Below are 72,089 nucleotides of genomic sequence, written 5' to 3'. Positions count from 1 at the left end.
GGTTACAACATTCTTTCCACGATTAAAAATCACCAACGCGCATTGAACCAGAAATGTCTGAAAACCGGTAAAAAAAAATCAACCTTTGTGTAAGTAAAGTGTAATTCAATTTAAAGTCCGAACATTGCTGCGGAAAGAATGAGCATGTACTTCTTTTTGGTGTGCACAAAGTCTATGGAGAGCTGATTTCCAAAGCATTTTCTCAATTTCAGATTTATTTTCAACATTTTTGAAATGACCGACGTTAATGACATAGGTGGTGTCGGGATGCAATATTCCTTTCATGGAGCTGGATAATGATTATGTACACTTCGTGTAGACCCCCCCCCCCCCCTTATGTGGGTTTTACACCATGTGCAGTTTTGAGGATATCACTGGGCATTTTTGTACTGTCATGAAAAAAGTCTTGTCGCATTGTCCCCTATTTTGATATTTTTTTTTTGTCAGTGAATTTCAAGTTATGGTAGGAGCTTTTATGTGTCACTTGGTGGCCAGTCTGTCAGTCACCGAAAATAATTATTGACCAAAGTAGGCATGGCGTTCCATGTGTGCTATCGGCTTCACATTTTTAAGCTCTGGCAAGGGTCATTTAATTTGATCGATTTCATGCAAGACTTCGATTTTCGAAACTACTTAAAACATAAATATAAGTTAAGTAATATTACTTAAAATATAAATTAATGACAAGACGAAGAATTTTACCTATAAGCGGACCCAGAGTTTCGCACGCGTTGAGTACGCAATGACTATATTGCATGTACTAACAACATACTTTTGGGGGTGGGGGTGTTTCATACTAAGACTCAACTTTAATAATCTAAACCACCATTTTTGTGATGTCATTGTGCAACAGTGCGTGAATGCAGATAGCCGACCTATCAATCTGTTTGATTTCCGATCACATTTTGTACGCTTGGTATTTTCCACGTGTTCCATTTTTCCCGTCGTCATCATTTTTTTTCAAAACATCAAGAGATTTCACAATGAAAACACAATCTTGAAAGACAAGGGTCCTGAAAATAAATGAATCCCATTTAACTGGAATTTGTGTGCTTATTTTTTAGTTCGTATTTATATTTTTACGATTGCGTGGCGACTACATATAATTCACTAAATCCCCACGCATACAGATGGGAGGAAATGGAACTGCCAAGTTATTTGCCACGTGTTTTAATATTTTTCACTCCGCATCCAAAATCTGATCAATTACTTTTAACCGCTGGTGATTTCCTAGAAAAGTAGGCCTGAACCACTTTTTCTTGAAAAACAAGTTGCAAGACTGCGTATTTTGGATTATTTCCAGCATGGGTTATGTCCACACTGACTGACCCACACATTTTGGTCTTATTTCACCTGGAATTTGTTCTTATTTTGGCTCTTTCGGGCCAATTGGAACTTTCTTATTCGGGTCTGCATGACACTGTTTATCTACCGTGTTCTCTTTATATACGAGAGCGCCCTCGCAGTATAGTCTTTGGTCGTGCCAGCGCAGCATTCAGGGTGCAGACTGTAAATAGGCCCAAATTGCCTACGCCGGCCGAATCACGATATGCATGCCCTCAAATTCTCCGGTATTAGAGCATTTTGTGAACTATGAACTTAAGGTTTTGTCAAACAGTAGAGTGAAAGCCATGTACAGGACTGTTAGCTTGTATTTCTGTAGTAGTTTGGTAATCGAGCCCTGCAGGTGCTCTATTTTGCAATGGAGCGTATATGCATCATCATCACGATGGACTTTAGTACTTACAGAGGGGGTGATTATCTTCGTACTATTGGATGGAAGTTTTACTTCAATTTAGTTTGTGCCTCTTGGAGTAGGGACAAAATGGTTGAGGCACAAGTTTTTTTTCTTCCCTTTCTCTTGTTGCAGGTACTGACGACGGCCGGGACGGGATGTTCTCTACTGAGGGTGCTGTTGGCGGTTTCCGAGTTGAGTTCGTTCCATGTTTAATTTCATGTGTTTTTTTTGTCTTAGTGTTTTATTGTATCGTGGGGCCCCTGTGTTTTGTATGTGTAGGTGTTGAAGTCAAAGACTTACTTTCCAAAATGCAATATAGCCATTTGGAATACTGGTGCCAAATGTCCCGAGTTTTAAGACTCCAGAGATTAACTGCCAGTAGAAAAGCTGGCTCTCAAGCAAAATTCTTCCCAAAAAGTGAGGAAAAATGGCGTTATGGCCTTTGGAAGGAAAAGTCTTTGAATTGATGTTGAAATTAAGTTGAGAATGGATGTAGACTAACAAACACCGTTTTCTTTTTCTCTTTGCAGTTTTCTTTCTTCCCTTTCTCTTGTTGCAGGTACTGACGACGGCCGGGACGGGATGTTCTCTACTGAGGGTGCTGTTGGCGGTTTCCGAGTTGAGTTCGTTCCATGTTTAATTTCATGTGCTTTTTTTCCTGAGTGTTTTATTGTATCGTGGGGCCCCTGTGTTTTGTATGTGTAGGTGTTGAAGTCAAAGACTTACTTTCCAAAATGCAATATAGCCATTTGGAATACTGGTGCCAAATGTCCCGAGTTTTAAGACTCCAGAGATTAACTGCCAGTAGAAAAGCTGGCTCTCAAGCAAAATTCTTCCCAAAAAGTGAGGAAAAATGGCGTTATGGCCTTTGGAAGGAAAAGTCTTTGAATTGATGTTGAAATTAAGTTGAGAATGGATGTAGACTAACAAACACCGTTTTCTTTTTCTCTTTGCAGTTTTTTTTCTTCCCTTTCTCTTGTTGCAGGTACTGACGACGGCCGGGACGGGATGTTCTCTACTGAGGGTGCTGTTGGCGGTTTCCGAGTTGAGTTCGTTCCATGTTTAATTTCATGTGCTTTTTTTTCCTGAGTGTTTTATTGTATCGTGGGGCCCCTGTGTTTTGTATGTGTAGGTGTTGAAGTCAAAGACTTACTTTCCAAAATGCAATATAGCCATTTGGAATACTGGTGCCAAATGTCCCGAGTTTTAAGACTCCAGAGATTAACTGCCAGTAGAAAAGCTGGCTCTCAAGCAAAATTCTTCCCAAAAAGTGAGGAAAAATGGCGTTATGGCCTTTGGAAGGAAAAGTCTTTGAATTGATGTTGAAATTAAGTTGAGAATGGATGTAGACTAACAAACACCGTTTTCTTTTTCTCTTTGCAGTTTTTTTCTTCCCTTTCTCTTGTTGCAGGTACTGATGACGGCCGGGACGGGATGTTCTCTACTGAGGGTGCTGTTGGCGTTTCCGAGTTGAGTTCGTTCCATGTTTAATTTCATGTGCTTTTTTTTCCTAAGTGTTTTATTGTATCGTGGGGCCCCTGTGTTTTGCATGTGTAGGTGTTGAAGTCAAAGACTTACTTTCCAAAATGCAATATAGCCATTTGGAATACTGGTGCCAAGTGTCTCGAGTTTTAAGACTCCAGAGATTAACTGCTAGTAGAAAAGCTGGCTCTCAAGCAAAATTCTTCCCAAAAAGTGAGGAAAAATGGCATTATGGCCTTTGGAAGGAAAAGTCTTTGAATTGATGTTGAAATTAAGTTGAGAATGGATGTAGACTAACAAACACCGTGTTCTTTTTCTCTTTGCAGTTTTTTTTCTTCCCTTTCTCTTGTTGCAGGTACTGACGACGGCCGGGACGGGATGTTCTCTACTGAAGGTGCTGTTGGCGGTTTCCGAGTTGAGTTCGTTCCATGTTTAATTTCATGTGTTTTTTTCTCTTAGTGTTTTATTGTATCGTGGGGCCCCTGTGTTTTGTATGTGTAGGTGTTGAAGTCAAAGACTTACTTTCCAAAATGCAATATAGCCATTTGGAATACTGGTGCCAAGTGTCTCGAGTTTTAGGACTCCAGAGATTAACTGCCAGTAGAAAAGATGGCTCTCAAGCAAAATTCTTCCCAAAAAGTGAGGAAAAATGGCATTATGGCCTTTGGAAGGAAAAGTCTTTGAATTGATGTTGAAATTAAGTTGAGAATGGATGTAGACTAACAAACACCGTGTTCTTTTTCTCTTTGCAGTTTTTTTTCTTCCCTTTCTCTTGTTGCAGGTACTGACGACGGCCGGGACGGGATGTTCTCTACTGAGGGTGCTGTTGGCGGTTTCCGAGTTGAGTTCGTTCCATGTTTAATTTCATGTGTTTTTTTTTCTTAGTGTTTTATTGTATCGTGGGGCCCCTGTGTTTTGTATGTGTAGGTGTTGAAGTCAAAGACTTACTTTCCAAAATGCAATATAGCCATTTGGAATACTAGTGCCAAGTGTCTCGAGTTTTAAGACTCCAGAGATTAACTGCCAGTAGAAAAGCTGGCTCTCAAGCAAAATTCTTCCCAAAAAGTGAGGAAAAATGGCATTATGGCCTTTGGAAGGAAAAGTCTTTGAATTGATGTTGAATTTAAGTTGAGAATGGATGTAGACTAACAAACACCGTGTTCTTTTTCTCTTTGCAGTTTTTTTTCTTCCCTTTCTCTTGTTGCAGGTACTGACGACGGCCGGGACAGGATGTTCTCTACTGAGGGTGCTGTTGGCGGTTTCCGAGTTGAGTTCGTTCCATGTTTAATTTCATGTGTTTTTTTTCCTGGTGTTTTATTGTATCGTGGGGCCCCTGTGTTTTGTATGTGAAGGTGTTGAAGTCAAAGACTTACTTTCCAAAATGCAATATAGCCATTTGGAATACTGGTGCCAAGTGTCTCGAGTTTTAAGACTCCAGAGATTAACTGCCAGTAGAAAAGCTGGCTCTCAAGCAAAATTCTTCCCAAAAAGTGAGGAAAAATGGCATTATGGCCTTTGGAAGGAAAAGTCTTTGAATTGATGTTGAAATTAAGTTGAGAATGGATGTAGACTAACAAACACCGTGTTCTTTTTCTCTTTGCAGTTTTTTTCTTCCCTTTCTCTTGTTGCAGGTACTGATGACGGCCGGGACGGGATGTTCTCTACTGAGGGTGCTGTTGGCGTTTCCGAGTTGAGTTCGTTCCATGTTTAATTTCATGTGCTTTTTTTTCCTAAGTGTTTTATTGTATCGTGGGGCCCCTGTGTTTTGCATGTGTAGGTGTTGAAGTCAAAGACTTACTTTCCAAAATGCAATATAGCCATTTGGAATACTGGTGCCAAGTGTCTCGAGTTTTAAGACTCCAGAGATTAACTGCTAGTAGAAAAGCTGGCTCTCAAGCAAAATTCTTCCCAAAAAGTGAGGAAAAATGGCATTATGGCCTTTGGAAGGAAAAGTCTTTGAATTGATGTTGAAATTAAGTTGAGAATGGATGTAGACTAACAAACACCGTGTTCTTTTTCTCTTTGCAGTTTTTTTTCTTCCCTTTCTCTTGTTGCAGGTACTGACGACGGCCGGGACGGGATGTTCTCTACTGAAGGTGCTGTTGGCGGTTTCCGAGTTGAGTTCGTTCCATGTTTAATTTCATGTGTTTTTTTTCTCTTAGTGTTTTATTGTATCGTGGGGCCCCTGTGTTTTGTATGTGTAGGTGTTGAAGTCAAAGACTTACTTTCCAAAATGCAATATAGCCATTTGGAATACTGGTGCCAAGTGTCTCGAGTTTTAGGACTCCAGAGATTAACTGCCAGTAGAAAAGCTGGCTCTCAAGCAAAATTCTTCCCAAAAAGTGAGGAAAAATGGCATTATGGCCTTTGGAAGGAAAAGTCTTTGAATTGATGTTGAAATTAAGTTGAGAATGGATGTAGACTAACAAACACCGTGTTCTTTTTCTCTTTGCAGTTTTTTTTCTTCCCTTTCTCTTGTTGCAGGTACTGACGACGGCCGGGACGGGATGTTCTCTACTGAGGGTGCTGTTGGCGGTTTCCGAGTTGAGTTCGTTCCATGTTTAATTTCATGTGTTTTTTTTTCTTAGTGTTTTATTGTATCGTGGGGCCCCTGTGTTTTGTATGTGTAGGTGTTGAAGTCAAAGACTTACTTTCCAAAATGCAATATAGCCATTTGGAATACTGGTGCCAAGTGTCTCGAGTTTTAAGACTCCAGAGATTAACTGCCAGTAGAAAAGCTGGCTCTCAAGCAAAATTCTTCCCAAAAAGTGAGGAAAAATGGCATTATGGCCTTTGGAAGGAAAAGTCTTTGAATTGATGTTGAAATTAAGTTGAGAATGGATGTAGACTAACAAACACCGTGTTCTTTTTCTCTTTGCAGTTTTTTTTCTTCCCTTTCTCTTGTTGCAGGTACTGACGACGGCCGGGACGGGATGTTCTCTACTGAGGGTGCTGTTGGCGGTTTCCGAGTTGAGTTCGTTCCATGTTTAATTTCATGTGTTTTTTTTTCTTAGTGTTTTATTGTATCGTGGGGCCCCTGTGTTTTGTATTTGAAGGTGTTGAAGTCAAAGACTTACTTTCCAAAATGCAATATAGCCATTTGGAATACTAGTGCCAAGTGTCTCGAGTTTTAAGACTCCAGAGATTAACTGCCAGTAGAAAAGCTGGCTCTCAAGCAAAATTCTTCCCAAAAAGTGAGGAAAAATGGCATTATGGCCTTTGGAAGGAAAAGTCTTTGAATTGATGTTGAAATTAAGTTGAGAATGGATGTAGACTAACAAACACCGTGTTCTTTTTCTCTTTGCAGTTTTTTTCTTCCCTTTCTCTTGTTGCAGGTACTGATGACGGCCGGGACGGGATGTTCTCTACTGAGGGTGCTGTTGGCGTTTCCGAGTTGAGTTCGTTCCATGTTTAATTTCATGTGCTTTTTTTTCCTAAGTGTTTTATTGTATCGTGGGGCCCCTGTGTTTTGCATGTGTAGGTGTTGAAGTCAAAGACTTACTTTCCAAAATGCAATATAGCCATTTGGAATACTGGTGCCAAGTGTCTCGAGTTTTAAGACTCCAGAGATTAACTGCTAGTAGAAAAGCTGGCTCTCAAGCAAAATTCTTCCCAAAAAGTGAGGAAAAATGGCATTATGGCCTTTGGAAGGAAAAGTCTTTGAATTGATGTTGAAATTAAGTTGAGAATGGATGTAGACTAACAAACACCGTGTTCTTTTTCTCTTTGCAGTTTTTTTTCTTCCCTTTCTCTTGTTGCAGGTACTGACGACGGCCGGGACGGGATGTTCTCTACTGAGGGTGCTGTTGGCGGTTTCCGAGTTGAGTTCGTTCCATGTTTAATTTCATGTGTTTTTTTTCTCTTAGTGTTTTATTGTATCGTGGGGCCCCTGTGTTTTGTATGTGTAGGTGTTGAAGTCAAAGACTTACTTTCCAAAATGCAATATAGCCATTTGGAATACTGGTGCCAAGTGTCTCGAGTTTTAAGACTCCAGAGATTAACTGCCAGTAGAAAAGCTGGCTCTCAAGCAAAATTCTTCCCAAAAAGTGAGGAAAAATGGCATTATGGCCTTTGGAAGGAAAAGTCTTTGAATTGATGTTGAAATTAAGTTGAGAATGGATGTAGACTAACAAACACCGTTTCTTTTTCTCTTTGCAGTTTTTTTTCTTCCCTTTCTCTTGTTGCAGGTACTGACGACGGCCGGGACGGGCTGTTCTCTACTGAGGGTGCTGTTGGCGGTTTCCGAGTTGAGTTCGTTCCATGTTTAATTTCATGTGTTTTTTTTTCTTAGTGTTTTATTGTATCGTGGGGCCCCTGTGTTTTGTATGTGTAGGTGTTGAAGTCAAAGACTTACTTTCCAAAATGCAATATAGCCATTTGGAATACTGGTGCCAAGTGTCTCGAGTTTTAAGACTCCAGAGATTAACTGCTAGTAGAAAAGCTGGCTCTCAAGCAAAATTCTTCCCAAAAAGTGAGGAAAAATGGCATTATGGCCTTTGGAAGGAAAAGTCTTTGAATTGATGTTGAAATTAAGTTGAGAATGGATGTAGACTAACAAACACCGTGTTCTTTTTCTCTTTGCAGTTTTTTTTCTTCCCTTTCTCTTGTTGCAGGTACTGACGACGGCCGGGACGGGATGTTCTCTACTGAGGGTGCTGTTGGCGGTTTCCGAGTTGAGTTCGTTCCATGTTTAATTTCATGTGTTTTTTTTTCTTAGTGTTTTATTGTATCGTGGGGCCCCTGTGTTTTGTATTTGAAGGTGTTGAAGTCAAAGACTTACTTTCCAAAATGCAATATAGCCATTTGGAATACTGGTGCCAAGTGTCTCGAGTTTTAAGACTCCAGAGATTAACTGCCAGTAGAAAAGCTGGCTCTCAAGCAAAATTCTTCCCAAAAAGTGAGGAAAAATGGCATTATGGCCTTTGGAAGGAAAAGTCTTTGAATTGATGTTGAATTTAAGTTGAGAATGGATGTAGACTAACAAACACCGTGTTCTTTTTCTCTTTGCAGTTTTTTTTCTTCCCTTTCTCTTGTTGCAGGTACTGACGACGGCCGGGACAGGATGTTCTCTACTGAGGGTGCTGTTGGCGGTTTCCGAGTTGAGTTCGTTCCATGTTTAATTTCATGTGTTTTTTTTTCCTGGTGTTTTATTGTATCGTGGGGCCCCTGTGTTTTGTATGTGAAGGTGTTGAAGTCAAAGACTTACTTTCCAAAATGCAATATAGCCATTTGGAATACTGGTGCCAAGTGTCTCGAGTTTTAAGACTCCAGAGATTAACTGCCAGTAGAAAAGCTGGCTCTCAAGCAAAATTCTTCCCAAAAAGTGAGGAAAAATGGCATTATGGCCTTTGGAAGGAAAAGTCTTTGAATTGATGTTGAAATTAAGTTGAGAATGGATGTAGACTAACAAACACCGTGTTCTTTTTCTCTTTGCAGTTTTTTTCTTCCCTTTCTCTTGTTGCAGGTACTGACGACGGCCGGGACGGGATGTTCTCTACTGAGGGTGCTGTTGGCGGTTTCCGAGTTGAGTTCGTTCCATGTTTAATTTCATGTGTTTTTTTTCTTAGTGTTTTATTGTATCGTGGGGCCCCTGTGTTTTGTATGTGTAGGTGTTGAAGTCAAAGACTTACTTTCCAAAATGCAATATAGCCATTTGGAATACTGGTGCCAAGTGTCTCGAGTTTTAAGACTCCAGAGATTAACTGCCAGTAGAAAAGCTGGCTCTCAAGCAAAATTCTTCCCAAAAAGTGAGGAAAAATGGCATTATGGCCTTTGGAAGAAAAGTCTTTGAATTGATGTTGAAATTAAGTTGAGAATGGATGTAGACTAACAAACACCGTTTTCTTTTTCTCTTTGCAGTTTTTTTTCTTCCCTTTCTCTTGTTGCAGGTACTGACGACGGCCGGGACGGGATGTTCTCTACTGAGGGTGCTGTTGGCGGTTTCCGAGTTGAGTTCGTTCCATGTTTAATTTCATGTGTTTTTTTTCTTAGTGTTTTATTGTATCGTGGGGCCCCTGTGTTTTGTATGTGTAGGTGTTGAAGTCAAAGACTTACTTTCCAAAATGCAAAATAGCCATTTGGAATACTTGTGCCAAGTGTTTCGAGTTTTAAGACTCCAGAGATTAACTGCCAGTAGAAAAGCTGGCTCTCAAGCAAAATTCTTCCCAAAAAGTGAGGAAAAATGGCATTATGGCCTTTGGAAGGAAAAGTCTTTGAATTGATGTTGAATTTAAGTTGAGAATGGATGTAGACTAACAAACACCGTGTTCTTTTTCTCTTTGCAGTTTTTTTTCTTCCCTTTCTCTTGTTGCAGGTACTGACGACGGCCGGGACGGGATGTTCTCTACTGAGGGTGCTGTTGGCGGTTTCCGAGTTGAGTTCGTTCCATGTTTAATTTCATGTGTTTTTTTTTCTTAGTGTTTTATTGTATCGTGGGGCCCCTGTGTTTTGTATGTGTAGGTGTTGAAGTCAAAGACTTACTTTCCAAAATGCAATATAGCCATTTGGAATACTGGTGCCAAGTGTCTCGAGTTTTAAGACTCCAGAGATTAACTGCCAGTAGAAAAGCTGGCTTTCAAGCAAAATTCTTCCCAAAAAGTGAGGAAAAATGGCATTATGGCCTTTGGAAGGAAAAGTCTTTGAATTGATGTTGAAATTAAGTTGAGAATGGATGTAGACTAACAAACACCGTGTTCTTTTTCTCTTTGCAGTTTTCTTTCTTCCCTTTCTCTTGTTGCAGGTACTGACGACGGCCGGGACGGGATGTTCTCTACTGAGGGTGCTGTTGGCGGTTTCCGAGTTGAGTTCGTTCCATGTTTAATTTGATGTGTTTTTTTTCTTAGTGTTTTATTGTATCGTGGGGCCCCTGTGTTTTGTATGTGTAGGTGTTGAAGTCAAAGACTTACTTTCCAAAATGCAATATAGCCATTTGGAATACTGGTGCCAAGTGTCTCGAGTTTTAAGACTCCAGAGATTAACTGCCAGTAGAAAAGCTGGCTCTCAAGCAAAATTCTTCCCAAAAAGTGAGGAAAAATGGCATTATGGCCTTTGGAAGGAAAAGTCTTTGAATTGATGTTGAAATTAAGTTGAGAATGGATGTAGACTAACAAACACCGTGTTCTTTTTCTCTTTGCAGTTTTTTTCTTCCCTTTCTCTTGTTGCAGGTACTGACGACGGCCGGGACGGGATGTTCTCTACTGAGGGTGCTGTTGGCGGTTTCCGAGTTGAGTTCGTTCCATGTTTAATTTCATGTGTTTTTTTTTTCTTTGTGTTTTATTGTATCGTGGGGCCCCTGTGTTTTGTATGTGTAGGTGTTGAAGTCAAAGACTTACTTTCCAAAATGCAATATAGCCATTTGGAATACTGGTGCCAAGTGTCTCGAGTTTTAAGACTCCAGAGATTAACTGCCAGTAGAAAAGCTGGCTCTCAAGCAAAATTCTTCCCAAAAAGTGAGGAAAAATGGCATTATGGCCTTTGGAAGGAAAAGTCTTTGAATTGATGTTGAAATTAAGTTGAGAATGGATGTAGACTAACAAACACCGTGTTCTTTTTCTCTTTGCAGTTTTTTTTCTTCCTTTTCTCTTGTTGCAGGTACTGACGACGGCCGGGACGGGATGTTCTCTACTGAGGGTGCTGTTGGCGGTTTCCGAGTTGAGTTCGTTCCATGTTTAATTTCATGTGCTTTTTTTTCCTGAGTGTTTTATTGTATCGTGGGGCCTCTGTGTTTTGTATGTGTAGGTGTTGAAGTCAAAGACTTACTTTCCAAAATGCAATATAGCCATTTGGAATACTGGTGCCAAGTGTCTCGAGTTTTAAGACTCCAGAGATTAACTGCCAGTAGAAAAGCTGGCTCTCAAGCAAAATTCTTCCCAAAAAGTGAGGAAAAATGGCATTATGGCCTTTGGAAGGAAAAGTCTTTGAATTGATGTTGAAATTAAGTTGAGAATGGATGTAGACTAACAAACACCGTGTTCTTTTTCTCTTTGCAGTTTTTTTTCTTCCCTTTCTCTTGTTGCAGGTACTGACGACGGCCGGGACGGGATGTTCTCTACTGAGGGTGCTGTTGGCGGTTTCCGAGTCGAGTTCGTTCCATGTTTAATTTCATGTGTTTTTTTTTCTTAGTGTTTTATTGTATCGTGGGGCCCCTGTGTTTTGTATGTGAAGGTGTTGAAGTCAAAGACTTACTTTCCAAAATGCAATATAGCCATTTGGAATACTGGTGCCAAGTGTCTCGAGTTTTAAGACTCCAGAGATTAACTGCCAGTAGAAAAGCTGGCTCTCAAGCAAAATTCTTCCCAAAAAGTGAGGAAAAATGGCATTATGGCCTTTGGAAGGAAAAGTCTTTGAATTGATGTTGAAATTAAGTTGAGAATGGATGTAGACTAACAAACACCGTGTTCTTTTTCTCTTTGCAGTTTTTTTCTTCCCTTTCTCTTGTTGCAGGGAAGAATTTTGCTTGAGGTTGCTGTTGGCAGTTTCCGAGTTGAGTTCGTTCCATGTTTAATTTCATGTGTTTTTTTTTCTTAGTGTTTTATTGTATCGTGGGGCCCCTGTGTTTTGTATGTGTAGGTGTTGAAGTCAAAGACTTACTTTCCAAAATGCTATATAGCCATTTGGAATACTGGTGCCAAGTGTCTCGAGTTTTAAGACTCCAGAGATTAACTGCCAGTAGAAAAGCTGGCTCTCAAGCAAAATTCTTCCCAAAAAGTGAGGAAAATGGCATTATGGCCTTTGGAAGGAAAAGTCTTTGAAAGGAAAAGTCTTTGAATTGATGTTGAAATTAAGTTGAGAATGGATGTAGACTAACAAACACCGTGTTCTTTTTCTCTTTGCAGTTTTTTTTCTTCCCTTTCTCTTGTTGCAGGTACTGACGACGGCCGGGACGGGCTGTTCTCTACTGAGGGTGCTGTTGGCGGTTTCCGAGTTGAGTTCGTTCCATGTTTAATTTCATGTGTTTTTTTTTCTTAGTGTTTTATTGTATCGTGGGGCCCCTGTGTTTTGTATGTGTAGGTGTTGAAGTCAAAGACTTACTTTCCAAAATGCAATATAGCCATTTGGAATACTGGTGCCAAGTGTCTCGAGTTTTAAGACTCCAGAGATTAACTGCTAGTAGAAAAGCTGGCTCTCAAGCAAAATTCTTCCCAAAAAGTGAGGAAAAATGGCATTATGGCCTTTGGAAGGAAAAGTCTTTGAATTGATGTTGAAATTAAGTTGAGAATGGATGTAGACTAACAAACACCGTGTTCTTTTTCTCTTTGCAGTTTTTTCCTTCCCTTTCTCTTGTTGCAGGTACTGACGACGGCCGGGACGGGATGTTCTCTACTGAGGGTGCTGTTGGCGGTTTCCGAGTTGAGTTCGTTCCATGTTTAATTTCATGTGTTTTTTTTTCTTAGTGTTTTATTGTATCGTGGGGCCCCTGTGTTTTGTATTTGAAGGTGTTGAAGTCAAAGACTTACTTTCCAAAATGCAATATAGCCATTTGGAATACTAGTGCCAAGTGTCTCGAGTTTTAAGACTCCAGAGATTAACTGCCAGTAGAAAAGCTGGCTCTCAAGCAAAATTCTTCCCAAAAAGTGAGGAAAAATGGCATTATGGCCTTTGGAAGGAAAAGTCTTTGAATTGATGTTGAATTTAAGTTGAGAATGGATGTAGACTAACAAACACCGTGTTCTTTTTCTCTTTGCAGTTTTTTTTCTTCCCTTTCTCTTGTTGCAGGTACTGACGACGGCCGGGACAGGATGTTCTCTACTGAGGGTGCTGTTGGCGGTTTCCGAGTTGAGTTCGTTCCATGTTTAATTTCATGTGTTTTTTTTTCCTGGTGTTTTATTGTATCGTGGGGCCCCTGTGTTTTGTATGTGTAGGTGTTGAAGTCAAAGACTTACTTTCCAAAATGCAAAATAGCCATTTGGAATACTGGTGCCAAGTGTCTCGAGTTTTAAGACTCCAGAGATTAACTGCCAGTAGAAAAGCTGGCTCTCAAGCAAAATTCTTCCCAAAAAGTGAGGAAAAATGGCATTATGGCCTTTGGAAGGAAAAGTCTTTGAATTGATGTTGAAATTAAGTTGAGAATGGATGTAGACTAACAAACACCGTGTTCTTTTTCTCTTTGCAGTTTTTTTTCTTCCCTTTCTCTTGTTGCAGGTACTGACGACGGCCGGGACGGGATGTTCTCTACTGAGGGTGCTGTTGGCGGTTTCCGAGTTGAGTTCGTTCCATGTTTAATTTCATGTGTTTTTTTTTCTTAGTGTTTTATTGTATCGTGGGGCCCCTGTGTTTTGTATGTGTAGGTGTTGAAGTCAAAGACTTACTTTCCAAAATGCAATATAGCCATTTGGAATACTGGTGCCAAGTGTCTCGAGTTTTAAGACTCCAGAGATTAACTGCCAGTAGAAAAGCTGGCTCTCAAGCAAAATTCTTCCCAAAAAGTGAGGAAAAATGGCATTATGGCCTTTGGAAGAAAAGTCTTTGAATTGATGTTGAAATTAAGTTGAGAATGGATGTAGACTAACAAACACCGTTTTCTTTTTCTCTTTGCAGTTTTTTTTCTTCCCTTTCTCTTGTTGCAGGTACTGACGACGGCCGGGACGGGATGTTCTCTACTGAGGGTGCTGTTGGCGGTTTCCGAGTTGAGTTCGTTCCATGTTTAATTTCATGTGTTTTTTTTTCTTAGTGATTTATTGTATCGTGGGGCCCCTGTGTTTTGTATGTGAAGGTGTTGAAGTCAAAGACTTACTTTCCAAAATGTAAAATAGCCATTTGGAATACTTGTGCCAAGTGTCTCGAGTTTTAAGACTCCAGAGATTAACTGCCAGTAGAAAAGCTGGCTCTCAAGCAAAATTCTTCCCAAAAAGTGAGGAAAAATGGCATTATGGCCTTTGGAAGGAAAAGTCTTTGAATTGATGTTGAATTAAGTTGAGAATGGATGTAGACTAACAAACACCGTGTTCTTTTTCTCTTTGCAGTTTTCTTTCTTCCCTTTCTCTTGTTGCAGGTACTGACGACGGCCGGGACGGGATGTTCTCTACTGAGGGTGCTGCTGGCGGTTTCCGAGTTGAGTTCGTTCCATGTTTAATTTGATGTGTTTTTTTTCTTAGTGTTTTATTGTATCGTGGGGCCCCTGTGTTTTGTATGTGTAGGTGTTGAAGTCAAAGACTTACTTTCCAAAATGCAATATAGCCATTTGGAATACTGGTGCCAAGTGTCTCGAGTTTTAAGACTCCAGAGATTAACTGCCAGTAGAAAAGCTGGCTCTCAAGCAAAATTCTTCCCAAAAAGTGAGGAAAAATGGCATTATGGCCTTTGGAAGGAAAAGTCTTTGAATTGATGTTGAAATTAAGTTGAGAATGGATGTAGACTAACAAACACCGTGTTCTTTTTCTCTTTGCAGTTTTTTTCTTCCCTTTCTCTTGTTGCAGGGAAGAATTTTGCTTGAGGTTGCTGTTGGCAGTTTCCGAGTTGAGTTCGTTCCATGCTTAATTTCATGTGTTTTTTTTTTCTTAGTGTTTTATTGTATCATGGGGCCCCTGTGTTTTGTATGTGTAGGTGTTGAAGTCAAAGACTTACTTTCCAAAATGCTATATAACCATTTGGAATACTGGTGCCAAGTGTCTCGAGTTTTAAGACTCCAGAGATTAACTGCCAGTAGAAAAGCTGGCTCTCAAGCAAAATTCTTCCCAAAAAGTGAGGAAAATGGCATTATGGCCTTTGGAAGGAAAAGTCTTTGAAAGGAAAAGTCTTTGAATTGATGTTGAAATTAAGTTGAGAATGGATGTAGACTAACAAACACCGTGTTCTTTTTCTCTTTGCAGTTTTTTTTTCTTCCCTTTCTCTTGTTGCAGGTACTGACGATGGCCGGGACGGGATGTTCTCTACTGAGGGTGCTGTTGGCGGTTTCCGAGTTGAGTTCGTTCCATGTTTAATTTCATGTGTTTTTTTTTCTTAGTGTTTTATTGTATCGTGGGGCCCCTGTGTTTTGTATGTGTAGGTGTTGAAGTCAAAGACTTACTTTCCAAAATGCAATATAGCCATTTGGAATACTGGTGCCAAGTGTCTCGAGTTTTAAGACTCCAGAGATTAACTGCCAGTAGAAAAGCTGGCTCTCAAGCAAAATTCTTCCCAAAAAGTGAGGAAAAATGGCATTATGGCCTTTGGAAGGAAAAGTCTTTGAATTTATGTTGAAATTAAGTTGAGAATGGATGTAGACTAACAAACACCGTGTTCTTTTTCTCTTTGCAGTTTTTTTTCTTCCCTTTCTCTTGTTGCAGGTACTGACGACGGCCGGGACGGGATGTTCTCTACTGAGGGTGCTGTTGGCGGTTTCCGAGTTGAGTTCGTTCCATGTTTAATTTCATGTGTTTTTTTTTCTTAGTGTTTTATTGTATCGTGGGGCCCCTGTGTTTTGTATGTGTAGGTGTTGAAGTCAAAGACTTACTTTCCAAAATGCAATATAGCCATTTGGAATACTGGTGCCAAGTGTCTCGAGTTTTAAAACTCCAGAGATTAACTGCCAGTAGAAAAGCTGGCTCTCAAGCAAAATTCTTCCCAAAAAGTGAGGAAAAATGGCATTATGGCCTTTGGAAGGAAAAGTCTTTGAATTGATGTTGAAATTAAGTTGAGAATGGATGTAGACTAACAAACACCGTGTTCTTTTTCTCTTTGCAGTTTTTTTCTTCCCTTTCTCTTGTTGCAGGGAAGAATTTTGCTTGAGGTTGCTGTTGGCAGTTTCCGAGTTGAGTTCGTTCCATGCTTAATTTCATGTGTTTTTTTTTCTTAGTGTTTTATTGTATCATGGGGCCCCTGTGTTTTGTATGTGTAGGTGTTGAAGTCAAAGACTTACTTTCCAAAATGCTATATAACCATTTGGAATACTGGTGCCAAGTGTCTCGAGTTTTAAGACTCCAGAGATTAACTGCCAGTAGAAAAGCTGGCTCTCAAGCAAAATTCTTCCCAAAAAGTGAGGAAAATGGCATTATGGCCTTTGGAAGGAAAAGTCTTTGAAAGGAAAAGTCTTTGAATTGATGTTGAAATTAAGTTGAGAATGGATGTAGACTAACAAACACCGTGTTCTTTTTCTCTTTGCAGTTTTTTTTCTTCCCTTTCTCTTGTTGCAGGTACTGACGATGGCCGGGACGGGATGTTCTCTACTGAGGGTGCTGTTGGCGGTTTCCGAGTTGAGTTCGTTCCATGTTTAATTTCATGTGTTTTTTTTTCTTAGTGTTTTATTGTATCGTGGGGCCCCTGTGTTTTGTATGTGTAGGTGTTGAAGTCAAAGACTTACTTTCCAAAATGCAATATAGCCATTTGGAATACTGGTGCCAAGTGTCTCGAGTTTTAAGACTCCAGAGATTAACTGCCAGTAGAAAAGCTGGCTCTCAAGCAAAATTCTTCCCAAAAAGTGAGGAAAAATGGCATTATGGCCTTTGGAAGGAAAAGTCTTTGAATTTATGTTGAAATTAAGTTGAGAATGGATGTAGACTAACAAACACCGTGTTCTTTTTCTCTTTGCAGTTTTTTTTCTTCCCTTTCTCTTGTTGCAGGTACTGACGACGGCCGGGACGGGATGTTCTCTACTGAGGGTGCTGTTGGCGGTTTCCGAGTTGAGTTCGTTCCATGTTTAATTTCATGTGTTTTTTTTTCTTAGTGTTTTATTGTATCGTGGGGCCCCTGTGTTTTGTATGTGTAGGTGTTGAAGTCAAAGACTTACTTTCCAAAATGCAATATAGCCATTTGGAATACTGGTGCCAAGTGTCTCGAGTTTTAAAACTCCAGAGATTAACTGCCAGTAGAAAAGCTGGCTCTCAAGCAAAATTCTTCCCAAAAAGTGAGGAAAAATGGCATTATGGCCTTTGGAAGGAAAAGTCTTTGAATTGATGTTGAAATTAAGTTGAGAATGGATGTAGACTAACAAACACCGTGTTCTTTTTCTCTTTGCAGTTTTTTTTCTTCCCTTTCTCTTGTTGCAGGTACTGACGACGGCCGGGACGGGATGTTCTCTACTGAGGGTGCTGTTGGCGGTTTCCGAGTTGAGTTCGTTCCATGTTTAATTTCATGTGTTTTTTTTCTTAGTGTTTTATTGTATCGTGGGGCTCTGTGTTTTGTATGTGTAGGTGTTGAAGTCAAAGACTTACTTTCCAAAATGCAACATAGGCATTTGGAATACTGGTGCCAAATGTCTTGAGTTTTAAGACTCCACAGAGTGAAACCCAGCAGAAAAGCTGGCTCTCAAGCAAAATTCTTTTGTGTGATCCATGGACAGAAATTTAAAACGGTGGTTGTATTTTTAATTCCGTAACTTGAAAGGTACCTAGTTGATTTGAATAATTTTTAAACTAAAAGAAAGCTTATGACATTACATATCCTAGATTTTGACAGTTCAACATGCAGAACTTCAATAAAACAATAGTCCTGATATTTGGGTTTCGTGTTTTTGACTCGCCCAGTATTTCGTTTCTGTACTTGCTGTGCCGTAAGGCCTGCTGTTATGGTTATTCACATTAATCTAGTCAGTCATGACAATGTGAATATCCTAAGATGTAATATTGTACTTGATCCTCTGACATGTCTGATGACCATTTAAAATGTAGAGTAGTTCATGTTTGATGACAGCATGTATATATATTTTCTGTTCCTGATAGACTGTGTTTGGGGCCATTCAATGAGGAAGAATCAGGGCACTGTCGTATAGAACTCCTATATAGCTCCTACAGGGAATTATTAAGGTAACAACAGCTTCTCTGTTACGTGTGCATGTAACATCTTTAGTACACCAAATTTCTCTACACGCTCACTTAAAGAATGCATGATGGTTTGAAATCTTATTAGTAAAAGTAACTTTTGTTTCATTCTCTTAGAGAAATCGAATTTAAAATTGGTAATCTAAGGGTAGTTTGCTTCTATACAGTATGCAAGATTGTGCTAATGGCACCATTTCACTATCATGCATTAAGTTTCATCTGTTTAATACAATTAAAGGCTGGATTGTGTGCAAGTGTTCTTAAGTGTTTTATTTCTGACTTGGATACAAACTACTAACAGCCCGCATTTCAGGTCTTATTGTAATGTGGCTCATGTTTAGAAATGATTTGCGTTAATTGACTACAAAAAAGCACCATTTTGTATCTACTTCTCTGTCTCCATTTATACAGGTTTCTTTTGGAAGAACACTAGCTACGCTAGGAATGTTGTATCAGCCTTTGGTCAACTGTACTGGAAGTTAATTAATGATTTTCTTCAACATACATCCGACATGCTCTTTCATTTGACAGCCCTTTGAGTAATCACATATTTGTTTTCCTGTTTTTGTTGTTAAAAATAACATCACATGTATAATGATAACTTGTGTTTTATGTATATGCTTTCAATTTGCTTCAAGAACTACTGCAATTTCTTTTCTAAACATAGTTAATCCTCTTTAAGCATTAATACTTTTTGCATGTTTTCCTAAAATATGACTTTGTATTGTATTCCTTGATTTTTTTATGCTCTAAATCATTTGGCAGGCTCCATAAACATTATTATAACTGTGTCCATGAACATAAACGACCATTAAAATGATGCATACATTGGAGACGTAATCTTATCAATCCCCCATTTTATGTATACAAATACCCTGGCCAATACTGCTGGCACTTTCAATGAATTCAGGTTAAAGGGTATACATCAAATACAATACTAAACTGACCTTTTTTATTTTTAATTTCTAAAATATTTTTGGGAAAGATACCACAATGAAGCCAATGTGTTTATGAAATGCTTGTTTTTCTAGTCAAAGGATATATGTTGATAAAAAAAAAAAATTCAAATTTTAAAAGAATTTATCATCCAGTGTTTAAATTTTTTTTTTTACAGAAGATGAATAAACTAGCATTCATGTGTACATCACCTCAAATACATGTGACTCAAATGTTTATTCTTTAATAATGTATGGTGTTATAGGAGGAAATCAACACATGCGTCTGTATGATCCATGGTTAACCGTTGATTGCAACCAGTGGTATTATCCATGGTATACCATTCACTTGAACCGATGGTATGATCTATTGTATACCATGTAGCGTGGCACCATTGGTGTTATCAATTAGTGGTTTACCATTGGAACCATTGGTGGTATCAGTGCAATACCATTGATTTGAATTTTATCTATAATTATGCATACCATTGAGTGGAACCAGTGGTTTAATCAATGGTATACCATTCAGTGAATCAAATGGTGTTATCAGCGGTTCAAATGGTAAACTCACTGGTATTCCAATGGTAGCGTTCCAAAACACCATTGCAATGGTAATCAATGGTAAATCAATAGTAACAATCTATGGTTAGTTCAATGGTAGTTACCATAGGTAAACGATTGTCTTAACCAATGGTAAAGTGAATGGTAATTTCAATGGTTAACCATATGGTGATCACTTAAATAATTTGAACGCAACATCAATAGCGGATCGATCCCATCACCGAAATTGGTGCAGTTTTGGTGTGAGGATTTAGTACCTGTACTGCTAAAATGTTGCCCGTGCAGCAAATCTGCAACCCCATGTATAGTTCTCTGGTTGAAATTTTACAGGGTGCACCGAAACTACACCATGTACAACTTGAGGTGTCCATTTGGTGCAGACAAGCTTTTAGAAAACACCTGCACTAAAATTAAACCATAATGTGCACCGAATCTGCACTCCTGTTGGGTGAGGGTTCAGACTGATCTCCGTATAAGTTTTGTTTCTGTAACATGGATTTCAAGGTTATGCTACTGTATGTGTACATCGGGCCGCGGATAGCTTTTAGGGCTTAAAAAGTGTACGTGTGTTGACCGGAGTAGGCTGCGCCGGCCCATGAGTCCTTGTAATTTGACACGCACAATTTAACCATATCAGTTGAATTACAAATATCATTAACATAAATAAGAAACAATAACGGTCCTAGAACTGAACCACCACAAATTGTTTTATGTTGCGATGTTGAGGAATAAAACACGACATACTGTTGTCTGTCTTTCAAATAACTCCTAAACCAGTTCAAGGCAATGCCTCGGGCACCAGTATGTTCCAGTTTTCTTATGAGAATGTCGTGGTTTACGTATCAAAAACCTTGGAAAGGTCCAAGAAAATTCCCATTAAAAATTCTTTATCAATTTAGCTTCAGTGATCGTGTTGATAACACTTGTAAAAGCCAGCTTAGTTGAGCGTTTAGCAGTGAAACCATACTGTGAATCTGTTAACATATACTGTATTTTTTTCAATAAATTCCATCAGTTGTTTCTAGACAATTTAAATTGTTTTTTAGACAACACAGGTCATATTGATATTGGTCTATATAGTTACAAATACTATATTTACTACCATTTTTATATATAAATACTATGCTATTTTCATACTGTCACGCGTGCCTTGCTTCTTTGATAAATGAGCTTAATCCGTCATGGCCTGGAGCTTTCCCATCGGGAAGTTTCGAAATGACGGTTGCCACCTCCGCTTCAGTGACTAAGCAAACGCGAATCTCTTGTTCTCGCGAAACAGAATCTGGGGGTGATGAGGTGTTATAATATAATAGCATCTATTGGCCTAGACTTGAGGACGGGTCGTTAGGCAGTCGTGTTTAGTATGAATTCGGATGGTTACTCACTTATGCACCCAGCGAAATGATTAAAATGTTAAATTATAACGGAAGAAGAAATTCTAAATTTCATGTCAGTGAAAAAAAAATCGCCGTCATGGATGCCGAAACGTCAATATGGTAAAGCTGACCTTAAAGTCGTGAAGAAATGTCCCGAAATCTATGTATTTATCTCAGTGTCTGGAAATCTCCTCAAGTTCTTATTTCACGAGTAGTTAAACAATTATCATCTTAGCATATTCCGAATTTCAGCTTGATTTGTTGGACTACCTTGAACTATCTCCAAGCAAAATTTTGTCGAGGGTTGTTTTCCGACCAAACTCACGTGCATGGTTTTTTTTAGGTTAGCTTGCATGCTTGGCCGATTTGGGGGCAACAATGACGAAGCGATTATTAGCATATTCATTAGCGTCACTCGGCGTGACTTCGTGTGGGTCTCGGTATCGACCAATTGAAGCTGGAAAAAGGGTGATATTTATTAATAATTAACTCGTGAAGGAGACTATTCTGCATATTTTCACTGCAAACCATAATTGATAGGAACCTTATTAATAATCGTGAGGTTTGAAAAAATCTATAGATGTTTCAAACACCAGTTTTACAACTTTTAAAAATGCACGTAACCAGGCCTATTTTTCCAATTTCAACGAAAAGTAATTACATATCTGAGCGATATTTTAGTACATGTATAGTTGGATCATTATAAGGGAAACATTCCCTGAAAGTTGCATGAAGATTCGGTCTCCCAAACGGGAGTAATTAATTTTCAAAGATATCGCCCGTCAACGTAAACATGTACGTGTGCATGTTGTTTTATTCAAAATAAAGTGTTACGTAACCTTTAAAAATTAGCCTTCGCAACCACACAGCGTTTGGGAAGCATGGGGATGCATCCATTATTAGAGTGAGATATAGTTCGCATGCATGATTGATCAATGAGCGCTTCTTCTTTTTTTTCTCTCTCTGTTTTCGAACGAATTTCGTTTAAATATTACACTCAGTGGTAAATAAAAAATGAAATGTCAAAATCTTGTTTTCCAAACGACCAAGGCCTTATTGATAAATTAATTATGTGTTATATTTCATCGATAGAGGGCGCTGTTCAATTGGACCGTAATCTAGAACTTTCCAGTCACACTTTTGCAGTCGCCATATGTCATGTTTTGTTAGCACGTCATCCCAAAGTCGTCAGTGAAATAAACATAACTCATCATTTATAATCCCTTTATTTGGTTATTATGGACACGCTTTGGGTTCTGGGATAAGTTTAAGGTATTTAATTTGGGGAAAGACACACACAAGTAGAACATAGTTTATAATGTACATGTGTGTGCATTGTCGTTTACTACATGTGACAATAGGGTTATTGCGTGTAATGGTACAAAATGTACATGTAGACCCACAGACAAGGCTGGTGTCATCGATCCTGTTTTAAAAATGCCTGATATCATGTGATTATTTATGATTGCTTAACTTCAATTATAAACAAAATTGTTGTTGATTCATACTTACAATTTACAACTGTTTAAAGTACATTTTGTATTTGTTATGGACAGATTAAACCGTGTTCACCCGATTACACATACAAGCCTGTCAAGTCTGAAGTTAAGATTTGGTACCCGACACCCCGTCCAAGGCCTATTTTTCCAATTTCAACGAAAAGTAATGAATATATCTCAACGATTTTAGCACATACTTGGATCATTAAGGGAAATAAATCCTGAAAGTTGCATGAAGATACGGTCTTCCAAACCGTAGAAATTAATTTTCACTCGCCAACGTGAAGATGTCTGTGTATATTTAGTTTTATACAAAATAAAGTGTTATGTAATCTCTAGAAATCGCCCTTCGCAACCACAAGGCTGTGTGTACAAACGCGAGTGCAGATTATTCAAGTCGGGAATCGACGTACGCGCATATTGGGGCCGAGGATGAAGGAAACTTTTCCGAGTGTTATTATACCGCGCGCTACACGTAACCCCTGAACGGTATGCGGTAGTCAACCCCGGGGGTGCACTGAACTAATTCAAGCGAGAATTTCTACGCCAGCTGATTAGCATAAAAAGTGCCCCCACAATTTCTTTTGAAAACGGAGACCGTTTGGCTTTAAAAACGGTGGATGTGTTTAAATATACACAAGGATCAACTCCCTGGTTTTGGGGCTTCAATCTGAGGGCAGGCTTGATAAAATCACGGATGAAAAACTGGGTCCTATTTGCCTGTGAAAGTGGAAGGGTGCCACTCTTCAAATGGCTACATTCAGGCTTGGGAACTATCACTTTTCGGGAGGTGATTTTATTTGGGTGTGAATATTTAAAAATGTAATTGGCTAATGTACGTAAAATTGAAAAGAAATGAAAAGATGAAAGACAAGACAATAATTTAATTTTTGTTTCAGAAACCCCAGTGATGTTGGCTTGCATGTTACTTGGCCCTGAACTTTGTTGATTTTACACTGTTTTCAATGGGGCTTGAATTAGTACAGTGGACCCCCGGTGGTTTCGTTCGTACCCCCACCCTGCAAACAGGGCGCTGGGAAGGCTCCGGTGAGCTTCACAGAATCTTATGAAGGGAGTGGGGATGGCATTCTGGGTAATTTATCATGACCTATGCATAAACAGGTGACTGTGGCAGTTTAAGACCGTATAGTTACCCAATGCGCGCAAGTGCTATCCGAAAACTTCATAGAAATGCACACATTCCATACCGGATGTGATTTCTTTTTCATTGCGGACCATGTGGACAAAATTTGAGCAGTCGCATGATATGCAAGTTGACCCTTCGTGAATTCAAAACGCGGGAGCCGAGCGAGAGACGGGAATTGAAAATTTACATTACATTTGAAGATCTTTCTATACAATTATTACGCTTTTTCAACCCCAAAAGAATGCCTGTGGCGACCCAGTCTTAACGGCCGTTTAAAACCTTGCAGGGTCGTGGCCGTGAAGACTTGCATGTCACAGGTTAGGCAAAATCTATCCAATCACAGCGTAAATTCATCAGCCCTTCCCAGCGTCCTAGCTGTTTGAAGGGCGGGCGGGGGGGGGGGGGGGGGGGGGGGCTATACGAGCGAACGCCGGTGGTACACGGCGGCGCGCGTAATTTTTTATTCCTAGGAGGGGGTTAGGGGCAATGTCATGAATAATTCATGTTTATACATGAGAACGGACAATGACATCAACAGCATTGTTGTTAGTTACTCAACTACTTACAATACATTACAAACCGAGCAGACTTCGGTCTCACTTAGGCAAGTCAAACAAGATAACATCTCATCTGATGACCTTGTGGATTTGTTCAGTCTTTTTTTGAGGAGGGTAACCCACGGGACGCTGATCCACAATTTGTAACAGGTGGGTAATGAGTTGAATCTGGGCCGGTAACCGGAGTTCATAGGCGAGTGAATGTTACCACCTGCCCGACATTTATCTTTTAGTTTACCTATTTTTTTTTTTTTTTTTAGTCTCCTCTCGAAACATCTCACCGTGAGGTATTAGCCTGTGAGTCATGGAACGTTACGAAACGCCTGATCTACGAGTAACTCTTTATGAAAATGGAACTTCGATTCGAGACATTGCTAACGAGAAGGTTAAAGACAATGAACCAAAAAGAGAGGTAAGAAATGAGAGCAGAATACAGTGGCGTAGCAAGGTCAGTTGAAAAGGGCACTTGCACCTCCGTGCTGAAGTGTAGACACATTTTTATTCTACAAACATAATAACACACTCCAACTCCAAAGCGAGCAGTGACTGGGAAGTGTTGAAAACAAAAGAGTTAAAAGTCCAAAATCTACTACTTTAGAGCGACGACTATACGCCGGCAGCTAGGCAGCTAGCCAGTATAGAGGGTCAGGGATTGGTTTTTAGACTTTATTTGAGTGGTAGAAGGTTGATTGCGAGCAAGTTGAACGTGACCACAGCTTTGCAACCAGCTACCCGGTGGTTACACGAGTTGCGGGTATTCTGAAACGACGTTTCGAGCTCAAGTCCACGCAGTTTGAAACACACGCACACACGGCGGAAGCTCACTCACACGACGTTTAAGCTCACACACACGACGTTTCAAACTCACGACGTTTGCCTGTCCCTTTTAATAATTCCAATAATTCTGAGTTCAGGCCAATAAAAAAAAGGAATTTTTAACCAGAATTAATTTCTTGGGCTGATATTTGGACTTAATATCCCTTACCTAAAATACTTCAATTTGCGACACATCAACACACCTTGGAAATTACTAGTTTTTTTTAAAGTAAAATCCATATATCCATTTTGTGATAACCTTGTATTCACCTATAGAAATTGCTCTGTGCAGACTTATACAGTCTTTTGTTCCCTATTGTGCAAATGTCTCCAGAGGGTACCGTGTAACAGATCACGACGTTTGAAACTCACACACAGTACACACACACAACGTCGGTGCTACCTACATTATGTGGACGTCTTTTGTTCGGAAGTCCACACTGCGTATGTAAGACAAGCTCACGACGTTTAAGCTCACGCACACGACGTCAAACTCACGCACACGACATTTGCCCGTCCGTTTTAGAACACCATAATTCTGAGTTCAGGCCAATAAAATAAATAGGCCCAAAGGTGCCTACGCCGGACAAATCACGATTTGCATGCCCTCCAATTCTCCGTTATTATTGGAGTATTTTGAGGGCCATGAACTTGAGGGTTTGTACAACAGAAGGGTGGAAGCCAGAGGACTGCGAGCTTGTATTTCTGTTAAATTCGGATGAAATTAGCCTCTAACATTGGTACATTTTGCAAAAATGGTTGGAGCGTAGGCGTCATTTTAGGGTTGATCATCTTTAGATGGAGTTGTCTCCCAAAAGCGATATTTGTTCAACCCTAAAAAACGAACAGAAAATGAAAGATGATGAAATAAGCTTAAATTTGATGTATATTTCAAACACCTTGGAGAGTTGTAAGTATTCCTAAGTGCGCATAACTATCATTAATGTTTATAGAAGTTTATTTACTGGTCTGTTTATTTACTGGTCTTTTTATTTAAAATAAAATGACGTACCGGTAACGATTTAATAAAATCGACTCCGATTGGTCGCGGAAATCAGAAAAGCAGATTGAACGTTTTGTTGAAGTTCACTTTTCTACTTTTTTCTGGGTTTTTTTGGCTACCAGAAAAGCAGATTGAACATTTTGCTAAAATGCATATTTCTACTTGTCTGCTTTTCTGCCGCCGTGACAAGAAAAGCATGTTAAGCTTTTAGCCCTTCCCTGGCGGTTCAAAATGGGACATCTGCTTTTCTGCTACCAGATTGAACGTTTTGTCACGATGGTTCAATTTAGCGGCCATCTGCTTTTCTGCTACAGAAACTGAGCAGATTGAACGTTCCCGAACGCAACTATGCCAATGTAGTACCCACCAAAAATGGACAGTTCTAAATATCACAATGTTATCATTGTTCACAGATTTTCCATTTGGTTTGAATAGGGAAACTGGGCCAGTTAGCAACTTGGTGAATTTGAAGCTCATCAATACTAAGGTTTGGGAAGACTACTTGATGATATCTGGAGACAACGTAAATGCGCACAATTTTCGGGTCTAATAGTAGCCATTTTGGATCGTTACTATGTCCTCATGATTATTAAGTCACTTATATGTTTAAGAAAATGTTATTTAAGTAAGGTTTTTAATTAGAATCACCAAAATAAGGCTTTTCAAAAAATTAAAAGTAAAGAATATACCCTAATATGGTAATTAATATAGGCCTACTGCAGGGATTAAAAATGTATGCAAATTAGGTATAGTTAGGGTCAAAATTAAGGGTGGCATCCACCTACATTGTCTTCTCCACCCTTTGACTGATTGATCTGACATGGTTGCTTGCTATTACCACAAAATGCCGTCCAAAATGTAATATTCCACTTTGGCTGGTCCACTATAAGCCACGAAAAGACTAGAGTTTGTTTAGCGACAGATGCAGAAACCCCTTCTAGGCCTATTTAGATCAAGATTGTGTTATCGGTAGTTGGCACCGATTTTACTACAGTATAAGACATGCTATTTGAAACGTCTTGTTTTTTTTAAAGGATGTAGATGATCCATTCTACCTCTACGACCTCGGCGATGTAGTGACCAAAGACAAGTTGTGGGCGAAGTTATTGCCAAACGTCGAAGTATTCTTTGGTAAGTGGACTTTAAATACGCACCTATGTGCTTCCTATGCTACATGTTCGCTCTTCTCCCTCACTCGTTTGTTCAAATTAGGTGCATAGGATCATTTGCTCTCAGTGTTTTCTTTTTCGTTTAAAGTAACAAAATTGCTCGAAATATTTACAAGGGTGTATGAAACTAATTTGTTGATGTTTTAGCTTAGCTGTACTAGACATCTCGTAACTGAGTTCCGTTACTTTATTTCCTTGTCAAGTTTTCACTGTGAGCAAGGCTTTCTCATTAAATTGGTAAGTGTAGGCCTACATTCGGGGATAATTACCAAAGTTCCTACGTGCCTTTAATTCCAGTCCTGTTTTTTTGTTCCTTTAATTGCTGTTGTATGCATTTTTCCAGCCGTGAAAAGCAACCCGGATCCAGTGATCATTCGTCTCTTGATTGGACTTGGTAAATCGTTTGATTGTGCTAGCAAGGTACGCATCTTTGATTTTTTGGGGGGTCAAAAGTAATTATCTTAACTTCGAGCGTACAGATATGTATCAGGGGGTGAAAATAACGTGTTGACAACAACCTTGATAGTATAAAGATACACACATGTACTTAGAAAGTTCGTGATTTCCATCAGATTTATTTTAATGGTTGGCCATGATATTCGAAATGTTCAAGAATGATAAGTAGAAATGTTCCAAAAGATCTAATTTCATCATACGGGCATTCAAACTCGCTGATCATCTCTTCACCACATCTAATATGTAAAACTTACAATCGTAAAAGACCAAACGGTCAAAACCGCTTAATTCGAATCTGCAGAATACAATGTTGCCCAAGAATATGATTGAGCTTCGAATTCAAGGTCATCTGCCCAAGTAACAACATCAGTTTATCGGGATTTACTCGCTTTTAACGATGGGTATACTTATAGAGGTTTTCAAGCCGACAAGATTTATCCGCCTTGCGTTTGAGTTTGCAAGTGGTATTAGTCATTATGCGTAACGGCCATCTTACAGGGCATCTGTTGTTAGTTATTTTCGTTCAGTAACTTTGAATGCACAAACAGTTATCTCATGCATATCCCAACAAGACAAAGACATTGCCTTCTAAGATGGCTGCTTTCCATACTGTTTATTTGTTGAAAAGTTTACTAATCTCATTACTATAGGTTAACCGGTTAGGCCTATACTATACAGTAATGTATTTTGTTTTAACTGTTCCTTGAAGAAAGAGATCAAAATGGTTCTAGATCTAGGAGCAAGCGCTGATCGCATTATCTTCGCTCATCCCTACAAACAAGAATCACATCTTCGTTTTGCGAAAGAGAAAGGAGTACGACTCATGACATTTGACACGGCGGAAGAACTGCAGAAAGTCAAACGGGTTCACCCTAAAGCGCAGTAAGTATTGACTAAGTATTGTAACCCATAAATGACATTTGGATTCATCATAATTGCAAAGTATTCACACAACATCGTATGGAATAGAATCAACTACGCTTTACATAGGCCTACCAACGTACAAAGTGAGTCGTAATAAAAGCCCAAAAATTATATTTCATATTTAAAAAATATGTAGCACCAAAACAAAATAATGACTGGAAAGCCAATTTCATAAGCTACTTTAAAATAACAAAATTACTGAAATTGTTCAATCTGTTCAAAGAATAACACCATTTAAACCCAATGACTCTAAAATCTCTTTCGTCCATAAATGCGATGTCAGGAATCGTCGTCACAGTGTCTTCAAACATCACCAGCGATAAAACCTCCTTTTAAAATTTAGAAATATTCAGCAAAGCCATTTTGAAGGCCCGTCTTTAAAAAAACAAGTGGATTTTATAAATCATATTGTTTGCCTAAGCAGGGTTGTTAATCAAGATATTGTGTACTACTGTTATTGACAGTTGTTGAAACAAGTATTCTGTGTCATTTTTGTTGTTGTTCCAAACAGTAAGAATACACAATAAATTGCTTTTTTTTTTTGCTGGACGAGAGAGGTTTTAGGGTCATTGCGTTTAACTCTTGATATTCTTTGAACGGATTGAGCAATTTCAGTATTTTTTCATCTAAAAGTAGCGTATGAAATTGGCTTTCCAGTCATTATTATTTCTGGTGCTACATATTTTTTTAAATATGAAATATAATTTTGGGGGTTTGGGTTCCGCTTTTTTTTTGACTCACCCTGTATTATAATTATTGTGTTCATTTATTTACGCGGAAGCAAATAAAAGTTGACTCAGACGAATGCACCAAAGCCCTTTCAAGAGTCGGCTTTGAGGTAAAAACAAAACCCTGGTTATTCTGATGTTTTTTTGGATGCATTTTTCCGATACTTTTTTTTCTCTTTGTACATAGGCTCGTGCTTCGTATACGTTATGACGACAGCACGGCTACATTTAATTATGGAGCAAAATTTGGTTGTCGCGGGGAAGAAGTACGCCCCCTCCTGGAGATTGCCAAGAAACTAGGACTAGATGTTGTTGGTATCAGGTGAAACTATTTTACATGTAAATTATCAGAAATTTGCTGAATATTTCAGAAGGAGGCAACAAGAAAGAAAAAAAGGCCAGGATGTCCTCTATCCAATGATATTAATTTTAATACGTTATTGTCATGGATGGATGAGACAACCATGAAATCAGCATTGTGACAAGTTAGTGCACATTGGAAAAGTGATGATATAGGGACAATGATTAGGTACTTCATTAAAGGAATGAAATGAGAGAATCTTTCTGATCACTAATAATACACGTAATCACTGGTAATACACAGCTCACATCGCCGCCTCTGACCGCACGTCTTACCAGTCCTTGGTCTTGATGCTGATTCACCTTACCCACTATCCCGGTACTTAACTCCTGAAAAAGGCACAAGGGGTGAGATCTGGTGATCTTGGGACCATTTAACTCAGTGGGAAAAAAAGAAATCACTCTGTCACCATAAGCTGTATACAGTTTCCATAAAGAAACACTAACCAGTTAACCAAAGATATTTCACGTTTTAGTTTACACCGAGAAACCAAAAGAAGAGAGCGAAAAACAATCCTGGTACAACCAGAGAACAACTTGGTCCGTTGGTTAATTGCCGGTTCCGAAAATCGCCAATTCTAGATGATTTAATTATTAAAAGCAGTTACATGCTGTCCCCGGATTTTCCCAAACATCAGTCGGCTTAAGCGGGCCACATTAGGGACAAAGTTCTGATTAGGAATTTAGTTGGACGCGAAGCAATGTTTTGCAGGTACATGTACCGGTATAAATTGTTGAAGTTATTCCGAGTTAAACCTATCGCATTTCTTTTTCAACAGGGCATGATTTAGGCATGCCATAGCCTGGCCAAGCTATATGTAATTTGGTATATAACAAGAAATAATTTACGATTTAATAATAATTTAGTAATAAATTGCTCTCAAATGAAACACCAAATGAAAATAGCACATAGAACAAGTTTTTTTTTCACGGGCGCCGCTAAAGGAGGGTCTGGAGGTGTCACCCCCCCATCCCTTCGTCGTTTTTGTTGGCAAAACCACCACGTGTCCTTTCCGCAAATGTGCCGCAACGAAGAGTGCTTCCTTTTGTCCGAAATTGTCCATGGTCCTCTTGAAAAATGCTTGATTTTTCATAGTAAAGCTACCACTTGTAAAAGTCTATCATCTTTTGTTTATCTATTTATTTATTATTTATTTCAAAATCTTTATACAGGATACAAAAATATCAGCTCAAAGGCTGTTTTACATTATGGTCCTGTGATAAGAAATAAAAACATTAAAAATAGTGAGAAAAAAAAAGCAATTAAAATGATAAAATAGCAAAATGAACAATTAAGATCATAACAATAAAAGTGATTAACTATTAAGATGGAAAAGATGTACATTAAAAGAAAATAGTTTCTTCAACCCCATTCCACCACCCTTTAGGTTTATAAAACCGTTATTGATTCATTGTTGACCTAAGCAGGTCAACATCTGCAGCTGTCAAGTTGCCTGCGCAATATTTATCAGCCTTACGAATATTAATGAGGTTCCTATATCCATTATGGTGTGCAGTAAACAATTGCATAAAAGCCTCCTTCACGAGTTGTTAACAAATATCACCCTTTTGCCGACTTCCATTGGTCGATACCGAGACCCACGCCATGTCACGCCGAGTGACGCTAATGAATATGCTAATATGCCCTTCATCATTGTGTGCCGGGCCGAAATTGGTCAGCCGTAGCGCCTACGGCGCTTTGCTGAGCAATGCACATGGGTTGGGTCGGCAAATAATTTTTTGATCGTCTTCGAAATTTTCCTTAGATATGGTTCAAAGCTTATAACCCTTGTAAGCCACCGACTTACAGACATTCCTAAAATTTGGATCCCAGGTGAGCTTATCATCAACTTCGACCCCTAAATACCTTACTCTGTCAACCTGTTCAAGCTGAGTGTCCGTAAAAGATATATTCAATTTGTCAACATTGTTAACGCGACTAGATTTCAAAAGCGTAAGGGTCATTCCATGTCAGACCAACGCACTTTTTTACCTCATGTCTTCCAATTTTGATAAAAATTGCTGTGCTTGTAGGTCCTAATGAGCAATGAATACACACCCATTTTTAGCCCGATCCGACCTACCATGTGGTCAGGGCAGAAGCCACAAAAAATTGGCATTTTTAGAGTAAAATACCACCCTTTTGGTATAAATATGTCAAAACTTTGGCAATTTTCATCGAATATATGTGAATTTGGTATTAAAATAATGAGGATTGCATGCTCAAAGCACTTCTTTTGTCAAAATTAAATTTTGTGAAAAGTAGGTCACATGACCTTTAATATGCTATCGTGACCTTTGACCCATTTTTTGTAATAATGTATCATTCCGAAAATCAACGAAATAAAAATAACTTACTAGAGCATGTCTTCCTCTATCAGAATCTACTAAAAATCATTTGGGGTCTTCAAAATTTACAACTTTATGACTGTTTTTGTACAGTTGGTAGGTTACAAATGAGTCAATTTATAGACATTACATAAGAAATACACCAACACAACTTACTATTCTGTTTCTAAAGTTTCTAAAATATATCTTGGTTTGTGAATTTCTCATTCTGAGGGCTGATGAGGTCTAACCAGACTCGTAGTGTAAATTATCAGCAGTGGCGCACCCAGGATTTGGCTTTTGGTGGGGGGGGGGGGGGTCATAAATCGTTTTTTGTTCAAATTTCTGTAAAAGATTGGACCAACAAAACTAGCCTAAAATCAAACAAACAAATTGACAATGTTGGGGGTGGGTTCAAGCCCCCCCCCCCCCGGGTGCCACCGATAATTAGTTATCCCACGAGCGCGCTTGGAATATGAAATAATTCAATGCTGCCGTGACCCATATGCCACTTGATGCACTACATAATTCCGTGTTCCACGAGCGCAAGTGGGATTTATAACCAACAAGCTGATTTACCCGATCATAGATCGGGTAGGGCGTAGTGTTGGGGATGAAAATTTGGGGAGTTAAATGTAAATGGGGATCATAGTTAAGGAGACATGCAGTTACAGAAAAGCAATTTCTGTGGTGTGATCTGAGGCAATTTCTGACCACTAAAACCAATTTCAGCAAAAGATCATCTTGTAAAGTTTTGAGTTTGGAGTAATTGAATCAGCTACATGTATTCTGAGCAATAGAATCATTGTTGTAGGCTACAATTTTTATTCGGGGAAGAAAAAGTGGGGGGGGGGGACCAAACAATATCCCCCGTTTTAAAATGGGGGGGGGGGGGTCCCCCTGTCCCCCGTCGATTTACGCACATGATAATTATGTACCATGGCAACTGTCTGTAAATGTTCCCGTTGGTCTGTTAAATTGGCATTTTGTGAGGCAGTCGCATTTGGAAAACGCAGTGAAAAGGTTACCGTAGTACACAGGCGAAGGCTGATTGTACAGTTTTGACAATAAATCATAATGCAATAAAACGTAAAGGTGTCATTTGAAATGAAAATGTTGAGTGTTACCATAAAATTACAAACGATTATGGAGGAAGGTCATAATTAAGTTTCAGTATTGGACTCTTCAACAAACGTAAACTTGAACTTCTTACAATTTGCGAGACCGTCTTCGAGGAAAAAGTCGATTTAGCTTTTATTGAAGTTGGTTCAACCATCTTTATAAGAGCAAGTTTTACTCGGCCTCCGAGAAATGTTGGCTCCTGAAAGGATCCGAGACCGTGGTCTCCCGCGACACCAAAATGGCTCCACGTCCGTGGAAAAATGTGGGTGTCTTCCGCCGGGTCGGACACTTTCGTCGATTTCTTTGTGAGTGCATCGATCCTTCGTTGACCCCAAACAGGCCCCCGAAATTATAACACGACACTGAATTATACGTGGCGGGCAGCGAACTCACAACGCTCAGCCTTGGTAGTGGAAGCATGGAGCTGTAAACACATTATGGAAGCAACAGCACTCTATCACGCGACGTCACATGTTTGCGCTTCAAATAGCGAGCACCGTAGACCCAACCTCGTTTCCAGGGTGTGGAGCAGGCTGCAGTACGCGTTGCCATCGACAGTTTTGCATAGCCCGGAAATACTACGCAGTGTAGACTTTCGATTGGTCAGACCGCGCAAGGCATACTAATGTGTAGTCATTCTGAGTATTCGTTGCACTCAGCGCAGGGGCGGCAAGCGAAGCATATGAAAGAATAGGGACACTTGGTGGCCACGCACCATGGAGAAAAAATATTTTACCAAGGTCACCCCATCTACCATTTGGTGAACGCTTTTGCAGAACGGCCGAGTAGAACACGTAAACGGAACCCCTGCGTTGAAGCCGCTGACCTCGCACAATCTAGACACGCAGAAAAGCCAGCACAGGGGGCGGCCAGGCAGTCAACGTGAAAGCGCACACGACGGCAAATTCCTGCGCAAAACGCAGTCACGAAAAATCGACAAAACGGATTGCCGGTCCGTACGGGAAAATCAGGACGACCCGAAGCGTCCCACCCGGCGGAAGACACCCTCCGCATTTTTCCACGGACGTGGAGCGATTTTGGGGCCGCGGGAGCCCGCGGTCTCGGATCCTTTCATGAGCAAACATCGTCTCGGAGGCCGAGTTAAACTCTCTCTTATATATATAGATTTATCTTCAAGCAAACTTGATATCAAATGCGTACACGCGGTGAAGATGTACGTGCATACATGTAGTGTATTGGTCCGTTCAGCAGGAAATGACACAACATATGTACACGTACATTTTAAATATCTGGGGTGCAATATAGCTGTGCAATATTATATAAAATCACACAGTTGTTGCTATAGATGGACTAATCAGGGTCTAGGATTCAACTTTGCTTGAAGATAATACTTAATATTACAATCAAAGTTACCTTTACTCATTCATCACTGTGCTTCTTGAACTTTAATGACTCTCACAGACTTGGCATTTTGTTCCTTTGAGATGAATTTCACCTGGACGTGAGTCCGCTGTACTGGGTGAAGGCCTGGTTACTGTAAGTGGTTAGCACACTTCCGAGTCCAGATATTCTGATTAGACAGTTTCTTTGGAATCAGAAGGTAGAATTTTGTTTTTCCTGGCTTTGTACTTTATACATAAAAATCTAGATAAATTTTAGTAACTTAAGAAACAGAATAGTAAGTTGTGTTGGTGTATTTCTTATGTAAAGTCTATAAATTGACTCATTTGTAACCTACCAACTGTACAAAATAGTCATAAAGTTGTAAATTTTGAAGACCCCAACTGATTTTTAGTAGATTCTGATAGAGGAAGACATGCTCTAGCAAGTTATTTTTATTTCGTTGATTTTTGGAATGATACATTATTACAAAAAATGGGTCAAAGGTCACGATAGCATATTAAAGGTCACGTGACCTACTTTTCACAAAATTTAATTTTGGCAAAAGAAGTGATTTGAGCATGCAATCCTCATTATTTTAATACCAAATTCACATACATTCGATGAAAATTGCCAAAGTTTTGACATATTTATACCAAAAGGGTGGTATTTTACTCTAAAAATGCCATTTTTTGTGGCTTCTGCCCTGACCACATGGTAGGTCGGATCGGGCTAAAAATTGGTGCGTATTCATTGCTCATTAGGACCTACAAGCACAGCAATTTTTATCAAAATCGGAAGACATGAGGTAAAAAAGTGCGTTGGTCTGACATGGAATGACCCATAACGAGAGACATTATTAATACCAACCCAAATCAAAATATATAGGAATTTGTCCCTTGAGATGCTACCAATATGCCAAATATCAGCCCTTGGCTCATGGACTATAAACGCATCAATTAAAATGGTTAAAAGACACTAACACATGTATTCGGTGCACCAGTAAAGCAATATGTAGGCCTATAAACATGAGCATGCCAATGATTTTTAAAAAAATTAGTCAGGCCGTCTTTCACAGAAGAAGGGTTTTTCAATTGTTTTCTCACCACTTTTTTCTTATCAATATTCATGTTTCTTCCTTCTACAGTTTCCATGTGGGTAGTGAGGCTTCTAACCCTCAGATTTTCAGCGATGCAATTCGTTTCACTCGGCCGTTGTTTGATATTGGCACATCTCTCGGATTTAACATGAAGCTGCTAGACCTGGGTGGTGGGTTTCCCGGCAGATTGTACCCAAAGGCAACCTTCGATAAGGTAAGGAATGAAATGTTTGCTTTCAGAAATGTGACATTCGATTTATCAAGTTTTCCTGCAAAAGAGAGGCACGTTTTCCTTACTCAAAGTTTCCTACACAAAAGGTTTCCTTTGGGCAAAATATATGAGTTGCGAACGTTTCGATGAAGTTGTCTCCTTACATGCACAGTTATACAAGTTTCACGATAAGGTTCCATTGTAGAATACTCGTAGACCAACTTCACTATTAAAAACATTAACTTCTTCAGTATGGCACCTAGTCTATGTAATAGACCATGGCTATAGCCATGGTCTATATTACATTTGAGCAAATTCGCTTATTAATTATGCAAGGCAACCGCATCTTGACCGCTAGATTTTGCCCAATCAACGGGCGCTTTCTGTATCGGGTCTTCGGTCATTCACCCGTTGTCGCGTCATTATGTTACCCGATACGCGCCCGGCTGCTGTTATATTACAAATCACTGCATTCGAATTGACCAATCACACGTTTAGTCCTGATTTGGGAATGAAATGACGGCACGATTTAGTAAAGTCGACTCCGCTTGGCTGAGGCACGAGATCGCTTAAATCTGCATGCTTTGACATATCAGACGTTATACAGAAGACTTGGCTCCGTGGATAACGGGTGATACTCAGAATACATGGCACCCCGGTTCATTGGTAAAAAGGTTAAAAAAAAAAAAAAAACTACAGGAAAAAGGAAAGTGTCGCATGCATGATAACCAACTCAGATGGTCCTCCATCGAGAAAGTGAGACAACCCAGCCTCCTCATGACATTGCACAAGATTCTCAGAAACGAATTGGCCAGCAACACAGATGACTACTGCAAACCAAAGCCGGGAAATTATCGGGAAATTTGAGATGATTGGAGTGAGACGGACCCTAGAACGTTCACCATATGTTTTCAGTACAGATTTGAGAAACTAGTCATTGTTTGATACTGGTTTTTATTAGTATTGGTATAAAAGATTCATTCATGCATGCACACATTTCCTTTCAAGGGAATGTTTTTCTGTGTGTGTAAGTCCCACTTTGTAGGAAAATTTCACCCGTAACTTTTAAGGTTGGAATATATCATGTAGTATGCGAAGTATCGTGACCTCGTGGTCTGGAGCATTGAATTCGTGGTCTGCGGGCAATTCGGCAGGTTGTGGGTTCGAGTCCATCCTGAGGTCATGGTGCGTGTGCTCTTGGGCAAGGCACTTTGTCACTCATTGCTACTCTCCACCCAGGAGTAAATGGGTACATGTGAGGGCAGAGATGGTAATTGTGATCGATTCTAGCTTCCTTGTGCCTAATAGGCAGCATCCAGCTGTATACTCCCCAGGGAGCTGAGATGGTATTTAGAATGTTTAATTGGCCCACTGATCAGGGGTAATAATAATGTAGAGCGCTCTGATCATAGTTAAAAGCGTTATATATAAAAACCCGTCATTTTTGTTATTATTAAGTAACTTGATTTCGTTGTTGTGTTGCCAGTTTGCAGACGTCATCACCCGGGCACTAGACGAACATTTCCCCGCCAGCAGTGGCGTGCGAATTATTGCCGAACCGGGAACATTTTACACTCGTTCAGCAGGATACCTAGTGGCGAATGTCATTGCCAAACGTGTGAACAAAGTTGACATCAATGAACGGCGTGAAAGAGTATCAGGTAAGCTGGCCTCGAGGCCATTAGTACACATTGTACTATTTTTGAGAAGCTATTGTTTAGCTGTCGTATTGTCTATCATTCTGTAAGTTGTTTCCGTGTTAACTTCTGTTATTCTAGTCCTCCATACCCCCAAACGTTATTTCTCAATAACCCACACGTCGCACCAGTTTTACAACATGGTTTTGGCCACCGACAGGCATTGCAGTTGCTGACCCTTTTATTTATTTATTTATTCTTCCTTCTTTTTTCTTCTTCTTCATTAAAATAATATGTACATTTATACGATTATATGCTAAATAATAATAGTCAACTATGGATCCAATTTTTTTTTTAAAGATATTGTGGATACATACACAACGACAATCTTTACAAATAACTTCGACGCCCCTAATGCACTTTTCTGTGACTTGTGCCATCATATAAAATCAATTAAGTTGTGATTTGTATGTTGATCCTGCACGCCTGCGGAGTGAAAAATCAGAGATAAAAACTCTTTGCGAGAAAATACTCTGGAAAACCCCGCTAGACGAACAAGACTAATAGTAGTATGGTTTCCACTAATTTCTCTAAACAGTACTTTTCCCGTATTGAGAGTTGCGACATTGCATGACTTATGGTCATAGTGCCCGATTTTAACATCTAATCTATTAATTGGATATTATAATAATAATGATCATTAACTATAAACTTGAAAGAAGTCGAGCCTGCCGGTGCGCAGATGGTCCATGCTGACTAAGCATCGCCTTATATACTCCCCTTTTTTACTCCAATCTTCATCCGCGTATGGCGGAGTGACATTTACACTTATTGAGAACTACATTTCGTTCTAATTCGCCCCGCTCAACCGAACGAAATACCATTTTCCGTACACCACTTTTGCTGTATCGCGTAGAAAGAAAGCACATAGTGATTATGTTACTCAGACGTGAAAACGGTAAGGATACCTGTAACAGCTAAAAACTCCCTTATATAACAACAATGCTTTTGAACGCTTGGAAAAGAAACACTTGGCATTCTTCGGAGCTGCTATATATATATATATATATATATATATTTATTTACCTATCACCATATTACATCTGCCAAAAAAATATCATTCATATTCATCATTCATCTACGGGTTTGGAAAGCTGGCTAAAAGATTCCTAAAATATTGCTTTGTTTTTATTTCAGATAGCGACGAACCGTTCATTTGGATTTACTACTTGAATGTTGGTATTTTCAATGGATTGAGTTGCAAAGTGTTCGACCCCGAGTATTTTGACCTTCCAGAACCCTTACACGTAATGTATAAACATTAGAAACGGGTTTGATGTGATTTATGGATGTGAATTTCGGCAAAAGTTGTTCAAAACACCTTAGGCGCATGCCCGCTTCCAAATCACTATGACTACGTGCATTTTTAAAAGATGTAACACTGACATTTGCAATATCTGTCAATCTTTTCAAGCCTCACGAATATTAATAAGGGTCCTATCCATTATGGTGTGCAGTAAAAAAAAAATTGAGAGTGACGCTAATGAATTTTGCTCATACCCCCCGCCCTGCAAACAGGACGCTGGGACACGCTGATGAGCTTCACAGAATCTTGTGAAGGAAGTGGCCTAGAACCTATGTATAAAGCATCTGGCTGCAGATGTTCAAGACCGCAGTTAGACAATGTGAGCAAATGCTATCCGAAAACTTCCCATAGAAATGCACACGTTTCATACCGGATGTAATTTCTGTTTCATTGCGGGCCATGTGGACATCATTTTGAGTGTAGCATAATGCAATCCGACCGTTCGCGATTCGAAACGGAGCCTGAGCAAGTGACGGGGATTGTAAATTTACATCAAAGATAAACTTTACAGAATTTCCTACATTATTACGCTTTTCAACGAAAAAAAAAATCTCTAAACTGGAATAAAAGAGTGATGAAAGTTCGTCTTAACGGCCGTCGGTTTCAAACCTTGCAGAGTCATGACCGTGATGACGCGCAGGTTACAGGGCACGCAAATTCCAACTAATCAGAGCATGCATGCAGGGCGGGGGGTACGAGCGAACTTATGAATTTGCTAATCTACAATACGTTATTGTGTGGCTTGGCCGAAATCGGTCAACTGTAGCGCCTAAGGCGCTCTACTGAACAATGCATGTGGGTTGGGTTGGCAGAAATCATCGTCGAAATTTGCCATGGAGATGGTTCTATGTGTAACACTAGCGTTTGCAACAACAGATTTAGCTGAAATTCGGTATATACTTGGTTGATATAAGGGGCCATTCAGAATTTTCAATGTTTTAAAATTTCGATCTTTTTTCCAAATTGTGGGTGGGTGGGTCAAGCTAAAAAATTGAAAATCGAAATTCACTTTCCATGGAAAAATATTAAAACAAAAGAAAAGAAAGATATATCTTTTGACTTGCCTGAACTACGCGCAAGCGTTCCGATATCGCGATGCGTGTTTATTTTCCAACTTCGTCCCCTGTATGTACTGTACATGTACGTCATGTACGTGTATATAGACTTGGACTTGGACGCCGGGCGTTTGTAGCGGTTAGGCCGTGCAGAGGCAGCAGGGTACCAGGTGTACTAGATCAGCTCTATAACGCGCCGCGGGCGTCTATTACCAATCGCTGTAAAAACTGGACTATTCAACCACTGGACTCCAAGGCTACGAGGACCGCAGCCTGTGATGTCTGCCCAAACCTGATGTTTTTCTTTCGCTTGCACACCTGCCCTGCAAACAGGGCGGGGGGGGGGGGATATTTTTCTCAGCTACCTCACGTGACAGGCACAACCTCGTATGTCACATGTCATCCATCTCATCCAGAAAACGACAAAACCACGGTCATCTTTGTGGCTTCCAAAAACTGCAAAGAGGAAGACCGACAACTTCACGCCGTCACTGAACTAGACACACATGTACATGGGTATACATGTTCATGTTCAAGTATATGTATATGTACATGTACATGTTCAGTTTTTTATTAATCGAAATTAGGGGTGGGTGGGTGGGTCAAAATAATTTGGAAAAAAAGTCGAAATTTTAAAACACTGAAAATTCTGAATGGCCCCTAAGTGTTCAACAACTCGTGAAATAATAATTTTGAGAAATTCCTAGAAATTGACATAAATAGAGAGATTTGGGGAAGTTTCCCAACGATTTCTTCCAGACTTGAAGGTCAGCTATACCAGTAACTAGTATTGACGTTTCGGCATCGATGACGGCGATTTTTTGACATGAAGTTTATAATTTCTTCTTCCGTTATAATTTAACATTTCAATCATACTGTGCATGTTTTCTGAGAAACACAACGTTCAAAAGGCCATGTTTTTTTGTGGTGCATGAATTTCACTGCTCTGCTATAGCGTCTAAGTACGTAATCGGATTAGCTTTGCTTAACAACGGCAGACGCTTTGCCTTAGCAACCACATGACTGCTAGGCACCAGTGTTCCGTAGGCCCTTTTCCGTCTTAGTCACCGGCACCGAATTCAGCGTACAAAGCACTGTACAAATCAAACCAGGCCAAACTGGTAATAATAATAATAATGACAGGTTCTTATATAGCACTTTTAACTAAGATCAAAGCGCTTTACATTATTATTACCCCTAATCATTGGGCCAATCAAACATTCCATATACCATCTCAGCTCCCTGGGGAGTATACAGCTCGATGCTGCGTGTTAGGCTCAAGGAAGCTAATTCAATCACAATAACCATCGCTGCCCTCATAGGTACCCATTTACTCCTGGGTGGAGAGAAGCAATGAGTGACAAAGTGCCTTGCTCAAGGGCACACGCACCATGACCCCGCCAGGACTCGAACCCACGACCTGCAGCTTTACCCACAGACCACGAATCAGTGCCCTTAACCACGAGGCCACAGCACTCCACTACATTAGGTATATGTCCTAGCTGTAAAAGCCTGTTGGCACCAAGGGCGTCAATCGATTCTCAAAAGTGAGGGAAAGTGGGTGGGGGGTACAAACCCGTTTCCTGATGAGAAGTACTTCGAGGGCGAAGCCTAAACGGCGTGGGGTTAGATGAGCCAAGGTGTTGGCCTTTATTTATTCACATCATAATTATAAGTAATATCGGCCCGAATTATTTTCATTTGCACGACGAAAATGGGCCAATGCTACCAAAACAGGCCCCAAAAGCAATAAAAACTTGCCTTAATTAAAGGAGAAAAATATTTAAGGTTGAAAATGATGTAAAATATTTGCTTTATCAAAATTTAGAAACTTCAAAACCTACAAATTCTGAAAAACACATTTTCGAAACCAGAAATGCATTTGTTGCCATGATTGAGGGGACACCTTTATTTCTGGCTGGTCTTAAACACTTCCAGCCTAGCCAGTGTTTTATCAACCGTTTAAGACCCGCCACTGACGGGCTTTCGACCAATAAGAATGGGTAAAATATCTTAGGTATTTATGAATAGCCTATAATGGGAAGACCACAACTTTTATTAATGTTCGTAGGGCCTACTTGCATTTAGTCCCGGCTTCGTTCCGAATTCGCCTAAGTCGCTGCTGCAACCATTTCTAATCCTTTGATGTTCTATCAAACAGAAAGACTCCAAAATGTTGTTTCGTATTCAGAGGGAATCAGATGATTTTGTAGCAGAAACTGGACCGACAAAGTGATCAATATTTTCTCAAGGCAAGGGACCCAATGACGTTAAAGTTCGTTGCCAGAACGAAGCCCGTGGTTGAGAAATGGGGGGAGAGGCAAAAGTCAACAGCAATATAACTACAAGTTGGTGCAAGGAGTATTGGTCTCGCCGAAGTTGTTTTGACCTCTCAGATTTCATATGACTTTTTTTCATTGTTACGTAATCAAAACACAGGAACCACTTAGAAACCGTGATTTGAAGCCATCTACAATTTTTGGGCCGACTTGTGATTCTAATGACGTCATCATGGCTAACTGTATGTTGCCTGAGATGGACACTGGAGAGTTTGTCTTGTTCCATGGTGAGTATACGTCTTTCTTGGAAAAAAATGGGAATTATGTTCTATATAAGTGTATAGTCATAGGCCTATTTATTCTTGTCTTGTACAGTGAACGGTTCGCCAAAGATGGCCAATCATTCTGATCACTCATTGGATGTATCATGCATGCATTATGAGACGTACGCACATAATCTCTGCCATTAACGTACATTTTTTGTATGACAAAATTAGTGATCCGCATAGGCGTAAACAATGCTTGCGACATCTTAAAGTTCAAGACATATATCACATTGTGCTTGTTTGCGTCAGTGTGAAATGGCGCGCTCCAGTTCAGAAAGTTTTGAGCGAATATTCATATCTATAGTGACGTATCAGCTCATTACATGGCCTTCACTTTTTCTCATTCCTCACAACCACCAAATCGGGGGAGTCGGGTTGGCGTAACGGTTCTTTCCTCGCCTTCCACTGCTGTGACCCGGGTTCGAATCCCGCCCGGGCCAATATGTGGATTGGGTTTTCTGTCTCTACCTGATTCCGTGGTTTTCCTCACAATATTCCTCTGGGCATTTCCTCCCACCTCTAAAACAGTATTTCTTCTCATTGTATTCTCTCTTCAGGTTTCTTCAGGCTTTCGAGCTACAGTGCTTAGGGTACTTTTGAGGAATCCTTGGTTTCATTACCAGAAAAAATTAAAATAAATAATTTTTTGTTAATTTTGGAATCACGCGAAAAATATTTGCCTGTTCCGATCGCGGCCGGTTCACCCACAACTGCATATAAATCTTTTACCAAGTCCAATGGGGCACACCTTAAAGGGGCTCACTAAACGCTCGAACTTACTTCAATACGCCAAACCATGTGATTATGAAACTCGAGCATGGGCGTCGCCAGGTTTTTTTTTTCTTGAGGGGGGCAAACACTCACCAGAGCGAAGTGACCGGCCATGGAAAAATCAAGAGTGTGCACATATTTCTCTTCGACGCTTTGTAAGAAAAACGTCTACGTTATAAAATATACATTAAATTAACAATAATATGATTCGCCACTCGTTTTCTTTTTTCCCCTCTTTCTCCTTTCCCCTCCCTTTTCTCTTTTTGTACTTTTGGCTTTTCCAGCCCCGCCCCCTCACTGCGCCCTTGAACTCAAGGCATTCTTTACAAGTAAATTGTCAACCCAAGAATGTTTTACACAAAACAGTAACTATGATAACCTTGGTATGCAAAAGGAACGCATATTAACGTAAGTAATCAATCGACTACACCTGTAGGATGGGGCCAAATAAGAAACAGCTAGCTTACCAGTGTAGGCTACATAAAATCTAAACAGTAAATCTGGTTAGTACCGTTTTGAATTTATTTCTAATACATATTACTAGATGATAGATTACTAGTTTTGATCTGAAATATTTTGCCCAATTTTGTGTTATGTTTTTTCTGTCATCAGATATGGGAGGCTATACCGCTACGTGTGCATGCGATTTTAACGGTTTCAGCTTGCCGTCAACGTGGTACATTGCACCCAAAGAGATCCGGTAAACTATACAAATCGATCTTTTCATTCAAGGAAAGTACTTTAGACTAGAATTACTTTGTTACGGAGATACTGCATACAACCTTTGCATTTCTTATTCCATTCCCGGCATTTCTGCAACACTGAAAATGCAAGGTCAGACGCGGTTCTACGGAAGGGGGGGGGGGGGGGCTATAGCCCCCAAACTTTTGTCTAGCGCCCTCGAAAAAAAATTCATATAAATAAATGGCAGTAGCAAATGTTAGAAGGTGACGTCACATGTTAATGGTCTCCCCCTAAAAAAACATAGTTGTAAAAAGGGTGCATTTGTACACTATTAGGTAATATAGTGTGCATGATTGTACGAATTTATCAGCGCTCCCCAATGAAAATATGGCACGAGCCCACCCCCCCCCAACCCGCCTATTGATTTTCGGAGGCCTAAGTGTCCGGAGAAACAAATAAATCATCACGCCTCCCTGCACATATTGCTGGAGCCACCCTGCTAGCCTCCCCCCCTAAAATATAGGCTCTAGAACTGCGCCTGTGCAAGGAACATTTTGTTCTTTTCCGTTAACAACGGGAACACGAGGTGTCGCTGTGATGACGTCTCGCACATAAGCTCCGAGACACAACAAATCCCGGCGAACGACACTATGCCCTCAGCGGCGTAGCCAGGGGGGGAGGGGGGGGGGGGGGAACGTGTCCCCCATAAAAAAAATCGTCGCCCCCCCCATCGGCCCTTGGAAATTTGTTATATAAGTGACCACCAACGGGTTGAACCGAAATTGGGCGCCCCCACCCCCACTCTGTAACATTCATCCCCTTCCCCCCCCCCCCACACACACATACTGTATTTGCCTGTAATCGGGGATCCCCTATTGTCCTATGTTTGTTTGTTCACCAACTTTTTAGGAAGACCTCCCATGTGTTTTGTACATGAATCCAAATTTGGGACCTCTCGGGAATTGGGGACCCTATTGTCCTCTATTGTTCAACGTCCCCTATTGAATGCAGAAACAAACTCACACACACCCACCAATGTTTACGTTTGGCTATACATACCTAGTGTGGACATACTTTTGAATTCGCGTAGTTAAGAAAACCTGTGAAAAAAAATCATTTTACTCACATTGTGAAAACTCTTTCAACCCCAATTTTTTTCTAGGATTCCCTTTTGTGTTTCTCTTCATTTTGCCATGGTTAAACCTAACCCAAAAATGCCTCTAAACCTGTTTTCCAGAGAGGGGAAAACATTGTGTGGATGTGGGAAATTCCACACAACATTTCTTTGTTCTCGTGCTGCTACTGGCTGGTTTATGTGGACATCTTTTGTTCACACAGTGAATGTAATGTTTGTACATTGTGTAACAGCAGGCATTGTTATTAAGTCTTTGGAAGCGTTCATTGGTCCACTGATATGTTTGGAAACATTTATAACTACTCTGTTGTTGGGATGTTGATGTTCTTGAGTTTGGCAACCCGTGGTTGGCAACTAAGTGCCATCCACGGGTTGGCAAGAAAAGTCTATTTAGTGTGGGCGATAGAGAACGCACTTCAGCGTATAACTTAATGGTGCTTAAGTGCCAAGCAAAATCGGCGCTCTTAAAGCTGTCAAATGAATGTACACAATTGCTCCTTTCAACCTTTCATCATTCGTAATCAAAGTTTTACCGTCTGTGCTTGCCAACAATTATTATAACATCAATTTGTATAATTATTTCATTTAAGCGAAAAAACAAAACTGTTTTTATTTCTATCGTTCGCAACTTGCAAAATGCAATTGAAATTTGTATTACACCTTTGTGTAAACATGGGTGGATTTTCCTTTGATGTTTCAATCAAAAGTGAATAACGTTTGAATGAGGGAATAACAACTTTAGCTTTAACATTATTTGCTCGAAATCTTATTTGCAGACTCGTTCTGGAGAAGAATTTTCCAGCACATTAGACTTTTTGGTTTCGGCTTAAGCCAGAAGTCAGTTCCCGAGTGAAAGTCTGACGTAACAATAGGGTGTGCAACCATTTTCCAGCTTTTCGTCATGGTGGATGTTCATGGTCGGGGCAGTATATTGTTGATGTACCCCAACATGGCGCGGCCCCTATAACGTGGCACAGTGATTTTTATAGCGCCTAGCTAGAGTAAAAGGTTTAACTGAAATTTCACAGAAAGTGCAGTTTCATCAAGTTCTAAGCACTCCCGTTGATAAATCACGAGTTTATCTACCTGTTCAAAAAGTTAGAAGAAACATTTAGTTCGGCGTGATTTTCCGATTTATTTCGAATGTAACAGTAAGCCCATTGAAATGCCTCCCCCCAAATAAGAAAATAATTTTCTGACAAACATTTAGTATGGTATGTAAGTAGAGATAAAAAATGGTTATCAGAATTTATCAACTTTACAGAAATTCTTAAATGTTTATTTGAAATTTTCCGCCACGTTGGGGAACACTCAGACGATTTTGTGCCACATTTCCGGACACCACCGGGTTTTTTTTGATTTCGGATTAAATTTCATGACACCGAAATTGTTCACAAAGGTGACACAGCAAGCCTTATTAAGGCTGTTTTCAACGCACTATTTTTTGCTATTGGTTTTTACTAGTTTTTGCGGTTAAATTCTTGTACTGAATTTTGTTGTATACAATTTTTTTTTTCCGTCAATAAATTCGTTTTGATTTTTTTTCGACAACTTAGAATTAATCTAATGTAGTATTAATTCAATTCCTTGCGACTTTTACTTCCCTTAAATAACTAAGATAAGTAAAGTTTGGTTAGTTGTTGGTAGACCTTGGCAATGCTACTGTTCAGAGCGATCATGCGAAAGTTGGGCGGCAGCGATGGGTCTCCTTTCTTGTAAACTGTAGAAGACTTACTTGGCAGCAGGAGCGGGATATCGGTGGAGTTCCACTTTGCAATATTTTGGTGAAGAGTGTGGCAAGTAGGGCCTAGATGGTGTGTTGCTTGCAACTTCATTCTTGACAGTGATGTGGCGGGGCCAAATATTAATTGTAATTACCACGTTGTTTTCTGTGTTAAGTAAAGGAGAAGTTCTACCGGATGAATTTATCATGGGAGTTTAGTTAGGCCTATGCCCTTCACTTGTTTTTAGTAGCGTGTCTCCCTGTTTCCAGTAGTCAGACCTCTTAGAAATGACACCCATGTGCCTTGCGTTGATAAGGAACCATATGCGTTGCCCAATCTTGACCTCAGTCAGCTTAAACCAGACCAGCAGAGATGAGAGTACAATGTGCATGTGCCCCTTACACTAGACGCCATGCTAATTAATTAGAGTGGTGTGTCGATCCTGTTCAGGTTCTAACACCATCAAGTGATTGATTTTTAGCCAGATTGTACTTAAAGATAAATCATTTTACACTGCTTTTTGGTCTTTTCTGGTGATTTGTTAAAAATACTGTTTTTGCTATTAGTTTTAGTTTTTTCGGTTAAAGTCTTGTTTCAGTTTTGCTGTAGGTTGTTTCAGTCAATAAAGTCTTTTTGATTCTGGTTTGGCAACTAAGAATGACTCTCATGTCTCTATTCATTCAATTCCCTGTGACTCTTCCCTGAAAAAAATCAGAGATTAGTAAAGTTCGGTTAGTTATCCCGATAGAGAGTTTCTTTTGGGCGTGTTCCCCCAGTTTCCAGAATACACAAGCATCACGGAAAAATTGTGGTTGTAGCAACCATTCTCAAGAGAATAAAGTGATCAAGGGCGTATCCAGAACAAAATTTGGGTGGGGGCCAGAAGTAATATTCGTCCCTCAAAAAGTGGGTCAACAAATTATGGAGTGGGGTGCGGGCCCGCTTTGGGCCCCGAATTTTGTTTTGATTCTAGATGCTCTGTGGTGGATCTGAGGCAATTTCCGACCACAATTCCTGAAAAATATTTTTGAGGAAAAGATGGTGGTGTACGTTGTGCCTGCCTTTATTGCGACGTCACTTAAAAACAAAATTTGGGGTTTTTTTTGGGGGGGGGGCACGGCCCCCGTTGGCCGGATCCGCCCTTGAAAATGATATTATTACATCACTTCTCGTGATGTTAACAATGATATTTTGTAATTGCGAAAAGTACCGTGATATTCCACATAATAAATATTATTCATAAAGGTGGGACAATAGGGGGTCCCAGATTGCAGGCAAATACACACTTGTGTGGGTGTTTGTGTGTGGGGAGGGGGGGGGGGAATAATTGCATCTCTTTTGATAAAGGTAGCGCATCTGTGACGTATTCAGGATTGGGCGGGGGGAGGGGGAGGGGCAACGGTCCAATAATTGAATCCCGGTCATCAGTTTGTACCACACACGTATCAGTGTTTATTGTGCAACAGATATTGAATCGTTATGGGTCATTCTATCAATTAATTTGGGGGCCCACTTTTTTCCTGTCCCTATTATTTTCATCTGACATCTATGATTTTATAATTCTGATGCACTTCTTAATGTAGTTGTCATCCAAGAGTGATTGTGAATAGCAAACTACCTACCCAACAAATAAAATATCGTTTGAAGTCAATCCTAAGGATACTTACGTGACGGGTTACAAAGTAGGCCTACCAAGGTGACAGGGACAGGAAAAGTGTCACACTTGGACCAGACTGGAACCTTGAGTGCAGACAAACATTAAACAAAATCACGCCATTTTTACTCGCTCTTCAGCTGACAGAGTTCTCAAAAACTTTCATGAGGCAAAGACAAGGTCCTCAGTATTTCACCGGCCAAGTTTGAAGTCTCAATTCATTTTTTAAAGAAGACTTTACTTCGACATTTTGCACTTGAGAGTGAAGCCAAGTGATTTCAATTTGAAGCCTAAGACTAGACTGGTACATGTTTAACTTTTTGAAAAAAAAATAACTCTTCAGTAGTCTGGTGGCATGACTATGGAGAATGTGTAGAAATAGAGACCAGCACCAGATGTTTCTTTTGACACAGTTGATGCAGTTCGTAAGGGGTGTTGGACTATTTGTTCCATGTGCCAGTCTATTTTCTTGTATTGCATGTTTTGACAATCTTAAATTTTGGGACTCTCATACACAGTATTGAGAGTCCCACATTTTCAGACTAACTATGAACCCTAACTTTATAATGAGTCATAGGATTTAATCGAAATTCTTTGCTGTACACGTACTTCAAAATAAGTTCATAAACAATTTTTAAAACACTAAGGAAAAATACTTAGGTATAACATGAAATTCAACTTCACACTTAGCACTACTACATGTATTTCGTTGGATCTTGGTCAAACACATACAGAATATCTTTAGAACGCTTGTTATATATACCTTTCAAGTTGTTGACCTCCTCCATCCCTCTGGGGTTTTTTTAGGGGGCGCTCTTCAAAACCGGCCATTATGCAAACTACGCATTATGTTAGGGGTTTGAGGCTTTGTTTTCGTATTCCTCGTTCATATCAGAACCCTCTATACCATTTGAGGCAATGGTTATACTCAAAAAATATTATCCGTAATTTTAGTGCCCCCTGCCTCCCCCGGTTCCGCCGCCCCTGACACTAAGTAATACGTTATTTTATATAAAATTATCATAATTATCATAACTTCTAACCAGTAACTATAGGTAGGGCTGTTCTGGGGTCCGGGTCAATACCGAGCGTGGGCATGTAGCGATAGCAAATGACTATATACTTGACAGAATCAAGACGCGCATGCGTATGGGTTTTGTTAGTTCTGTCAATCTTGTTTATTGAACAAGATTTGCAGTACTATAGCCATTGACAAAAATGGGGAACCGTCGATATGATGGCTGGATAGCTCAGTTGGAAGAGCACCAGAGCAGCAATCCAGAGGTCCAAGGCCCAAACCCCGCTCCAGTCAAATTCTTTATTCCACTTTCTTATAAATCGTGTGCATTGCAAGCGTGAAGCTAGTGCTCTACGGGCGAAAACTGTCGGTGTTTGCGTTGAAAATACGAGGATGAACTACTCTACAAAATGACTCATATATATTTTACGCCTACTTCATGCATAACAATATTCTGTATGCAGTATTACCATATCTAATACCAATTAAATATTAGTACACAGTCTACAACAAGAGCACCTATTTAGTCCGGTCAATTTAAGTTAAGACCTAGAACAAATTGAAATAGAAACCATTCAAGCGTCAAACAACTTCAAATAAATACACAAACATGTAAAACATCTAATTGTTTCTATGGAGTGGAAGGGTGTTTTTTCAAGCATTTTTTTATTTTAAAATTTGGGACATTTTATCCTCGAACAATCCGTCTGGTGACTTGCTTCGATTCACATGCCTATAGGCTAATGTTTAGGATTCATGACCACGTGCGAGTGAAGCAGACGACATTACGTTGGAAACTAAAAAAAAAAGTTGTCACGTGTGTCATATAATTTCGTTTTTCTTTTTACATAAATGTGTACACTGAGTTTTATATTAAGAACAGTATACGTTTGTAACTTGGTTCAAAATTCTACATTTGGAGATATGTCTGTTTCAAGTCATAATTTTATACTGGGCACTATGGATAGAGTGGACGATTTTCGCCTAAGGTGCGCATCTTTTTTTTAAGTCCACAGACGATATGATTATTTGCAAAGAGGGATGTCTAAAAATCATGTTTGATCATACACAGACGGAAAACGGTTGGTCAGTGCACGCATGAACCATTTTGAAAGTAAAGCGAAAAATCTTTATTTAAAGATTATTGATTGAGCGCCTGGAAACGATTTGTTGGATTTGGTTTAAGAACATTCAGAAAGTACTGGACTCGGGTTGTGATGCTTACATTACATTTGTTAGTACATGAAAATATGAAACAAAACATCTCAAAACACTTTGGTCACAATTAAAACAAAAATTTATATGAGGTTGATGAGAAACAGATGTAGTTCTGTACATTAGCTTTGCATGTACGTCATACATTTTTCATAAGTACATTTTGTAATTTAAACAGCTAAATTGTGAAGATCATGATCGAGGTATATATGAAAATTGATTGAGACATTTACTTGTACTGACAAAAGTGAAATGCATTACTCCAGAAAAGCATACTTGAGTCCCAACGAAACGATTCTTTGGATGGAACAGACCTCGCGTTGTTATTATAGGTTTTCCCGGCTATTTTAACACTTGTATTACACAAATTCCCTATATCAATACTTAAATTTCGTCCCCAAACATCGCCAAGCCCAATTCTCAATTTGAATTTCAAAAAGCCACCACTAGATTTCATTTCAGGTTCAGTATAATTCAAATTGTTAGCATTCCGATTCGTCCAAAATCTTTGAAATTCGTCTCGTGAAGCAATCGGCGTTGAATTGAAAAAGCAAATTCGTTTTTTGTCATTCGTTTTCATGTTGTAGTCGTTACATTTCGTCCCTGGTGACTTAAATCGTATACGATTACAAAATGCGCCCAATCTTTAGACTTATTCGAAGAATTATGCGTATTAAAACAATGATAATTCAACATACATTTCCTTATATGTATAAATAAAAGTAGCTAGCTGTAAGGTATGAATTTTTATTTCTGTGTTTCACAATTAACATTAGAGTCAGGAATTGACATTTCACAATATGCACTTATGACATGGACACTAAGCATTAAGTTCAAAGACCTTCTTAATGTTGGTCTTTGATAGACATCATACCTTATTTCTGTTGTTTTATTCATAAACATATATCAAAGAGCAACATTACGAAAGTGTTTGATCTTAATGCTTAATTTAAAGCAAAGAGCATATTGTGAAAGTTCAATTTCTGATATCAATGTTAATTGTCAAAAAACCCTAAAAACCCTACAGCTATACCATCATTTATAAGGAACTATTTGTTAAAAATTAAAATTTAATTAATGCGCAAACAAGTCCAAAGATTGGGCACATTTTTAACCGTAACGTTTTAAGTCACCAGAGACGAAATGTAACGACAAGAACATTAAAAAGAATGACAAAAAACGAATTTGCTTTTTCAATTCAACGCCAATTGCTTCACGAGACGAATTTCAAAGATTTTGGACGAATCGGAATGCTATCAGTTTGAATTATACTGAACCTTAAATGAAATCTAGGGGTGGCTTTCTGAAATTCATATTGAGAAGTGAGCATGGCGATGTTTGGGGACGAAATAAATGTATCGATATAGGGAATTCGTGTGATACAAGTGTTAAAATAGCTGGGAAAACCTATACTTAAAAAAAAATGATCTCAATTGCAACCCCCCTCCCTCCCTGGCCTACGGAGGCTTTGATCTGGGGGAACACTCTAAAAAATAATTCGTCATTGAGGCCTCTTTGTTTGTCAAAATGAATAACTTTGTTTAGTAATTTCTGAATGACTAATTATCTGTTATGGAAGACTAATTTGCCGTCAGTGATGACTAAAATAAGTTGTCATTTTGACTAATGTACATTAGTTACGTGAATAAGAAAGTCATTGACTAACCTAAATTAGCCATCAGTGGTGGTTTTGACAAATGACGCGCAGTCAATGTCTCTGAAGAAAGATCGAATACTTGTCAAAATTAGTCATATATTCCTTCTGACTAATGAAGTTTGTTATTTTCCCGCCCTTGATGTGTTTAAAAAAAGCGGGACTCATCGATGATGCTTTGTTAGGCGTACGTGAATACGGATATGTTACACTCAGTTTGTCAGGCAGCCATTAAACAGACATCTTCCTTCCTCCATTTCAACCATGACGAAGGTAGGCAAACTATGATTTCGTATGGAGTTGTCAATTGGACATGAGTTATGAAATGAGAGTACGGTTGTGAGGGAAGTAGGTTGAATTAGTAAGAATAAGCTGTAGCCTATAGATACCGAGTGAGACTCTTACACAATTTCATGCTTGTACTTAGGCACATCTTTATGCTGCAAAACCGTATGCGGTAGGCCTAATAGATACGTATAAGCCATGTCGTTGTGCAATTTCTTTGCAACACACTAGTGAGTCTGTTGTGCCAAACAATTCATGTACCAATCCCTAAACTAAATATACCAAAGATAGGAGGGGAACTATTGCATGATTAAGAACATTTCACGATTTTGTTGATTTTGAAATATGGACATTACATTTTGAGTAAAAAAAAAACGAGGAGAAAAATAAATAATATGCAACAAAAAAAGAAAGATTTTCTCTGTGTGTTTCTTTTGCAGGTGTGAGCATGATCATGCAGTGGCAGATGCAAGGAGCTAAACACTGGCCCTGTGATCCAATTGCACAACGAGTGAGATACAAGTCAGCTGTGACCCCATATATTGTGACTCGGAGATGTACACATTATGGTGTACCATTAAGGACACTAGAACGGACACAAAAAAAGTGCTAATTCAATGGATATTGTCTGGACTAAAGTGTGATTAGTCAGAAATTCAGTTACAAATCGCGCAAGTCGCTTGACTACAGATTAGTCGTATCAAGCAGGTTTCTATTCTTGTCATATGACTATATTTTCTAGTCTGAGTCTGACTCTTGACTAATCTATAGTCATTAGTCATCAATACTCTGTGACTAATTTAGGTAAGTCGTACAAGACATATCACTGGACAATTTTTTTTTAGTCAAAATGACAAATTAATTTTTAGAGTGAACGTATGTTTAATAGTTATAGAGGTAATACACTTGTCACACTGCCTATATTTCTTTTCTCTAGAGCCCAGAATTCAGCAAAATTTTCACTGCAAGATTTTAATCCAGTTAATTTGTCTTCATTAAGGTTTTTTGAGTATACAATTTTTTTGGAATAATTTATAGGTATTTTATAAGTCAATGCCAATGACCTAAATTCATCACAAAACCAACACACGAATCTTGGATTTCGGATATTTTCCCTGATATTTAAAATTGGACTCCGGCCTATTGGCGTAGACACTTAAATTTTAACTTTAAATGGATCTCTGTGTGTCTATCATTGCCCGGCCTTGTTTCAAGTAGACCTGTTTATGCCACGACTTTCCCTGAAACAAATGGTTTATTGAGCACAAAGTGATTTATTTTAACCAATAAATAATTCGTGAAGAAAAAAATCTCAAACTTCTTGATATTTTTCAAGAAAGTATGTGGCGGCAGTGTAAATTACCATCAATGTTAATAATTGGTGGACATAAAAAAGTCGTCTGCTGTGATCAGAGGTGTCTCACGAAGTCTCATACGTGATTAGCCTTGTTCAATGCGGTCTCTCGGCTTTTTGTCGAAGGGAGATAATCGGGCCCTGCACCCACAATCAACGCGGCTACGTGCGTGTACGACCCTTGTCCGTACGAACGGCTAACACAACCAGCAAGCACACACACGTGAGTACGGACTGTACGCATGGTGTAATAAGGCAGTAAATGTAGGCCTACTGTGTTCTGCGTGTGGGTGTACGTACGTACGTGTGGGGGATATACGCGCCGCGTGGCCTGTCGAACGACCGCCTTGTTGGGTCTGCAACTTCCGGGTTTAATGTCTTTCTTTACTTTTTCGTCCAGTTTTGGAAAAAAATGGGCGGGCTTCAGCATATGCGGGTATGCCGTGCATGATTATGTAGGTTCGTCTTGGACCAATCACATGAAACAACCTTCCCAATAGTATGATTAATTCATTTTTAAGCTGACCAATCATAAGCTTCACAAGAATCATGTGACGTCGCGCGGCATGCATAATGCATTACTCATCATGGCGTCTTCCATGTCTTTTAAGCGAGAGCGAAATGTTCGTCACTTTTTCAACAATTTGACATTGATTCGAGTTTTTCGGCTCGTGTAATGAATCCATTTGAATGGGCAACGATCGTCTTATGACAACATTACCTGCAGAATTCGTTGGAGCCTTCAATACTGCTTCGGACAGACTGGGACTGAACGACTTTCACCCACAGCATCGGGCCGCTATTGCAGCGTTTCTTCGCGGATGCGACGTGTTTGTTAGCCTATCGCGGGCTGACCAATGAGAATTCAGTATACGCGGGGGTGGTACCTCATTACCGTAATAGGTTTTGCTGGGTCAACTCAAAACCATCAAGGCGTTGGGTTACGCGGACTAGCTCATGCATGTACTGTGTGTGCATGGCTGTTGTACGAGTACGTGTGTGTACGTGCGTACGTGCAAGCATAGCCTCGCTGTATGGTACAAGTGAATTTCTCACTAGCAGCGTACGGGCATCGATATGTGCACGCAATTATGCCTTGCCAAGTTGATTAGGGATTTTCTTATCGGTGATTTTTTTTTTATCGGCGAATCGATAAGCCCAACGCCTTGGTCAAGGCTAATACGTGATGTGAACGGTTTTTCTGACGGGTAACGGACGCAAAAGAAAACACGACGCCCTCCATACGACTGTTTACGTATGATGAAAAGCTAGTAGCAAAAAAGTGAATAAAAGCACTTTTCCACTCCTTTGATGAAATTAGATTTTCAGTTTGTTAAATAGTGATGTTTCCTCAGCGTGATAACGTTAAAATAAATTCTATTGCAATTTGTTCTAGGTCAGGCCCTGTTTTGTTCTAAATTGACCGAACTAATTCTGCATTACATACGGTTAATATTTACGAGAAAGAAATTCTACTTTTTTTCAGTAAGCTCATCTATTCTTCGTCACTATATTTAGATTACAAGTTTATGTCTTCACTTATTTTCAGTGCGGACTGAAAATGTTAAATTGTAACATAATGCATCAAGTATGTTCAGCTGGGAAACTTCTTTTATTTAGTATGTGTAAAATTGTTCAATCACTGATGCAGAATAAGACTCGTTTGCCACATTTATTGTGTATTAAAGGATATAGGCCTACATAATTTCTGCCTGTAAATTAGCTCAAAACGGCGACATTAAAACGCCGTCAATTTCACGAAAATAGGGCTTATTGCAAATACATTTTAATACTAGATTTCAGCCTCTATTTTTCGTAATTCTCATTGTAATGCTTGAGCCAAAACCTTCATCACCTTCATCTATTGCACATTTTACAATGCTTAAAAAAGTACACATAAACTAATGTCATCTTTCATAACTGCTTATACTATAAATTTCGGTTCGATTGATTCAGAACTTGTAAAGTTATCATTGTTTTCCTTGGGTTTATCTCCGACATCGATTTTTAAAGACGGTCAGTCCCCTTTTTTTTCCTTTGTTGGTTTTTCTTGTATACAGTATTATTAACGACGCAGCTTCATTTCACACTTGACTATTACATGCTCTGCCCATCCATCCCATTTCAAACCACCATCGTGATATTTCCCATTCAGGCTGTACGAAATATCATGACTACACGCTCCGAACCACCACCCCCCTCCCTGCCGATCTGCACAGTTACCCAGCTCCTCATCCTGGTCTTTGTCATACGTTGAGAATTTATGTTGATTGAATTGAGGGAAATCAGAATCCGGTGAATCTACGCAAGAGCAAACAAATATTAAAATGATATGAGTTTTACGACACCACTTTGGGAGTGGACGATGAAAACCACAAATATTAAATGGACACCAGGAATAGATGCATTGTATTACAAGCACATTTACGGTGTGTGTGCTTTTGAGTAGACCTGTAGTGCATTCATTATTTTAATACTTAATTAAATAACAAAAACCTCAAAGATGAACGCTGTTGGCAAAGACAAGAAATAGGTCCAATTGTATATCAATGGTTTAAGTTATGGCTTAAGAACGAGCGTTGAATGTTGTACGCATTTTGGTGTACAATCCATCATTTATATGTTTGTGTTAGGACAGGATTCTCCAATGTTTTGGTGCTGCTCTGTAGGAAAACAGTATAGGCCCCACATTCTCTTGGTGCCTGACTGACTGACTGACTGCAGGCGCGGTTCTACGGGGGGGGGGGGGGGGGGGGGGGGGGGGGGGGGGGGGGGGGGGGGGGGGGGGGGGCTTTAGCCCCCCAAAAAATTTGGTCTAGCCCCAACAAATAAATTCCGTAAAACAAAATTGCATTATAGCAAAAAGAAGGATTGTGATGTACATGCGAACGGTCTTCCCCTGAAGAAATAGTCGTGACAAGGGTGCATTTGTAGTTAATATAGTGTGAATGATTTTAGGATTTTATTGGCGCTCCCCACTGAAAATATGGTATGACCCCCCCCCCCCTCCACCCAACCTATTGATTTTCGGAGGCCTACAATTCTGGATGCACCCCCTGCTAGCCCCCCCCCCCCCCAATATTTGTTCTAGAACCGCGCCTGACTGACTGACTGACTGCCACTTGTGAATTAGACTTGCTTAAGTCTCACATTTGCCAATAATAGTATTACCTCGTAACGGCAGTGAGTGGACTAAATCCGTTCCGTTGTGTAGACCAGATACAGGAAAGTACTTCCCGTGAATAGCCATTCTGAATCATTGGAAGGCATTTTGTGCGCTCTGGGACAAGCTTTGTCTTGTTTTGTTTTATTATTGCTGTCATATTAAACCTACTTTGTGGTTTATTAACATACCTCGGTCCAAAGTGTAATCATTGCCTTTGACGCTGAATTTGTTGACTTTGATTTGTTTCTTCGTTCCTTGATCGTCCACCAGATCTACCCTTAGTTTCCATTTATTAGTAGAAGTGAGTAGACGGAGTTTCTCGTTCCCAAGCCAGAACTCTCCCGAGAGGTCGCCGAATCCGTCCCGGTACTCGGTCCAGCTGCGAGTGAAATCCACCGACCCATCAAACCGCTTCTGAAACACCTGATACACAAAGCAATAGGGACCATTAGAAAACGATGCAGGTACGGGATGCGTGTGCGGCTCGGAGAAGTTGTGTATTACGTCATCATTCTGTGCGGTACATTTTCACGTACTCGCACGGCGTTCCTGCATCACACGTCAAAATGGTAAGTTCACGTATGGATTTTTTTCGATAAATTACGGCAAAAATAGTTATCATATGAACTCCCAAATTTGTAGGAATTAAGGAATAGTGTGAAAATAATGTTAAGGATGTTATATTAATAAGAATAACCACGGCATGATGGCGATTTTATGCACTTTTTGAGCCTTCACTTCACCCGTTTTTAGAGCTAACAAAGTGACAAAGGCAGCGAAAGTTTGTGTTGTTTCAAGTTGCATCCTTATCGTGAAAAATGAAAAGACTTTGATAAGCCTCGTCGACGCGTCGTGGACAATTTGGGTCAACAATAATGAGCAATAAAATAACAATGTGTAAGCTCATGTTGACAAATGGCTTCCTCTAATGAATGTGATTTTTTTCTTCTAGTGCTAGCCCAAGTTTAGGGCCAGTTGGGAGTGGCCCTAGCCCTAGGCTAAAGTAAACATGCAAAGCAAAAGCTAGACTATGATCTATGATTTCCTTATTTTTTTGTCAGTGTAGCAAATGCTGTATATATTTTCTTTATGAATTATACTGGTGTTTCTTTTGTTGTTTTGGACGAAATAGCACAAGTACATGTACTAAATATTCACACATGTAGAATTAATGCAGCCTACCGTACTCCCTGAGTAGTAACACGAGTGTAGGTTTATAATCAATTAGTCATGCCCTATACTCTGGCTAAACTAGCCCCATTCAAGTGCCAAGTATCTTGGAACCAGAAGGGAGCTAGGGCTTAGCCAACCCTTGGCACGTACGTTTGCACCCATACATTTACCAAAAGCTTCAACTAGTCTGTGGATTTAATTACTTTCAGGTCAGGAACCAGCTTAAATGAAACAGAACTGATGAATTCCTGCAAAAATTATTATCTAAGGTAAACAAGAGAGGAACTCCCAAAAAATGCCAAAGATAACTCCAGCAGTCTATGAAGAAGGCAAAGTCCTGGGAAGCTGGTCTTCAATTGGCAACTCGAGGCCTAATTGCCAAAAGTAAAGTAAAGTTTATTTCTTGTTGAGCTGTCATGTTACTTTGTTGGGTCAGTGTAAATAAAAAACAAAAAAGAACAACTGTATATATAATGCAAAAATGTTACATGTATTTCATTGCTGTAGTTGCAATCACCTGTCATGCTTGTGAATTTTATTAGCCACAAGTTATACAAATATGTATTCCACATTTAAAACCACCAATTTCATACCTGCATGTCTGACCTGCATGTCAGCGTTCTAACCAGAAAGAAAAACAAACACTTGTTAGCCACAGTGTTGTGCAGTCAAGCTTCACACTACAATGATATCATACTACACATTTGTAATTGTATGATGCACTGCAAATGAAGCGTGAAATCTAAAACTAGACTGTGAAACAGCCAAAGACACCTGAACAAAATTCTTGAAATGTGCAAAACATGTACTCTAGCAAGTCTATTTTGTGGTTTTTATTGAACAGGGTGTCAAGAGCAACATAACTGCACCTGAGATGATGAGTCTGAAGGATTTGGTCGGAAAATCCTGTGGAAAATGCACGTTCACCCTCGGAGTTATTACATTTATGGAACCGAGCAAAATTTATTATGAATTCAGGTCACCTGACCAGTGAAAAAACTGAGTGATAAATGGGCCACAAAAATTATGGGTAACCTTTATGAAAATAATTCATGGAAAGAAATAAAAGTGGGTTAACCTTTTGTAATTATTTTACAGGCTGAAATACTTACTTACATTATTTTCTTTTATTTACACCTTCTTGTAGCTGAGCAACAAGCTACAGTTTGGAGCTATTGGAGCTACCCCGAAGATGTTTAAGAATCAGAGACCCTACAGCAATCAAGAGTAGATTGAGTTAAAGTGACAATATTGCTGGTCTCGCTATTAGTTGATCTGATCAATTTTACAATTAATTATTTTGGATTTACTAATAACTAAAATTTGAGAGAACAAGGACTGTAAAAGGATTATTTCTTTAATATAACTTCATAAATGACATTTTTCTTGCCTTTATTAAGGTAGTTTGCCAAAATGGACTGCTCATCAGTTTCTTAAACATGTACTGACATTCATTTGTGCTGCTTTTTGTTGGGTGACACTGTACAATAAATTGCCAATTTTATTCTATTTTTATAGTGAAAATGAAAGTTAAATGTCATTCTCTTTATTATACTAATGTAAACAAATACATTCTATTGTAATTTGTCTAATATTGGAAGAACGTAAGGTTGGTTAAGTTGGCATACAGCTGAACTCCTCTGTAAATCCAATAAAAACAATACTGCCAGTCTTGCTATTTGTAATGATGTATTGTATTCTATTTGAACGTTTGACTTTTTAAATTTTATTTTAATTCCAGTATGCTGGGACTGTGCCACAACTTGTTTCTTTAAACAACAGAAAATTTTCCTATTCAGTACTTAAGGTTGGCTTATTGTGACTTATTATTTAGCTCAAATTTGATAAATACTATTTAATATTAAATTATTAATTATTAAATATTAATTATATGCACTAATTTAGAAAAGTAATATTATGGCCACCTCTGCAACATTTTCATTTGGAAAATGCAGTCAATTTTATTGAACCAAACATATGTAACCATAATGCCCTTATTGATACTTATTTTCAGGTAGGCCTACATACTTTTTATGTTGTGTTGCTTGAATAAACAAGGGACAAAATACTGGAGTTGTGTAACAAAAGGCTTCACAGTAATTCCAGTGTATAACAAGTTTTAACATTAAGTAGCTATAGTAGAACAGACCCCCCCCCCCCTCCGCGAGATGTAAAGTCAATCTATCGAATTGTCATAACCTTACTTAAACGTTAGTATCACACTCTTCAGCACTATTGCTTTTCGCTTACAAAAAAATAAAAATCCAAAAGAACAAGAAACTATTAGCAGTGTGAGTAGGTTACATATTTCATGTGGCCTTATTTACAAACTTGTCTCAGTCTTCAAGTTAAAACGCCAAAAAAAAGAAAAGGAAGTAAACAAGCCATCCTCGAAAAAGGAAAAAAGATGCACATGAAATAAATAATATTTACCAAATGATACATGTATCAGCCTTGACAATGTTCCATGTATATGTGAGTAAATAATGATATGACATTTATTTGCTTGGCAAGGATTTCTTATTTCGTTGTAAAAAAAAAAAAACAGCTCTGATAAAAAAGTTAGGGAGTTACAATTCAGGATAATTACTGAATGATGTTAATAACAACCTTTTATATTTGACTGAAAAGAGCTCATTATTAGGTTCACCCTTGAAACAGTTTTGTAAAGAAGGCGAGCTAAGATTATAGAAGAAATGAAACGCCCAGTTCCATTTCAGTGGGTTTAGAGGTAGTCTAAGCAATCTACATGTATATTTGTGCACATGTAAGCAAAGTGGATTTAATAGCACTCTCCTGAAATCCATTCTTATCTTTTTTCATTTTGAGGGGAAAAAAAACAATGTAAATGTAAATGCAATGTAGTCCGATATTTAGTGGTATTGAAGTGACAGCGCGGCACAAGTCACGTTTGTGCACATGCCGCAAAATCTAATCCTCTTTTCAACGCATGCGTGTACGCGATACGGAAACGCCGTATTCGTACACGTCTCGCGTACGCGCACCGTTTAAATGTTATAAACCAAAACACGATAATTATTTTTTGAGAATTCATAATGCAAGAGATATGATCACTTATTCGGTGTAGTACCCGAATAGAGGGCGGCATTTGGCTTTTGGGCAATTGCACCTGAAGTGGACAAGGCTGATAAATAGGGAAATGTATGAAATCCTCAGAACTACAAGCCTCACAACCATTATGGTATCGAATGAAAGGGGACAACAATGCCTTTTATTTGAGTGATGTGCTAATGAGAAAGAATGGGGTGATTTTTTTTTTTTTTTTGTCAAAGAAATGTTTATAGGCTAAAATATAGGTTTTAGGTAGTCCGATTTCGGCATCTTGTTTTCACATGCAAAATGCAAGTGTTATTTAGAGTTTATGTTTTTAAGGCAGAGAGAAAGGTTCGTATTTTTATAAAAATATCACACAGAACTTAGAATAGCATGATTCAGTATGTTTTTATCACGTGTTTGAAATTTATTTCAGACAAGTAACGTCCGTAACGTTATAATTTAACGTCCGTAACAACAAAAGTATGATGTTTCCATAACAACATATAGTTCCTTTTTCTAAAATGCTATTGATGTTTTTAAAGAGTGAACCTATATCTACCTCAACATAGTGAGTTTATGAAAATTCTTGCAAGAAACTTTTATCAATGCGTAACATCCGTAACGGTCGTTTAATTAAAAAATAATTAATTCAGCTAACCCTAACTTAACCATGTCATAATGTACATTAAGGCCTAAGCTAGATTTGTACCAAATATAAAAAAAAAAAATTGCATTCGGCCAAAAAAAAAAGTCTCCGATTTCTGGTATGCGCGCGCGTCGCCGTAGCCATGCGCGTCGGCAAAATGAAAAAAGGTGGTTTTTTTTCAATAAAAGATGATGTCTCAAAACCGCCAAACTCACTGGTTTGACTGGAATCCTGCTGCTGCACAATTTTAACGTGTTTTTAGATGGGGTTATGATCGAGAATAAGCTTTATGTGGCCTCTCTTGACTCTCATATATTTGCACTAAGTTTAGTCGGGCACCATTTGCAGTCATCAGCCGACATTTGAAGCAAACAAAACAGTATAGGCCTTGGCCTAAAAAAAAAAAAAAGCCGCGTCGCCGCACCACTTTTTGGGCAAGCTCCATACCAGAAACCGGAGACTTTTTTTTGGCCTTACAAGTTTTTACTTTGTTGTTTCAAATTGGTTTTTAGTCTCGAACGATGGAATTGGCCTTTTCCATGTTTTTAATAAACAAAAACCAATGGAATTAAATGCAGTTTCTTTGAACTGTGTATTGACATAGCTCACAGTTACCTACTCGAATTCACACCAGGGTAATTTTGATGGTTAAATGCTACTTTTAATCAGGGGCAATTTGAGCAAATACAAATCAAACTTACAATCCAGCCATTGGGTTCTGTATCCATATCGCAGTAAACCTTCATTCGGTTCGTGTAATTCCACTTTGAATATATGGTGTAGATGCCGCTGCTCTTGACACCAAAATTATACAAGCGTTGACAATCTGAAAAGAAAGGTGGAAATAGTTCCTGGTAAAAGAATATAATTTTTAATTAAGCGACCAAGACTTCCCCAAATCAGCCTTCGGGACATATTTCTCTTCTAGCTGAAAGTGAACTTGGCTTCGAGGTCCCAGTGGATGGGTAGGGCTAATTCTCCAAGTATAGAGCCTTAAAGCAAAAGGTCACGGGGCGAGCTTCCGGAACCCTCGCGCCGCCCGCCTATATGGGCATTATATATATTGCCTTTTTTTCTTGCTATAATTTTAGAACAGAATAATTTCTAACCGTATAATCACCCCAAGAAACATTCATCATGGAATTTTATCTTGGTATTTCTCACGAAAAAAATAATAAGAAGAAATCACTGGGATAAAACGAATTTTACTCTTTACGACCTTACACATCCGGCATTATCGTTCCCAAGTCTCCGCGTTCGTTCACGTTTGTTTTCACATCTCGTACTTGCGTGACGACGAAAATGTATAATGACACGAAGATTTACCGACCTACAGCCGATGGGTTCTTGATTTAGTCGGGCTGGCTTGAATGCAGTCCTTTTCAGCGGTCATTTAAGATTTGTGTTGTAAATGCTAATGAGTCCTTTCCGTTTATTAATATAAAATGTATATCCTAAAAGACATTTTAGCCTCCTATTTAACTTTACCCATATGACCGCCACAAATTATTTATAAATGTTCATCTTTGTACGAGTCCCCCGAGTTCCACTAGTCGTACCAGAAAAATAATGCAAATTTTAGAATTTTGCGCGTTAATTTTGTTATTGAAGGGTTCCGGAAGCGCGCCACCAGGTGTGAACTTTCACGCTCTATTGAACGAACATTTTCAAATAATTTCTTTTTTTAGAAAAAAAGTGCCCGCAGCACCCTTTTTTAAAACCACATTCAATAATCGTTGTTTTCCGAACGATATACCATTAAAAGGCGGAATAAGTTCACGGGGTATTTAGTACCAGCCCTTCCTTCACTTCACTTCACAGCAAGGTTTATCATATGAAATCGGTAGGTTCGTTTCCTGGTATGTACCAACGATTCTATAGGTGCCTTATATTTGTTTAAATCATAATTATTAAAATAAAAAATGTAGATACAGAATTTAAGCAAACATGTTTTGTCTCATCACAGCAAAACTGAGATATTTTTAGGCCCCTTTCATTTCTCATTTTTATGTAGTGTGCTTTGAAATTCATACTTAATTGTCAAGGCTCAAATCCCGATTTTTATCATTTTGTTTGCTTTATTTGTGCGAAAATCAAGTGCAATAATTTCAATGAAATGTTGTTATATACTGTGAATTACCACGTGGAGTGAAACGGCGTAGCTTCATTTGACTGCTCCGCACTACTATGACGTTCCCTGGAACATCCCATTTCATTCCGCGGTATTCCCGATCTGCATTGTCTGGGTGATCCAGAAGGGAATATTCTCCATTCAGATTGCTCCAAGAATCCTGCGGAGATTCACACTGGCCAAACCACCATCCTCCTCACTCGACCTCAGCACAGTTGATTCCGGCGGAATCGTCGTTGTCTTTATCATACGTCGAAAACGCGTGAGGGGTGTCGATGGAAAGGAAAGGCCAACCATCTATAACAAATCAAAAAGAGCGAAATACTTTATTATGTTAATGCAAGTGAGTCTGGAAAACAGGGGAATGCTTCCTTCTTCTATCGTAATATTCCTTGGACAGTAAATTCAATCTCAAAATGAACGTGCAATAAATCAGGAATTCGAAAGCAACTGGTATGAGTAGACTAAGAATATATCTTTTAGGTAAAACACCACGATTAGATAGGATTTTGTTTTTGTTTTTGGTACTCTATTGTAATGTAGAATTGTTGGTATGAAAGGATATGAGGCCATCAAACATAATGTGTTCCAATTTGCAGGGGACCTCATTTTCTGGGGGGAGGGGCATTTAGTGCGTTGTTGCCTTCCTCAAATTCTGTGCAGAGGGGTAGGGGGTTGTGGGGGCGGTCACAGGTCTCAGGGAAGGGGCGTAGGGAGGGGGATGGCAGGTTGGCAGGTGACCCCAAGCCCGCTCTTAGCTACCCAACTGGTTTTGGTCAAATGCTAAAAAAAATTACATTTTGTTCCGTTTCCATGTTATTATTCGGAAGTTGAATACGCCCCTATGGTTAAAATGCATCTTACCAGTAAATCCTTCTACCACCAATTTATAACTGTCGCCCTTTACGCGGAATGGCCACCGGTACGGCATATTCTTATTTGATTTCAATTGATCATCATACACCGCCTCGATCTCAAGTACCCATTGACCTTTCGAAGTTAGTTGACGGACTTTCTCGTTTCCAAGCCAGAACTCTCCCGAGAGTTCGCCAAATCCGTCCTGGTACTTGGTCCAGTTGCGAGTGAAATTCACCGACCCATCAAACCGCTTCTGAAACACCTGTAAAGAGTGTATGGAAAGTAAGTGAATTGTGTAATGAGATAATTATGCTATAAAGTTACTCAGACACCAATAACGAGTTGGCACGGAGTTTCTGTTTAAACTGATAAAAAAAAAATGCATCTGTTCAGTTCGCGTTGTCATGGTATTTGTATTTCATCAATACTTGAGACAGTTTACCCATTGCTATTGGTCAAGAACCAGTCACGTGCAGGTGGTTTTAAACTGCCGGATAAAACACCGTCTGGTTTTAAACACAATTCCTGCGTTCTGCGCCACATCGCGCAGAACGTACAATGCTACTTTATGTGCAGTGGGCGTGGTTTAAACTGAAGCGCCGTCACACTAACAAAAAGTAACGACCGTAACGTTATAATTTAACGTCCGTAACAACAAAAGTATGATGTTTCCATAACATCATACATGTAGTTCCTTTTTGTAAAATGCTACTGGTGTTTCCAAAGAGTGAATCTATATCTACCTCAACATAGTGAGTTCATAAAATTCTTGCAAGAAACTTCACAGGCTTTTATCAATGCATAACATCCGTAACGGTAGTTTAATTAAAAATTAATTAATTCAGCTAACCCTAAGTTAACCATGTCATGATTTAAGGCCAAAGCTAGATTTGTACCAAATATAAAAAAACTTTCATTACAAGTTTTTACTTTGTTGTTTCAAATTGGTTTTTAGTCTCGAACGATGGAATTGGCCTTTTCCATTTTTTTTTGTAATAAACAAAAACCAATGGAATGAAATGCAGTTTATTTGAACTGTGTATTGACATAGCTCACAGTTACCTACTCGAATTCACACCAGGGTCATTTTGATGATTAAATGCTACTTTAAACAGAGGCAATTTGAGCAAATACAAATCAAACTTACGATCCAGCCATTGGGTTCTGTATCCATATCGCAGTAAACCTTCATTCTTCTCGTGTCTTTCCACGGATAAATGGTGTAGATGCCGCTGCCCTTGATACCAAAAGAATGCAAGTCTTGACAATCTGAAAAGAAAGGTGGAAATAGTTCCTGGTAAAAAAATATATTCTTAATGAAGCGACCAAGACTTCCCCAAATCAGCCTTCGGGACATATTTCTCTTCTAGCTGAAAGTGAACTTGGCTTCGAGGTCCCAGTGGATGGGTAGGGCTAATTCTCCGAGTATAGAGCCTGAAAGCAAAAGGTCACGGGGCGAGCTTCCGGAACCCTCGCGCGGCCCGCCTATAGGCATTTTATATAGGTTGCCCTTTTTCTTGCTATAATTTTTGAACAGAATGATTTCTAACCGTATAATCACCCCAAGAAACATTCATGTTGGAATTATATCTTGGTATTGCTCACGAAAAAAATAGAAGAAGAAATCACTTGGATAAAACGATTGTAATTGCTAATGAGTCCTTTTCGTTTATTAATTTAAAATGTATATCCTAAAAGATATTTTAGTCTCCTATTTAACTTTCAGTTTTTACCCATATGACCGCCGAAAATTGTTTATAAATTTGTACGAGTCCCCTGAGTTCCACTAGTCCACATGTATTTTAGATTTTCAAAAGTGAGAGGTCACTTTTTGGCACAATAGTAACTATTTTACAAAGGTCTTCTTCGACTGTGGTATTCGTAAGAAATCAATGTACCCCCAAAAAATGCAAATTTTAGAATTTTGCGCGTTAATTATGTTATTCAAGGGTTCCGGAAGCGCGCCACCAGGTGTGAACTTTTACGCTCTATTGAATCAAAGATTGTTTTTTTAGAAAAAAAGTGCCCGATTCTATAGGTGCCTTATATTTGTTTCAATCGTGTTTCTTTAAAAAAAAAATGAAGATACAAAATTTAAGCAAACATGTTTTGTCTCATCATAGCAAAACTGAAGATATTTTTAGGCCCCTTTCATTTCCCCTTTTTTATGTAATGTGCTTTGAAATTTATACTTAATTGTCAAGGCTCAAATCCCGAATTTTTATCATTTTGTTTGCTTTATTTGTGCGAAAATTAAATGCAATAATTTCAATGAAATGTTGTTACTGTGCATTACCACGTGGAGTGAAACGGCATAGCTTCATTTGACTGCTCCGCACTACTATGACGTTCCCTGTAACATTCCATTTCATACCGCGGTATTCCAGATCTGCATTGTCTGGGTGATCCAGAAGGGCATATTCTCCATTCAGATTGACCCAAGAATCCTGCGGAGATTTACATTGGCCAAACCACCACCCTCCTTTCTCGACCTCAGCACAGTTGATTTCGGCGGAATCGTCGTTGTCTCTATCATACGTCGAAAACGCGTGAGGGGTCTCGATTGAGGGGAAAGACAAACCATCTGTAACTAATCAAAAAGGGCGAAATACTTTACGTTAATGCAAGTGAGCCCGGAAATATAAAATATCGAGATTAGAGGAATGATTCCTTATTCTACCGTAATACATGTACTCCTTGGACAGTAAATTCAATCTCAAAATGAATGTGCAATTAATCGGCATTTCGAAAGCAACTGGTATGAGTAGACCAAGAATATATATTTCAGGTAACACACCACGATTAGATAGGATTTTTTTGTTTTTGGTACTCAATTGTTATGTGGAATTTTCGGTATCAAAGGATATGCGGCCATCAAACATAATGGGTTCCAATTTGCAGGGGACCTCATTTTCTGGAGGGGCACTCAGTGCGTTGTTGCCTTCCTCAAATTCTGTGCGGATCGGGGTAGGGATGTGTGAGCGTCTGTGTGTGTGTGTGTGTGGAGGGGGGGGGGGGGAGGGGCGGGGGCGGTCACAGGTCTGGGGGAGGGGCGGGGGGTGGCAGGTGACCCCAAGCCCGCTCTTATTAGTTACCCCAATGGTTTTGGTCAAATGCTAACAAATCCATATTTTGTTCCTTTTTCATGTTATTATTCGGAAGTTGAATGAGTACGTTTCTGGATAAGAAAAATGGATCTTACTAGTGAATCCTTCCACCACCAATTTATAGCTGTCGCCCTCTACGCGGAATGGCCACCGGTACGTCATATCATTTGATTTGAATTGATCATCATACACCGCCTCGATCTCAAGTACCCATTGACCTTCCGAAGTTAGTTGACGGACTTTCTCGTTCCCGAGCCAGAACTCTCCCGAGAGTTCGCCAAATCCGTCCTGGTAATCGGCCCAGTTGCGAGTGAAGTTCACCGACCCATTAAACCGCTTCTGAAACACCTGTGAAGAGTATACATGGAAATTTGGCGAACGTGTAATGAGATGTTGAGTATGTTACAAAGTTACTCAGAATACCGAGTTGGGAACAGAGGTTCTGTATAAAACCGATAAAAACTTTGTATTTATTTATTTGTATTTTCATTTTAACAGGGTAGCCTCGTTGGTTCTTAAACACCTAATACATGTACACAAACCAGTGTTATAAACCAAAATGCGATAATTATCTTTGATAATCCATAACACAACAGACGTAATCACTATCTGCTCAGGTGCATTACATATAGAGGGCGGCATTTGGTTTTGGGACAAAGGCACGCAAAGTGAAACTAAATGGAAAATTTATGAAATCTTCAGAACAACAAGCATCGCAACCTCAAATGTGATATCAAATGAAAGGGGGCAACAAGGCCTTATATTTGAGTGGTGTGCCACTCACTGACGCCAGTGAGAAACAATGTGGTGAAATGTATTTGTTTTGGTCAAAAATGTGGTTTGTGGGCTGAAATTTATAGGTTTTAGGTACTTTTGGCATCTTGTTTTCACATGCAAAATGCAAGTGTTATTCTGCGTTTTTGTTTTTAAGGAGAGAAAGGTTCAAAATTTAAGAAATTATCGCCCATAACTTAGAATAGCATGATCCAGTTTTTTTTATCACGTGTTTGCAGTTGATTTTAGACACGTAACGTCCATAACGATATAATGTAACGTACGTATAAAAAAAAATGATGTTTCCATAACATCCAAGCTCCTTTTTGTAAGATGTTACTGGTGTTTTTATAGAGTGCACCTATATCTACCTCAACATAGTGAGTTCATTAAATTCTTGCATGAAACTTCAAAGACTTTTATTAACGCGTATATACTGAGAAAACAAAACTCTCTGCTTATATCTCATTAATTAATTCAACTAACATTACATTAACCATGTCATGTTGTACATAAAGGCCTAAGCCAGATTTGTACCAAACAACTAGAATTTCCTTTCTCTGCAAATATTTTTCTTTTTCTTGTTTCAAATTGATTTTAGGCTCTTAACGCTTCGGCCGTATATAACGATCGAATTGCCCTTTTCCTTTTTTTTAAATCAACAAAAACAAAATGGAATAAGATGCAATTTCTGTGAACTGTGTATTGACATAGTTCAAAGTTACCTACTCAAATTCACACCAACGTCATTTTGATGATTAAATGCTACTTTTAAACAGAGGCAATTTGATGATATCGGTACAATGTGGACTTTGGGCTTCCAAATGTTGTGATGTCATCAAACCGTAAGTTTGGTTTTATTAATACATACACTTAACATCCATTATATTTCCAAATTTTCAAAAGTTCTTTTCACTTCATGATGAACATGTAGCATCTTTGACCTAAATCAGAATTCATTTTGCACTTTCTAACTGATTACGTCATCAAACCGGAAATAACGTGCATGTGTAAAAAATGGGAAAAAGGGTGTCGTCCCCCCACCCCCACCCCCGAACTCTCAAAACGTCTTCTTTTTCACAGCTTCTAAAACTACATCGCAAATATCGATTCATATTTGAAGGGCATAGATTCATTTTCAACAACGAAAACGTTTTTCCAATCAGGTAAATGTTTATTGAGTTATGGCCAATTTAAAACAAGTGCTGCTTTTTCATTTTGTCCACGGCGACTGATATCACAAAACGAACAAGCGCCGAACCGTGCACCGTGAAAGAGGCTACCAAGTAGAGGGCAGAGACAGAGCAGCACAGTAAACATCTAAGAATTAAAACAAACATTCCTTTTCAGTACTACCATTTCTTCCAAAAGGAGGAACGACCTTTATTGCCAAAAAAAAAATAAAAAAAATAAAAAAGAACCAAAAAAAGAAAGAAATATTAAACAAATAAAGAAAGCAAAACTACCCTTACCCCAAATCCATTACATTCCCGATAAATGACAATTAAGACCGTGGACAATTGAACTGTTTTAATTTGCCATAACTCAATAAATAATTATCTACCCGATTGAAAACGACTTTTTCGTTGTTGAAAGCTAATGAACTGTACTCTCAAATATATATCGATATTTGCGATGTACTAAAGCTGTATAAAAAAAAAGAGGGCGCTAAGAGGGTTCGGTTGTTTTCGAACACCCTGTATATTGAAATTTATCATTACCAAAAGATGCATTTTTTTCCCAAAACAAAATAATAAAATGATTGTACTGGAAAGAGTAAATTTTGTGATTCTATTATATCAAAAATATTCAAAACTGCTGCCTCCCGATCCCTCTGCGTCTGTAACTCGACAAACGCGAATTGTTTTTTTTTTTTTGAGGGGGGGGGGGGGCGGGAAAGTGAGGGGCACATTTTTTTCATACTGACATCATATTGCGCTTTGGCGCGCTGTTCTAAACCATTCATATACATATTTATGTGCATATAACGTTTTAGGGCCATTGCCGAGGGGTTGAAGTCTTAATTATAAATTAAATACACATTAAAATGTTGACCTCGACATTCTTCTTTTCGATTACTTTTACTTCCATATTTTCCTTTTTTCTCTTTTGTTTGATTTGTTCGGGGGGGGGGTAAGAAAGACAATTGGGGGGGGGGGAGGGGTAAATGCCCTCCCCCCCCCCGTAGCGCCGTCACTGTTTTCACTTCAGATACCTCTATGAGCTATTCTGAAAGTAAACCCCTACCATGTTTTTCTCGTAAAATGCAGCATGATTTTGAGAAAATAAGGGGTTTCACTCACTATGTATCCTTTCCCCGACTCCATGCGGCAGTAGACCTGCATATTCTGTCCTGCGTGCAGGATGGTGTACACACCGCTAGATGTCTGACCGGCATCCAAGATCTCTTGACAATCTGCTTGCGGCTCAGTCGGCTCAGAGGTGATTCGAATTCCGTGCGTCGTCTCCTCCACTTTGCCCGTAGTGCATTTGAACCAACGGCCGATGACGTCAGCAGTCACCTCCGGCAGCATGTCTATATACACCGGTGGATCCTGTCCCTGCATCTCAGGTGCGTAGCGAGTGAAACCACAGGGCAGGAAGAGAGAAAAATGGAGCAAGGTGCACCTAAGCCTGATGCAAGGAATCTGTTTACCAAATTGCAACGAAATTGCAAGATGAAAAGAAAAAAATCTTTTCAGAAAAATCCAGCTGTGCCGAATGACGAAAAAGATAAATATTTTCCAAAATGAAGGGATCTTTTAAACCTTAGAGATCTTAAATGCCTGGATAGATTCAGTGGTAGACGTATTTTCAAACTTCGCACTTCACAACGTAAAGTGAAATAATATGTTGTTATAGGGCAATCGTACCAGATGGACTCTCAAAGCGCTTAACATAATTATTACCCCTGCTCGTTGGGCTCATAAAACAACCGTCTCAGCTCCCTGGGTAGTATACAACACAACGCTTCCATTTAGGTGCAAAGCAGCCAAAAATTAACCACAAAAAATGCTGCCCAGGCTCACAGTTATACCCATTTACCAATGGAAAAACAAGAAGTGAGGACAAAATATCCTGCCCAAGGACACACGCACCGCAAGCCCAGGATGGACTCGAACCAACAATCTGATTGAACAATTAACCACAGATTTTGAGTTTGATGCTGCAGACCATGAGGCGACGCCACTCTACTTATTAATTGAATACAAGAGAGCCGTATAAATATAACGTTGCAACTGAACGAACTTGATAATTAGTAACGTACCTATAGCAATTAGTGTTGTCAGCAATGCATTTAAATTCCAGCCCGATGCCATGGCTTGATGGCCACTTCTCAAGTTAAACATCTGAAGAAAAGAAAAAGCAAGAGTCAAACATGACATATGGTTGGAGGCAGCAAAGAATTTTAAAATAAACCACTGTCGGGTCTATG

At 39.2% G+C, this 72,089-nt stretch overlaps 1 protein-coding gene, 2 long non-coding RNA genes and 1 pseudogene across 3 annotated transcripts; 3 read left to right on the top strand and 1 right to left on the bottom strand.

Annotated features, from left to right (window-relative positions):
- Nucleotides 1-17,583: 17,583 nt before the first annotated feature.
- Nucleotides 17,584-19,106, top strand: LOC119721753. The gene is made up of 2 exons (XR_005270296.1): nt 17,584-17,937; nt 18,364-19,106. It is a non-coding gene; the product is annotated as an uncharacterized LOC119721753 (long non-coding RNA).
- A 5,047-nt stretch (nt 19,107-24,153) lies between these two features.
- On the top strand, nt 24,154-37,836 carry LOC119722201 (ornithine decarboxylase 1-like). The gene is made up of 8 exons (XM_038192247.1): nt 24,154-24,439; nt 26,881-26,977; nt 27,359-27,435; nt 28,181-28,353; nt 29,311-29,445; nt 35,422-35,587; nt 37,071-37,245; nt 37,820-37,836. The coding sequence occupies exons 1-8, from the start codon at nt 24,332-24,334 to the stop codon at nt 37,834-37,836; spliced, it is 948 nt and encodes a 315-aa protein (XP_038048175.1). The 5' UTR covers nt 24,154-24,331.
- Nucleotides 37,837-38,437: 601 nt separating this feature from the next.
- LOC119721872 lies at nt 38,438-45,987 on the top strand. The gene is made up of 4 exons (XR_005270329.1): nt 38,438-38,528; nt 42,082-42,208; nt 43,631-43,718; nt 45,614-45,987. It is a non-coding gene; the product is annotated as an uncharacterized LOC119721872 (long non-coding RNA).
- A 9,819-nt stretch (nt 45,988-55,806) lies between these two features.
- LOC119722200 lies at nt 55,807-71,220 on the bottom strand (annotated as a pseudogene).
- Between the last annotated feature and the right edge of the window lie 869 nt (nt 71,221-72,089).

The sequence above is a fragment of the Patiria miniata genome, unplaced genomic scaffold (assembly GCF_015706575.1).
Source record: "Patiria miniata isolate m_02_andy unplaced genomic scaffold, ASM1570657v1 HiC_scaffold_14, whole genome shotgun sequence".
NCBI classification, from domain to species: domain Eukaryota; kingdom Metazoa; phylum Echinodermata; class Asteroidea; order Valvatida; family Asterinidae; genus Patiria; species Patiria miniata.
This window is presented reverse-complemented; position numbering and strand designations above follow the sequence as displayed.

Bases quoted from the DNA above. Each gene is read 5' to 3' on its own strand.
- LOC119722201 (XM_038192247.1), top strand. From the start codon at position 24,332: ATGGAACGTTACGAAACGCCTGATCTACGAGTAACTCTTTATGAAAAT. The intron at 29,446-35,421 runs GTGAAACTATTT...TTCCTTCTACAG, and splicing joins CTAGATGTTGTTGGTATCAG to TTTCCATGTGGGTAGTGAGG. The intron at 35,588-37,070 runs GTAAGGAATGAA...TTGTGTTGCCAG, and splicing joins CAAAGGCAACCTTCGATAAG to TTTGCAGACGTCATCACCCG.